Here is a 72,089-nt window from a genome sequence, read left to right on the forward strand (position 1 = left end):
TCTGAACAAAATGACAAGACGGAAAAAATCACAACAAAAAGAATAAGAAGTAGTAACGACTGCCAGGGACGTACTCAATATGGACATTAGTATAATGTCAGAACTAGAGTTCAGAAACATGATTTTAAAGATACTAGCTGGGCTTGAAAAAAGCATGAAAGTTATTAGAGAAACCCTTTCTGGAGAAATTAAAGAATTGAAATCTAACCAAGTCAAAATCAAAAAGGCTATTAATGAGGTGCAATAAAAAAATGAGGGCACTAACTGCTAGGACAAATGAGGCAGAACAGAGAATTAGCAATATAGAAGACCAAATGATGGAAAATAAAGAAGCTGAGAAAAAGAGATAAACAACTAATGGATCACGAGGGCAAATTCTAGAGATAAGCAACACCATAAGACAAAACAACATTAGAATAATTGGGATCCCGCAAAAAGAAAGAGAGAGGGGGGCAGAAGGTATATTGGAGCAAATCATAGCAGAGAACTTCCCTAATTTGGGGAAGGAAACAGGCATCAAAATCCAAGAGGCTCAGAAAAACCCTCTCAAAATCAATAAAAATAGGTCAACACCCCAACATCTAAGAGTAAAACTTACGAGTCTCAGAGACAAAGAGAAAATCCTGAAAGCAGCTCGGGAGAAGAGATCTGTTACCTACAATGGTAGAAACATTAGACTGGCAACAGACCTATCCACAGAGACCTGGCAGACCAGAAAGGACTGGCATGATATATTCAGAGCATTAAAAGAGAAAAATATGCAGCCAAGAATACTATATCCAGCTAGGCTGTCATTGAAAATAGAAGGAGAGATAAAAAGCTTCCAGGACAAACAAAAAGTAAAGGAATATGCAAACATGAAACCAGCCCTACAAGAAATATTGAAAAGGGTCCTCTAAGCAAAGAGAGAGCCTAAAAGCAACATAGACCAGAAAGGAACACAGACAATATACAGTAATAGTCGCCTTACAGGCAATACAATGGCACTAAATTCATATCTTTCAATAGTTACCCTGAATATAAATGGGCTAAATGACCCAATCAAAAGACACAGGCTATCAGATTGGATAAAAAACAAGACCCATCGATATGCTGTCTACAAGAGACTCATTTTAGACCCAAAGACACCCCCAGATTGAAGGTGAGGGGGTGGAAAACCATTTACCATGCTAATGGACATCAAAAGAAAGCTGGGGCGGCAATCCTTATATCAGACAAACTAGATTTTAAACCAGACTGTAATAAGAGATGAGGAAGGACACTACTATATCTTACTTAAAGGGTCTATCCAACAAGAAGATAAAACAATTGTAAATATCATTGCCCCTAACATGGTAGAAGCCAATTATATAAGGCAATTAATAACAAAAGCAAGGAAACACATTGACAACAATACAATAATATTGGAGGACTTTAACACACCCCTCACTGAAATGGACAGATCATCTAAGCAAAAGATCAACAAGGAAATAAAGACTTTAAATGACACATTGGACCAAATGGACTTCACAGACATATTCAGAACATTCCACCCCAAAGCAACGGAATACACATTCTTCTCTACTGCCCATGGAACATACTCCAGAATAGATCACATCCTAGGTCACAAATTAGGTCTCAACTGCTACCAAAAGACTGAGATCATTCCCTGCATATTTTCAGACCACAATGTTTTGAAACTAGAACTCAATCACAAGAGGAAAGTCGGAAAGAACTCAAATACATGGAAGCTAAAGAGGATCCTACTAAAGAATGAATGGGTCAACCAGGAAATTAAAGAAGAATTAAAAAAATTCATGGAAACCAATGAAAATGAAAACATAACTGTTCAAAATCTTTGGGATGCAACAAAGGCAGTCCTAAGAGGAAAGAATATAGCAATACAAGCCTTTCTCAAGAAACAAGAAAGGTCACAAATACACAACCTAACCCTACACCTAAAGGAGCTGGAGAAAGAACAGCAAATAAAGCCTAAATCCAGCAGGAGAAGAGAAATAATAAGGATCAGAGCAGAAATCAATGAAATAGAAACCAAAAGAACAGTACCACAGAACAACGAAACTAGGAGCTCGTTCTTTGAAAGAATTAACAAGATTGATAAAGCCCTGGCCAGACTGATCAAAAAGAAAAGAGAAAGGACCCAAATCAACAAAATCATGAATGAAAGAACAGAGATCACAACCAACCAAAGAAATAGAAACAATTATAAGAACATATTATGAGCAACTATATGCCAGCAAATTAGACAATCTGGAAGAAATGGTTGCATTCCTAGAGATGTATCAACTACCAAAACTGAACCCAGAAGAAATAGAAAACCTGAACAGACCTATAACCACTAAGGAAATAGAAGAAGTCATCAAAAATCTCCCAACAAACAAAAGCCTGGGGCCAGATGGCTTCCCAGGGGAATTCTACCAAACATTTAAAGAAGAATTAATATCTATTCTTCTGAAACTGTTCCAAAAAAATAGAAATGGAAGGAAAACTTCCAAACTTGTTTTATGAGGCCACCATTACCTAGATCCCAAAACCAGACAAAGACCCCATCAAAAAGGAGAATTACAGACCAATATCCTTGATGAACATGGATGCAAAAATTCTCACCAAAATACTAGCCAATAGGATCCAACAGTACATTAAAAGGATTATTCACCACGACCAAGTGGGATTTACCTCTGGGCTGCAAGTTTGGCTCAACATCTGCAAATCAATCAACGTGGTACAATACATTAACAAAAGAAAGAACAAGAATCATATGATCCTCTAAATAGATGCAGAAAAAGCAATTCACAAAGTACAGCATCCCTTCTTGATCAAAACTCTTCAGATTATAGTGATAGAGGGTACATACCTCAATATCATAAAAGCCATCTATGAAAAACCTACAGCGAATATCATTCTCAATGGGGAAAAACTGAGAGCTTTCCCCCTATGGTCAGGAACATGGCAGGGATGTCCACTATCACCACTGCTATACAACATAGTATTAGAAGTCCCAGCCACAGCAATCGGACAACAAAAAGAAATCAAAGTCATCCAAATCGGCAAAGAAGAAGTCAAACTCTCTCTGTTTGCAGATGATATACTTTATGTGGAAAACCCAAAAGACTCCACCCAAAAACTGCTAGAACTCATACAGGAATTCAGTAATGTGGCAGGATATAAAGTCAATGCACAGAAATCAGTGGCATTCCTATACACCAACAACAAAACAGAAGAAAGAGAAATTAAGGAATTGATCCCATTTACAATTGCGCCCAAAACTATAAGATACCTAGGAATACATCTAACCAAAGAGGCAAAGAATCTGTACTCAGAAAACTATAAAATACTCATGAAAGAAATTGAAGAAGACACAAAGAAATGGAAAAACGTTCCATGCTCATGGATTGGAAGAACAAATATTGTGAAGATGCCAATGCTACCTAGAGCAATCTACATATTTAATGCAATCCCCATCAAAATACCATCCACTACTTTCAAAGAAATGGAACAAATAATCCTAAAATTTGTATGGAACCAGAAAAGACCCCGAATAGCCAGAGGAATGTTGAAAAAGAAAAGCAAAGCTGGCAGCATCACAATTCTGGACTTCCAGCTCTATTACAAAACTGTCATCATCAAGACAGTATGGTACTGGCACAAAAACAGACACATCGATCAATGGAACTGAATAGAGAGCCCAGAAATGGACCCTCAAGTCTATGGTCAACTCATCTTTGACAAAGGAGGAAAGAATGTCCAATGGAAAAAAGACAGTCTCTTCAACAAATGGTGTTGGGAAAATTGGACAGTCACATGCAGAAGAATGAAACTGGACCATTTCCTTGCACCACACACAAAAATAGACTCAAAATGGTTGAAAGACCTAAACGTGAGACAGGAGTCCATCAAAATCCTAAAGGAGAACACAGGCAGCAACCTCTTCGACCTCAGCCACAGCAACTTCTTCCTAGAAACATCGCCAAAGGCAAGGGAAGCAAGGGCAAAAATGAACTATTGGGACTTCATCAAGATAAAAAGCTTTTGCACAGCAGAAGAAACAGTCCACAAAACCAAAAGACAACCGACAGAATGGAAGAAGATATTTGCAAATGACATATCAGATAAAGGGCTAGTATCCAAAATCTATAAAGAAGTTACCAAACTCAACACCCAAAGAACAAATAATCCAATCAAGAAATGGGCAGAAGACATGAACAGACATTTCTGCAAAGAAGACCTCCAAATGGACAATGGACACATGAAAAAGTGCTCAACATCGCTCAGCATCAGGGAAATCCAAATCAAAATCTCAATGAGATACCACCTCACACCAGTCAGAATGGCTAAAATTAACAAGTCAGGAAACGACAGATGTTGGCAGGGATGTGGAGAAGGGGGAACCCTCCTACACTGTTGGTGGGAATGCAAGCTGGTGCAGCCACTCTGGAAAATAGTATGAAGGTTCCTCAAAAAGTTGAAAATTAAGCTACCATATGATCCAACAATTGCACTACTGGGTATTTACTCCAAAGATACAAATGTAGAGATCCGAAGGGGTACATGCATCCTGATGTTTACAACAGCAATGTCCACAATAGCCAAACTGTGGAAAGAGCCAAGATGTCCTTCCACAGATGAATGGATAAAGAAGAAGTGGTATATATACACAATGGAATATTATGCAGCCATCAAAAGGAATGAGATCTTGCCATTTGCAATGATGTGGATGGAACTGGAGGGTGTTATGCTGAGTGAAATAAGTCAATCAGAGAAAGACATGTATCATATGACCTTACTGATATGAGGAATTCTTTATCTCAGGAAACTGAGTGTTGCTGTAGAGTGGGTGTGGTGGGAGGGATGGGGTGGCTGGGTGATAGACATTGGGGAGGGTATGTGCTATGGTGAGCACTGTGAATTGTGCAAGACTGTTGAATCACACAGATCTGTACCTCTGAAACAAATAATGCAATATATGCTAAGAAAAAAAAAGAAAAAGGAAGAAGATAGCATGAGGGGAAGAATGAAGAGGGGGAAATTGGAGGGGGAGATGAACCATGAGAGACCATGGACTCTGAAAAACAATCTGAGGGTTCTAGAAAGGAGGGGGGTGGGAGGATGGGTTAGCCTGGTGATGGGTATTAAAGAGGGCACATTCTGCATGGAGCACTGGGTGTTATGCACAAACAATGAATCATGGAACACTACATCAAAAACTAATGATGTAATGTGTGGTGATTAACATAACAATAAAAAATTAAACAAAATGAAAACACTAAGCTATCACCCTAGTCATATAAGTTCAGCAGACATTTGGATATTGCTAACATAAAGTGTCAATCAAGATATGAAGAAGATGGGAATTTTCCTACCCAGGAGGACAATAATGATCAGTGAAATTAAGTATAAGTATGTCCTGTCCCCAGACCACTCCGTTCCTAATGTATATCCAAGGAAAGTTCTCATGTCTATCTACAGGGCACATTAGAAGGTACTCATCACAGTGGTGTTTGTAGTAACCAGGAATTAGAGGCAACTCAATTGTCCTTCACAAGTGGGACTGACAAGCTAAATGGTCTTAGGTTGGTTTCCTCTAAAACCAGATCCTGAAATAAGGATTTGCATTCAAGTAGCTTATTTGGGAGATGATTTAAGGAAGCACCAGTGTGGGAGGGGGAAAGTGAGGCAGAGGCAGTGTAAGAATAAATAAAGGGTACATTATGGCAGGTTACTTCTGTGGACAAAGAGAGCTTAATCCCACTGGAAAACCCTGGAAGGCAGTGTTATCTATGCCCCTGAGTAATCTTACCCAAGTGGGTAGAACACAGGGGTATTTATCCTCCAGTTCCCATCAGGCTGGCTGAGTGGTGGTGCCAGGTACATTAAATTACACCCATCTCTGTCCATCTAGCCTGCACAGCACAGGCTAAGAGAAAACGTCCAGGTAGAGTCCCAAGTTCGTGCAGCAGGACACCAGAGGCATGAATTAGTACCAAAGGGAGAGCACAAGGCAACAATTGTGTCATGCAGACAGATTTTAAGAGATAGGGTAGAGGGAAATGCATAAGAAACAGAATTATAGACCAATATCATTAATGTAAATTTAAAACACAAGCAGAAACAAAGCCACATTACATACATCACATTCATACCACATATGTGGACACATTTCAGAAACACTACACAGTGCCTTGAGGTGCAGTGATGAATGGGACTGAAAGATGGGGGATGAAAAAAAGAAATATAGAAACTGAGGGGCCTCACAGAACTTGATGAAGAAAGGGTGTCATAAACTGAGGAGAGTGATTTTAAACATCTATTTTCTGCCTCCTCTAGGTTAATAGATCTGCTTTTTCTGGACCCCATCAAAACTCTCACCTCCCACATTACACATAGGACATCTGGCTTTGGGCTCCATAAAGAGCAGGAACTGTGTCAAACACATCGTACCCCTCACAGCCTGTGACCAGGGCTCATCAGATAATACAGCTCTCTGCTCTTTTTCAATAAATAGACTTGAAGAAGAGGCATACAAGCACAATGTAAGAACCCAAAACTACATTTCCCAGAGATCTCTGGGTGATTTTAACTCAACTCTAGGGGGTGGAGCAGTTTGGAAAGACAGGAAGGGCACTTCTTGTACTGGTGCTGGAAGTGGGAGGACGGCTATCAGCTTGGTTCCTGGTTGTGAGGCCTAGTGGACCTCGGTAAGTGACTTGTTTATGCTTTGAAATTGGGGCTTAATCCTATCTTAAATGTGTATCCAGAGGATTAGATACTGAGCTCTCTTGAATTTCAGGTCCTATGGTGGTTCAGAAAGTTTGATTAACACATACTTTGAATCCTGATGCTGTAACTACTATACAGATATAAGAAACGGGCCCTTGATTCAAACTGCCTGGGTTATAGGGGTTATAGTCACAGCCACATCGAATCCTAGCTGTGAGGACTTGGGCAGGTCACTCTGCATCTCTAAAAGTCAGTTTGTCCATCAGTAAAATGGATGTAATAAGAGAGTTTACTTAAAAGGGTTGTTGTGTGGATTAAAGAAGTGTATAAAAGCTAATGTGTATAATGAATGTTTCAGGGATTTCCCTTTTGGATAATTGAAACAGTGATGTCCACCTCCTCTGTCCCCAACATGCTGTGTCCCAAAGGGCTCAGTTAGCCCTATAGGCAGCAAGTTCATATTTCCTGCTCCTCCAGCATTAACTGGTCAGAAATTCTCTAATAATCCCAAACGTCCAGGGAAGCTAAGTTGCACTGTCTGCAGTGTTTAAGGGAATTCCTGAAGGAAGTTCCATCGTGTTGGAAAGAGGCTTAGTGGGGAGGGTCCCAGGAGCGATAATGACAAGAGTCAACTCCTTCACTGTTGGCACCGAGCAGCGAGGTACAAAATTCCACAGGAGAGAGGAAGCTGCTGAAGCAGACAGCCCCAGGAGCAAGGGGCCTGATGGGCTCTCCACTCTGGACATTGCCTCCAGGCTTTGGCATGATTCCCACAACATGCCTGGTGGCTCTTTTTAAATAAACTGCTCTGTCCCTTCCCCAGGGCCCTCATTTTAGTTTCTCAATCACAAAACAGCTGACCCCACCTCTCTCTCACTCCAAAGGAAATTAAACTGTCGACTATTTAGCTGCATCCTGTCCAGAGACTTATTTTGTTTGCCCTTTATGGGTTTAAAAAGTTCAGATCCAACTTTAAAAATAGGCAGATTTTACCTTCAAGTCTGAATTTCTCCTGAGAAGGGCAAAAGCAAAACAAAACAAAACTCTCAGAACTTCCTGCTTCCTGGGGCTCATTCCAACTGTCTTTAACTGTACCAACTGTTTTTCCTGGATGGGGCTTTTCAGTGACAGTTCAAGGATGGTATGTGGGCATGGCTTGCCTGGCAACTTCTCCTTTTCCATCTGGAACATTACTGTGCTGACCACATGCCCCTGAGAGTGGGCTGGGCTGTAGTGTCCTTGTGGTGGGCCTCAGAGCCAAAGCTGAATGGATAGGATGGGAAAGGAAAGGAAGGGAGAGGAAAAGAAAGAAAAGCACATAGGAAGAAAAGTCATTCAAGAGCACTCCTTAAAATTCTTCTATTCAACTCAGCAATTCTATTCCTAGGTACATATCCCCCAAAATTGAAAGCAGATACTGAAAAATGTACTTGAACACAAGTACATAGCTGCACTATTCACAATAGCTAAAGGTGGAAACAACACAAATGCTCATCAAGGAATGAAGAGACAAACAAAAACAGTATATTCATGCTATGGAATATTACTAATTCATAAAAAGGAATGAAGTGTTTTGTTTAAGCAACAAACTTATTTCTTACAGTTCTGGAGTCTGGGATGTCCACTTCCAAGGTGTACAGTTTACGTGTCTGTTGATGTCCCAGTTCCTTTTGTGCAGAGGGCTGATTTCTTCTTCTGTCTTCCAAGGTAGAGATGAGGGAGAAAGAAAAGTCTCTTGTGTCTCTTATTCTATTTTTTGTGTGTGTGTGTCTCTTCTTCTAAAGGCACTAATCCCATTCATGAGGCTTTCAGTTTCCAAATCTAATTATCTTCCATGACCCCCCTACTTCCTAAGGCCATCATATTGGAGGTAAGGATATCAATACATGAATTTTGGAGGGGTACAAACATTCAGCCCACAACAAAACTATTATAGTTCTTTTCTGTATATTAAACTATTTTTAGTCCTGCCTACAACTCAGTAAAGTAATATTAAACTATCATCCTCATCATTCTAATTTACAGGGGAATAATCTGAGGCACAGAGTGGCCAGAGTTTTTGTCTGAGATTATGTAACTAATAGGGGAAAGAGTGAGAATTCTGTCTCTGGACAGTAATTTTCAACTTTGATTGTACTTTGAATTTACCTGGAGACTTTTTATTTAATTTTTATTATTTTCTTTTTTACTAAAGTAAAATGACATACAATTTTATATTAGTTTCAGGTGTACAACATAGTGATTCAGTATTTATATATACATTGTGAAATGATCACCAAGATAAATCTAGCTGCCATATGTCACCATACAAAATTGTTACATATTATTAACTATATTGCCTGTACTGTACATTGTATTCCCATGTCCTATTTATTTTGAAACTGAAAGTTGGTACCTTTTAATCCCCTTCTATTTAGCCCATTGCCCCATGCCCCTCCTCTCTGACAATCATCAGATTATCTTTGTATCTATGAGTCTATTTCTGTTTTGTTTGTTTTGTTTTTTATATACACATTTAAGTGAAATTATACAGAATTTTCTTTCCTTGTCTGGCTTATTTCACTTAGGGTAATACTCTCTAGGTCCATCCATGTTGTCACAAATGGCAAGATTTTATTTTTTTTCTTTTGGCTTAGTGCTATTCCATTGTAAATATTTACATTTACTTGATCCTTTCTTCTATTAATGGACAGTTAGATTGCTTCTATATCTTGCAGAATAAATAATTCTGCAATTAACTTCAATAATTTTTGAATTAGTGTTTTCATTTTCTTCATATAAATACCCAGAAATGGAATTGCTGAATTGCATGGCAGTTTTATTATTAATTTTTTGAGTAACTACCATACTACCTTCCATAATGGATGTGCCAATTACATTCCCACCAACAGTGATCAAGGGTCTCTATGCTCCACATCCTAACCTATAGTTGCTTTCTTTTTTTTTAAGTAAGCTCTATGCCCAATGGGGCTTGAATTCATGACCCCAAGATCAAGAGTCACATGTTCTACTGACTGAGCTAGCCATGTGCCCCAGCACTTACTATTTCTTGTCTTTTTTGATACTAGGCATTCTGACAGGTGTGAGGTGATATTTCGTTGTGGTTTTGATTTGTATTTCCTTGATGATTAGTGATGTTAAGCATCTTTTCATGTGTCTGTTGGCTATCTTTATGTCTTCTTTGGAAACATGTCTATTCCAGTCCTCTGCCTATTTTTTAACGGGATTGATTTTTCATTTGTTTTTGATGATGAGTTTGTGAGTTCTTTGTATATTTTGTATACTAACCCCTATCAGTAACTGATGTCCAAGAGCTGACTGAATTGCCATAGATTTATGTATATTAATTTTGTATCCTACAACCTTACTGAATTCATTTATTAGTTCTGATAGGGTTTTTTTGGTAGAGTTGGTACAGTTTTCTTTTTTTTTTTATTATGTTAGTCACCATACAGTACATCATTAGTTTTTGATGTAGTGTTCTATGATTCATTGTTTGCATATAACACCCATTGCTCCATGCAGTAAGTGCCCTCCTTAATACCCATCACCGGGCTAACTCATCCCCCTCCCCGCCTCCCCTCTAAAACCCTCAGTTTGTTTCCTGGAGTCCGTAGTCTCTCATGGTTCATCTTCCCCTCTGATTCCCCACCCCCTTCATTTTTCCCTTCCTTCTCCTACTGTCCTCCATGCTATTCCTTATGTTCCACAAATAAGTGAAACCTTATGGTAATTGACTTTCTCTGCTTGACTTATTTCACTTAGCATAATCTCCCCCAGTTCCATCCATGTTGCTGCAAAAGTTGGGTATTCATCCTTTCTGATGGTTGAGTAATATTCCATTGTATATATGGACCACATCTTCTTTATCCATTTGTCTGTTGAAGGGCATCTCAGCTCCTTCCACAGTTTGGCTATTGCGGACATTGCTGCTATGAACATTGGGGTGCATATGGCCCTTCTTTTCACTACATCTGTATCTTTGGGGTAAATACCCAGTAGTGCAATTGCTGGGTCATAGGGTAGCTCTATTTTTAACTTTTTAGAAACCTCCATACTTTTTTCCAAAGTGGCTGTACCAGCTTGCATTCCCACCAACAGTGTAAGAGGGTTCCCCTTTCTCCACAACCTCTCCAACATTTGTTGTTTCTTGCTTTGTCAATCTTTGCCATTCTAACTGGTGTAAGGTGGTATCTCAATGTGGTTTTGATTTGAATTTCCCTGATGGCTAATGAAGAACATTTTTTCATGTGTCTGTTAGCTATATAAATATGTTTTCTGCAAATAGTGACAGTTTTACTTGTTATTTCCACTTAGATTTTTTAAAATTTATTTTTCTTCCCTGGTGCTATGGCTACAACTTCCAATACTATGTTGAATAAAAGTGGCAATAGTGGGCATCCTTGTCTTGTTCCTGATCTTAGAGGAAAAGCTTTCATCTTTTCCCTGTTTAGTCTGATGTTAACTGTTGCTTTGTCATATATGTCTTTTAATATGTTGAGCTACGTTCCTTCTATACCCACATTGTTGAGAGTTTTTATCATAAATAATAGATGAATTTTATCAAATGCTTTTTTCTGCATCTATTCAGATGAAAATATGGTTTTTATCCTTTTTGGTTAGTATGGTGTATTACTGTGATTCATTTGTGAATGCTGAGCAATCCTTGCATCTCTGGAATAAATCCCACTTGATCATGGTGATGATCCTTTTAATGTATCATTGAATTTCATTTGCTAATAGTTTTTGAGGATTTTTGCGTTTGTGTTCATCAGGAATACTGGCCTATAATTTTCCTTTTTTGTGGCGTCTTCCCCTGGTTTTGGGATCAGGGTAATATTGATCTCCTTTAATGGTTTTGGAAGCATTCCTCTTCATTTTTTTGGAATATTTTCACCAGGATAGGTATTAACTCTTTATTGTTTGTTATTTTTTTGTAAGCATTGTCTATAACTGTGGGGAACAGAATCAATAAACAAAGATATTATTAATTTCTCTTGACTAAAATAAAACAGACAAAAAACATTAATCATAATTTAAAAGATCTCATTGTATTTCATAAAAAGAAAGAAAATTAGTAAAAATAAGCTTTCCTAGATAAAACCAACTAAAGATTAATAAAATTATCTTCAAGAGAAATAGTTTTGTGTACATGTTTACTCACAGGAAATTTAGAGTCTCACCTCCAGTCCTACATCAAAACGAATTTCTTTTTTTTTAGCATTAATTTTTTTGTTAAGTTCAATTAGCCAACATACAGTTCATCATAATTTTTTGATGTAATGTTCAGTGCTTCATTAGTTGCACATAACACTCAGTGCTCATCATATCATGTGCCCTCTTTAATAGCCATCACCTGGTTACCCCATCCACCCACCACCCTCCCTTCTGCAACCCTCTTCTTTAAATATTTGGTAGAATTTATCTTTGAAGCCATCTGGTCCTGGGCTTTTGTCTGTTTGGAGGTTGTTTTTTTTTATTGATTCAATTTCATCGATAGTAATCTGTCTATTCAGGTTGCCCATTTAATCCTGACTCAGTCCTGGAAGAGAGTATATTTCTAGGAATTTATCCATTTCTTCTAGCTTGTCCCATTGGTTGGCAAGAAATTGTTCAAAATAGTCTTTTATTATCTTTTGTATTTCTGTATGATCAGTTGTAACTTCTCTCCCATTTCTGATTTTACTTATTTGGGCACTCTTTTTTTTCTTGATAAGTCTGGCAAAAGGTTTGTCAATTTTGTTTATCTTTTCAACAAACCAACTCTTAGTTTCACTGATTTTTTTTATTGGTTTTTTAGTCTCTATTTTATTTATTTTCACTCTAATCTTTATTTCCTTCTTTCTATTAACTTTGAGCTTTGTTTGTTCTTTTTCTTGTTCCTTCAGATATAAGATTGAATGTTTATTTGAGATTTTTTTTTCAATCTTGAGATAGGCCTGTATTGCTGTAAACTTACCTATTAGAACTGTTTTTGCTGCATCTCAGAGGTTTTGAAACATTTTGTTTCCATTTTCATTTGTCTTGAGTTTTAATATGATTTCCTCTGATTTTTTTTTGTTGACCCACATTGTTTAGCCTCACATGTTTGTGCTTTTTCCAGTTTTCTTCTTGTAATTGATTTCAGGTTTCAAACTGTTGTGTTCAGAAAAGATGGTTGATATGATTTCAGTCTTCTTAAATTTACTGAGTTATTTGCAGCCTAAAATGTGATCTATCTTTGTGAATGTTCCATGTACATTTGAAAAATACATATTCTGCTGTTTTTGGTGGAATATTCTATCTATATAAGTCCTCTGGCTAATATGTAATTTAAGGCCAACATTTCCTTATTGATTTTCTCTCTGGATGATTGATTCATTGATGTAAGTGGAGTGTTAAAAATCTCCTATTATTATTGTATTACTGTCAGTTCCTCACTTTACATGTGTCAGTATTGCTTTATGTATTTAAGTGCTCCTATGTCCAGTGCATAGATATTCGTGTTATATCCTCTCATTGTATTGATCTCTTTATCATTATGTAATGCCCTTTTTTGGTCTCAATACAATCTTTGTTTTAAGATCTGTTTTGTCTGATATAAGTATTGCTAGCCCATTTTTTTGTTTCCATTTACATGTAATATCTTTTCATGTCTCATTATTATAGACTTTGTGTTTTTTAAAAGATTTATTTATTCACTTTAGAGAGAGAGAGGAGAGCAGGGGGGAGGGACAAAGGGAGAGGGAGGAAAAGTCTTAAGCAGATTCCATGCTGAGCGAGGAGCCAGATGTGGGGCTCAATCTCACCGCCCAGAGATCATGACATAAACTGAAACCAAGTCAGATGCTTAACCAACTGTGCCACCAAGGTGCCCCACAGTCTGTGTGTGTGTGTGTGTGTTTTCTTTCTAAGAATTTATTCCTTTTTTTATTATATTCAGTTAGCCAACATGTAGTACATCATTAGTTTTTGATGTAGTGTTCAATGATTTATTAGTTGTATATAACACCCAGTGTTCATCACAACATGTACCCTCCTTAATACCCATCACCTGGCTACCCCATCCCCCACCCTCCTCCCCTCTGAAACCCTCAATTGGTTTCCTGGAGTCCATAGTCTCTCATGGTTTGCCTCCCTCTCTGATTTCTTCCCATTCAGTTTTCCCTCCCTTCCCCTATGGTCCTCTGCCTTATTCCTTGTATTCCACATATGAGTGAAACCATATAATTATCTTTCTCTGATTGACTTATTTCACTTAGCATAATCCCCTCCAGTTCCATCCATGTTGATGCAAATGGTGGGTATTCATCCTTTTTGATGGCTGAGTAATATTCCATTGTATATATGTACCAACTCTTCTTTAAGCATTCATCTGTTGAAGGGCATTTCAGTTCCTTCCAATTTGGCTATGGTGGACATTGCTGCTATGAACATTGGGGCGCATGTGCCCCTTCTTTTTACTACATCTGTATCTTTGGGGTAAATACCTAGTAGTGCAATTGCTGGGTCGTAGGGTAGCTCTATTTTTAACCTCTTGAGGAAACTCCATACTGTTTTCCAGAGTGGTTCTCCAGCTTGCATTCCCACCAACAGTGTAAGAGGGTGCCCCTTTCTCCACATCCTCACCAACATTTGTTGTTTCCTGCCTTGTTAGTTTTTTGCCATTCTAACTGGTGTAAGGTAGTATCTCAATGTGGTTTTGATTTGAATTTCCCTGATGGCTAGTGATGTTGACCATTTTTTCATGTGTGTGTTAGCCATTTGTATGTCTTCTTTGGAGAAATGTCTGTTCATGTCTTCTGCCTATTTCTTGATTGGATTATTTGTTTTTGGGGTGTTGCATTTGAGAAGTTCTTTATAGATCTTGGATACCAGCCCTTTATCTGTTATGTCATTTGCATATCTTCTCCTATTCCATAGGTTACCTTTTAGTTTTGTTGATTGTTTCTTTTGCTGTGCAGAAGCTTTTTATCTAGATGAAATCCCAATAGTTCATGTTTCCTTTTGTTTCCCTTGCCTTTGGAGACCTGTCTAGCAAGAAGTTGCTGTGGCAAAGGTCAAAGAGGTTGCTCCCTGTGTTCTCCTCTAAGTTTTGATGGTTTTCTGTCTCACATTTAGGTCTTTTATCCATTTTGAGTTTATTTTTGTACATGGTATAAGAAAGTGGTCCAGTTTTATTTTGTGCATGTGGCGTTCCAATTTTCCCAACACCATTTGTTGAAGAGACTGCGTTTTTTTCCATTGGATATTTTTTCTTACTTTGTCGAAGATTAGATGCCCATAGAGTTGAAGGTCCATTTCTGGGTTCTCTGTTCTGTCCCATTGATCTATGTGTCTGCTTTTGTGCCAGTACCATACTGTCTTGATGATTACAGCTTTGTAATATAGCTTGAAGTCCAGCATTGTGATTTCAGCAGCTTTGGTTTTCTTTTTCAACATTCCTTTGGCTATTTAGGGTCTTTGCTGCTTCCATAAATATTTTAGGATTGTTTGTCCCACCTCTATGAAAAATGTTGTTAGTATTTTGATAGGGATGACATTGAATGTGTAGATTGCTTTGGGTAGCATAGATATTTTAACTATATTTGTTCCTCTAATCCATGAGCATGGAATATTTTTCCATTTCTTTCTGTCTTCCTTAATTTCCTTCGTAAGTGTCACATAGTTTTTAGAATACAGATATTTTTACCTCTTTGGCTAGGTATATTCTCAGATATCTTACGGTTTTTGGAGCAATTGTAAATAGGTTCAATTCCTTGAATTCTCTTTCTTCTACCTCATTTGTAGTGAACAGAAATACTACTGACTTGTGTGCATTGATTTTATATCCTCTAACTTTGCTGAATTCCTTTATCAGTTCTAGCAATTTTTTGGTGCTTTTTTAGGGGGGCGGTTTCTACATATGTACAAATGTAACAAGAGTAAAAGTTTGACTTCTTCTTTGCCAATTTGGATTCCTTTTATTTCTTTTTGTTTGATTGCTGAGGCTAGGACTTCTAGTACTATCTTGAACAATGGTGGTGACCTGGACATGTTCCTGACGTTAGGGGAAACCTGTCAGTTTTTTTCTGATGAGGATAATATTCACTGTGGGTTTTTGTATATGGCTTTTATGTTATTGAGGTCTGTTCCTGCTATCCCTACATGGTGGAGAGTTTTTTTGTTGTTCTTTTTTTTTAATTTTTTTATTGTTATGTTAATCACCATACATTACATCATTAGTTTTTGATGTAGTGTTCCATGATTCATTGTTTGTGCATAACACCCAGTGTTCCACGCAGAATGTGCCCTCTTTAATACCCATCACCAGGTTAACCCATCCCCCACCCCCTCCCCTCTAGAATACCTCAGTTTGTTATTCAGAGTCCATCATCGCTCATGGTTCATCTCCCCCTCCGATTTCCCCCCCTTCATTCTTCCCCTCCTGCTATCTTCTTCTTCTTTTTCTTTTCTCTTAACATATGTTGCATGATTTGTTTCAGAAGTACAGATCTGTGATTCAACAGTCTTTCACAATTCACAGCGCTCATGGTGGAGAGTTTTAATCAAAATTACTTCTGTCAGGTACTTTTTCTGCATCTATTGAGAGGACCGTATAGTTCTTGTCCTTTCTTTTACTAATGTGGTGTATCACACTGATTGATTTGCAGATGTTGAACCACCCTTGCCCCATGACCAAGTGGGATTTATTTTTGGTTGTGGTGAATAATCATTTTAATGTACTGTTGGATCCTATTAGCTAGTATCCAGGTGAGAATTTTTGCATTTGTATTCGTCCGGGATATTGGTCAATAATTTTCCTTTTTAGTGGGGTCTTTGTCTGGTATTGAGATCAAGGTAGTGCTGGCCATATTGAGTTTGGAAGTGTTCCTTCCTTACTGCTTTTTGAAACAGTTTCAGAAGAGTAAGTATTAATTCTTCTTTAAATGTTTGGGAGAATTCCCCTGGGAAGCCATCTGGTGCTGGACTCTTGTTTGTTGGGAGATTTTTGATTACTGCTTCAATTTCTTCGCAGGTTATGGGTCTTTCAGCATTTCTATTTCCTCTGGTTTCAGTTTTGGTAGTTTATGGATTTCTAGGAAGGCATCCAGTTCTTTCAATTGTCTTAATTTGCTGGCATATATTTGCTCATAATATACTTATAATGGTTTGTATTTCTGTGGTGTTGGTTCTGATAGCTTCTCTTTCATTCATGATTTTATTTATTTGGGTCCTTTCTCTTTTCTTTTGATAAGTCTGTGTAGGGGTTTATTGATTTTATTAACTGTTTCAAAGAATCAGCTTCTACTTTTGTTGATCTAGGTTACTGTTTTTTTTATTTCTATATCATTAATTTCTGCTCTAATCTTTATTATTTCTCTTCTCCTGCTGGGTTTAGGCTTTATTTGCTGTTCTTTTTACAGATCCTTTAAGGAGCCTATGGTTAGGCTGTATATTTGAGAATTTTCTTATTTCTTGAGAAAGGCTTGTATTGCTATATACTTCCCTCTTAGGGTCGCCTTTGTTGAAACCCAAAGGTTCTGAGCTGTTGTGTTTTCATTTTCATTTGCTTCCATGAATTTTTAAAATTCTTCTTTAATTTCCTGGTTAACCCATTCATTCTTTAGTAGGATGCTCTTTAACCTCCATGTATTTGTGGCCCTTCCAATTTTTTTCTTGTGGTTGACCTTAAGTTTCATAGAGTTGTGGTCTAAAAATATGCATGGTGTGATCTCCATCTTTTTGTATTTGTTGAGGTCTGATTTGTGACCCAGTATGTGATCTATTCTGGAGAATGTTCCATGTGCACTTCAAAAGAATGTATATTCAGCTTCTTGAGGATCAAATGTTCTGAATATATCAGTTAAGTCCATCTGGTCCAGTGTGTCATTCAAAACTTTTGTTTCCTTGTTGATTTTCTGCTTAGATGATCTGTCCATTGCTGTGAGTGTGGTGTTAAAGCCCCCTACTATTAATGCATTATTATCAATGTGTTTCTTTAATTTTGTTATTAATTGATTTATATGTTTGGGTGCTCCCATGTTAGGGGAATAAATATTTACAATTTTATCTTCTTGTTGGATTGGCCCTTTTATTATGATGTCCTTCTTCATCTCTTATTACAGTCTTTGGTTTAAAATCTAGTTTGTCTGATATAAGGATTGCTACTCTCCCTTTCTTTTATGTCCATTACCATGATAGATGGCTCTCCAACCCCTCAATTTCAATCTGGAGGTGTGTTTGGGTCTAAAATGAGTGTCTTATAGACAACATATCAATGGGTCTTGTTTTTTATTCAATCTGATACCCTCTGTCTTTTGATTGGAGCATTTAGTCCATTTACATTCAGAGTAGTTATTGAAAAATGTGAATTGAGTGCCATTGTATTACCTGTAAAGTTGCTGTTCCTGTAGATTGCATTTGTTCCTTTCTGGTTTTGTAACTTTTGGGCTCTCTCTTCACTCGAAGGATCCCCTCTAATATTTCCTGCAGGGCTGTTTTAATGTTCACAAATTCCTCTATTTTTTGTTTGTCCTGGAAACTATCCCCTCTTCTCTTCTGAATGACAGCCTTGCTGGGTAAAGTGTTCCTGGCTCCATATTTTTCCCATTTAGCACATTGAATATATCATGCCAGTCCTTTCTGGCCTGCCAGTTCTCTGTGGACAGATGTGCTGCCAGCCTTATGTTTAATAATGCCCTTGTAGTTTAAGGACCTCTTGTCCCAAACTGCTTTCAGGAGTTTTTCTTTATCTTTGTAATTTGCACCCTTCATTCACTATTATATTTCGAGGTTTGAGATATTTTTGTTGATTTTGTAGAGAGTTCTCTGTGCCTCCTGGATTTTTTTTTAATTTAAATTAAATTAGCCAATGTATCATTAGTTTTTGATATAATGTTCAATGATTCATTACTTCCATATAATACCCATTGCTAGTCACATCACTTGGTAATGGGCAATAAGGGAGGGCTCACGATGACTCCTGGATTTATATGCCTGTTTCCTTCCCCAGTTTATGGAAGTTCTCAGCTATAATTTGTTCAAATAAACCTTCTATTCCTCTCTTCCTCTCATCATCTTCTGAGACCCTTATTACTTGAACATTATTTTGCTTTATGGAATCACTGAGTTCTATAAGTTTCCCTTAGTTATTCAGTATTTGTCTTTCTCACTTATCAGCTTCCTTATCTTCCATTATTTATCTTCTGACTGACTGACTCTTCTGTCTTGTTTATCCTTGTTTTAGAGCCTCCATTTGGAACCTCATTGTGGTAATAGCATTTTTAAATTTTGCCTAAATAGATTTTAGTTCTTTTGTTTTTACAATAAGGGATGCTCTAGTGTCTTCTATGCTTTTTTCAAACCCAACTATTATCTTTATAAACATTGTTTTAATTTCTAGTACAGACATCTTACTTATATCTGTATTGATTAAATCCCTGTCAGTGAGTACTACCACTTGGTCTTTCTTTGGAATGAATTTCTCCATCTCTTCATTTTGTCCAGAAAATAGTAGAGGAGAAAAAGAAAAAACAAGAATAACCACAATAATAACAAAAATAAAAACAAACCAGAAAAGAAATGAAAAAACAAACAAGAAAATAACAAAAAAGAAACAAAACAAAACAGAAAACTAGAATCTGTGTCTTTTCGTCTGCTTGTTTAAAGAAATTGAATCCCAAAATAAGAAAGGAAAACTTAAATATATATAACAATTAAAAAAATAAAATGAGGGAGGGGTGGAGCAAGATGGCGGAGGAGTAGGAGACCTGGATTTTGTCTGGTCTCAGGAATTCAGCTGGATAGGGATCAAACCATTCTGAACACCTACAAATTCAACAGGAGATCAAAGAGAAGAATAGCAACAACTCTCTGAACAGAAAAGTGACCACTTACTGGAAGGTAGGACGTGCGGAGAAATGAATCCGAGGCGATATTTGGGAGGATAGATGGCAGGGGAGGGGGCCTCCGTGGGCTGCTTCTGGCAAGTGATAGAGCCATGGAGCACAAAACCAGAACTTTTAGAAGTCGGCTTCACTGAGGGACGTCGCACCAGTGGCTAAGCTTGGGGTGGAACCCTTGCGGGACAGTGTGGTCTCAGGACCCTCGGGGTCACAGGAAGACCGGGGGTGCCTGAGTGCAGCAGAGCACCCAGGTATCGGAGTGGGGAAGCCTGCTGCAGAGAAGGAGCCAAGGTGCGGGCTCTCAGCTTGGGGTGGCCATAAACTGTGATCCGCGGACCAGTCAGGCCACTGCTCCTCCAGCAGGGACCCAACAAGCAGCAGAGCTGGGGAGACTCCCCTTCCTCCCCTGAGAGGAGTGGCGCGGGAGCGCACCGCAGGGATCTGCTGGGTTTGGAGACTCCACACAGGGTCGGGTGCCAGAGATAGAAACACTCGGTCACAGGCTGGATGAACACTGAGTGTGGCCGGAGACCGGGGAGACGGGAGTGACTGCTTTTCTCTGGGGGCGCACTGAGGAGCGGGGCCTCGAGTTCTCAGCTCCTCCAGGTGGGGAATGGGAGGCCACCATTTTCACTCTGGTCCTCCAAAGCTGTACCGAGAGCTTGCAGGGAACAAAAGCTCCTGAGAGCAAACCTGAGCAGATTGCTTAGCCCCGGCGGACAAGGGCGAGGCAATTCCGCCCCCGGCAAAGACATGTAGGAACCATGGCAACAGGCCCCTCCCCCAGAAAATCAGCATGAACAGCCAGCAAGCCAAGACCAAGTTTACCAATCAAGGAGAACGGGAGAACTCCAGCGGTAGGGGAATACTGCACATAGAATTCATGGCTTTTTTACCATGATTCATTAGTTTTTCAAAGTTAATCTTTTTTAACTGTTTTTTTTTGAATTTTTCTTTTTCCTTTTTTCAACCAACACCTTATCCCTTTGTTAAAAACTTTTTTTTATTTTTCATTTTTAGAGTCATATTTTATCCCTTCATAGTAGTTACCCTTATTTCTGGCATATACATATATATGTTGTTCTCTCTTTAAAATTCTGAGATACAGTTTCTTCTAACAGATCAAAATATACCCTAAATCACTAGTGTATGGCTTTGTTCTAGTCTCTTACCTGATCACATTCTCTCCCTTTTTTTTTAATCTTCTTCTTTCTTTTTTCAAACAACCTCTTATCTTATCAATTCCTTTTATAAAATCTTTTATAATTTTCATCTTTATAGTCATCTTCCATCCCTTCATTGTATCAACCCTTATTTTATACATATATAAGTCTTTTTTACTTTAAAATTTTAGGAGGCACTTTCTTCTAACAGACCAAAATACGCCCAAAACGTAGTGTGTGGTGCTGATCTATGCACTAGCCTGATCATATTTGATCATATTCTGTTTTTTTGTTTTGTTTCGTTTTGTTCTGTTTTTATCTTTACCTTTTTCCTTTGTTCTCTTTCTTTCCCTTCCTTTTCCCCTGGATTCAGGTCTTTTCTGATTTGTATAGAGTATATTTGCTGGGGATGTTGTTAACCTGTTAGCATTTTGTTCTCTCATTCATCTGTTCTCCTCTGGACAAAATGACGAGACGAAAAAAAATCACCTCAGCAAAAAGAACAAGAGGTAGTACCATCTGCCAGGGACCTATTCAATACGGACATTAGTACAATGTCAGACCTAGAGTTCAGAATCATGACTTTAAAGATACTAGCTTGGCTTGAAAAAAGCGTGGAAGTTATTAGAGAAACCCTTTCTGGAGAAATAAAAGAACTATAATCTAACCAGGTCGAAATCAAAGGGGCTCTTAATGAGGTGCAATAAAAAATGGGGGCACTAACTGCTAGGATAAATGAGGCAGAAGAGAGAATCAGCGATATAGAAGACCAAATGATGGAAAATAAAGAGGCTGAGAAAAAGAGAGATAAACTACTACAGGATCCTGAGGGCAGAATTCGAGAGATAAGTGATACGATAAGATGAAACAACATTAGAATAATTGGGATCCCAAAAGAAGAAGAAAGAGAGAGAGGGGCAGAAGGTATATTGGAGCAAATAATAGCAGAGGACTTCCCTAATGTGAGGAAGGAAACAGACATCCAAATCCAGGAGGCACAGAGAACCCCTCTCAAAATCAATAAAAATAGGTCAACACCCCGACATCTAATAGTAAAACTTATGAGTCTCAGAGACAAAGAGAAAATCCTGAAAGCAGCTCGGGAGAAGAGATATGTAACCTATAACGGTAGAAACATTAGATTGGCAAAAGACCTATCCACAGAGACCTGGAAGGCCAGAAAGGACTGGCATGATATCTTCAGAGCACTAAATGAGAAAAATATGCAGCCAAGAATACTATATCCAGCTAGGCTGTCGCTGAAAATAGAAGGAGAGATAAAAAGCTTCCAGGACAAACAAAAACTAAAGGAATTTGTAAACACGAAACCAGCCCTACAAGAAATATTAAAAGGGGTCCTCTAAGCAAAGAGAGAGCCTAAAAGCAGCATAGATCAGAAAGGAACACAGACAATATACAATAACAGTCACCTTACAGGCAATACAGTGGCACTAAATTCATATCTTACAATAGTTACCCTGAATGTAAATGGGCTAAATCCCCCAATCAAAAGACACAGGCTATCAGATTGGGTTAAAAAACAAGACCGATCAATATGCTCTCTGCACAAAACTCATTTTAGACCCAAAGACACCCCCACATTGAAAGTGAGAGGGTGGAAAACCATTTACCACGCTAATGGACACCAAAAGAAAGCTGGGGTGGCAATCCTTATATCAGACAAATTAGATTTTAAAACAAAGACTGTAATACGAGATGAAGAAGGACACTATATCCTACTTAAAGGGTCTATCCAACAAGAAGATCTAACAATTGTAAATATCTTTGCCCCTAATATGGGAGCAACTAATTATATAAGGCAATTAATAACAAAAGCAAAGAAACACATCGACAACAATACAATAATAGTGGGGGACTTTAACACCCCCCTGACTAAAATGGATAGATCATCTAAGCAAAAGATCAACAAGGAAATAAAGAGTTTAAATGAAACACTGGACCAAATGGACTTCACAGACATATTCAGAACATTCCATCCCAAAGCAACAGAATACACATTCTTCTCTAGTGCCCATGGAACATTCTCCAGAATTGATCACATCCTAGGTCACAAATCAGGTCTCAACCGGTACCAAAAGATTGGGATTATTCCCTGCACATTTTCAGACCACAATGCTTTGAAACTAGAACTCAATCACCAGAGGAAAGTCAGAAAGAACTCAAATACATGGAGGCTAAAGAGCATCCTACTAAAGAATGAATGGATCGACCAGGAAATTAAAGAAGAATTAAAAAAATTCATGGAAACCAATGAAAATGAAAACATAGCTGTTCAAAATCTTTGGGATACAGCAAAGGCAGTCCTGAGAGGAAAGTATATAGCAATACAAGCCTTTCTCAAGAAACAAGAAGGGTCTCAAATACACAACCTAACCCTACACCTAAAGGAGCTGGAGAAAAAACAGCAAATAAAGCCTAAACCCGGCAGGAGAAGAGAAATAATAAAGATCAGAGCAGAAATCAATGAACTAGAAACCAAAAGAACAGTAGAACAGATCAACGAAACTAGGCGCTGGTTCTTTGAAAGAATTAACAAGATTGATAAACCCCTGGCCAGACTGATCAAAAAGAAAAGAGACATGACCCAAATCAACAGAATCATGAATGAAAGAGGAGAGATCACAACCAACACCAAAGAAATACAAAAAATTACAAGAACATATTATGAGCAACTCTATGCCAGCAAATTAGATAACCTGGAAGAAATGGGTGCATTCCTAGAGATGTATCAACTACCAAAACTGAACCAGGAAGAAATAGAAAGCCTGAAGAGACCTATAACCACTAAGGAAATTGAAGTAGTCATCAAAAATCTCCCAATAAACAAAAGCTCAGGGCCAGATGGCTTCCCAGGGGATTTGTACCAAACATTTAAAGAAGAATTAATACCTATTCTCCTGAAACTGTTCCAAAAAATAGAAATGGAAGGAAAACTTCCAAACTCATTTTATGAGGCCACCATTACCTAGATACCAAACCAGACAAAGACTCCATCAAAAAGGAGAATTACAGACCAATATCCTTGATGAACATGGATACAAAAAATTCTTTCTTGATCAAAACTCTTCAGAGTATAGGGATAGAGGGTACATACCTCAATATCATAAAAGCCATCTATGAAAAACCTACAGCGAATATCATTCTCAATGGGGAAAAGCTCGGCTTTTCCCCTACGGTCAGGAATGCGGCAGGGATGTCCACTCTCACCACTGCTATTCAACATAGTATTAGAAGTCCCAGCCACAGCAATCAGACAACAAAAAGAAATCAAAGGCATCCAAATCGGCAAAGAGGAAGTCAAACTCTCACTCTTTGCAAATGATATGATACTGTATGTGGAAAACCCAAAAGACTCCACCCCAAAACTGCTAGAACTCATACAGGAATTCAGTAAAGTAGCAGGATATAAAATCAATGCACAGAAATCAGTGGCATTCCTATACACCAACAACAAGACAGAAGAGAGACAAATCAAGGAGTCGATCCCATTTACAATTGCACCCAAAACCATAAGATACCTAGGAATACATTTAACCAAAGAGGCAAAGGATCTGTACTCAGAAAACTATAAAATACTCATGAAAGAAATTGAAGAAGACACAGAAAATGGAAAAACATTCCATGCTCATGGATTGGAAGAACAAATATTGTGAAGATGCCAATGCTACCTAGAGCAATCTACATATTCAATGCAATCCCCATCAAAATACCATCCACTTTTTTCAAAGAAATGAAACAAGTAATCCTAAAATTTGTATGGAACCAGAAAAGACCCCGAATAGCCAGAGGAATTTTGAAAAAGAAAAGCAAAGCTGGCAGCATCACAATTCTGGACTTCCAGCTCTATTACAAAACTGTCATCATCAAGACAGTATGGTACTGGCACAAAAACAGACACATCGATCAATGGAACTGAATAGAGAGCCCAGAAATGGACCCTCAAGTCTATGGTCAACTCATCTTTGACAAAGCAGGAAAGAATGTCCAATGGCAAAAAGACAGTCTCTTCAACAAATGGTGTTGGGAAAATTGGACAGTCACATGCAGAAGAATGAAACTGGACCATTTCCTTGCACCACACACAAAAATAGACTCAAAATGGTTGAAAGACCTCAATGTGAGACAGGAGTCCATCAAAATCCTAAAGGAGAACACAGGCAGCAACCTCTTCGACCTCAGCCACAGCAACTTCTTCCTAGAAACATTGCCAAAGGCAAGGGAAGCAAGGGCAAAAATGAACTATTGGGATTTCACCAAGATAAAAAGCTTTTGCACAGCAAAAGAAACAGTCCACAAAACCAAAAGACAACTAACATTACCAGTGGGACAAAGTATTTGCAAATGACATATCAGATAAAGGGCTAGTATCCAAAATCTGTAAAGAACTTATCAAACTCAACACCCAAAGAACAAATAATCCAATCAGGAAATGGGCAGAAGACATGAACAGACATTTTTCCAAAGAAGACATCCAAATGTCCAACGGACACATGAAAAAGTGCTCAACATCGCTCGGCATCAGGGAAATCCAAATCAAAACCTCAATGAGATACCACCTCACACCAGTCAGAATGGCTAAAACTAACAAGTCAGGAAACGATAGATGTTGGCGGGGATGTGGAGAAAGGGGAACACTCCCACCCTGTTGGTGGGAATGCAAGCTGGTGCAACCACTCTGGAAAACAGTATGGAGGTTCCTCAAACAGTTGAAAATAGAGCTACCATATGATCCAGCAATCGCACTACTGAGTATTTACCCCAAAGATACAAATGTAGAGATCCGAAGGGGTACGTGTATCCCAATGTTTATAGCAGCAATGTCCACAATAGCCAAACTGGAAAGAGCCAAGATGTCCATCAACAGATGAATAGATAAAGAAGATTTGGTATATATACACAATAGAATATTATGCAGCCATCAAAAGGAATGAGATCTTGCCGTTTGCAATGACGTGGATGGAACTGGAGGGTGTTATGCTGAGTGAAATAAGTCAATGAGATAAAGACATGTATCATATGACCTCACTGATATGAGGAATTCTTAATCTCAGGAAACAAACTGAGGGTTGCTGGAGTGGCGGTGGGGTGGGAGGGATGTGGTGGCTGGGTGATAGACTTTGGGGAGGGTATGTGCTATGGTGAGCACTGTGAATTGTGTAAGACTGTTGAATCACAGATCTGTACCTCTGAAACAAATAATGCAATATATGCTAAGAAAAAAAAAAGAAGGAGAAGATAGCAGGAGGGGAAGAATGAAGGGGAGTAAATCGGAGGGGGAGACGAACCATGAGAGACGATGAACTCTGAAAAACAAACTGAGGGTTCTAGTGGAGAGGGGGGTGGGGGGATGGGTTAGCCTGGTGATGGGTATTAAAGAGGGCACATTCTGCGTGGAGCACTGGGTGTTATGCACAAACATGAATCATGGAACACGACATCAAAAACTAATGATGTAATGTACGGTGATTAACATAACAATAAAAAAATTTTTTAAAAACTACATTGGACGATACTGAGGGATAAGCTTAGCAAACTTTAAAAAACTATAATCAAATATTACCAAAATTGAATAGGCTATTTATAAGTGTATTTCTTATTTAAGAAAAATATAAAGAATATTTTACTTTTGCAAAGAAATACATTCTAGATCTGACTCTGTGGTTAATATTCAGTGAGACATTATGAAAGCCCTTTATTCCTGTTTTCAATATCATTAAAATATGGATAACATAAAAAAATGAAATACAATGAAAGGAAACAAAAAAATAAAAAATGTATATAATGTATATATAAAATTTTTAAAAAGAATTGAAAAATAAGAAAATAACTGAAAAAATAATACTAAAAGGATTAAGAATATTAAAAAAAAAAAAAAACTTCAGATGCTATATACTGTTTTCCCTAAGAGCTGAAGCTTTTAGCTCTCTATGAGCAGTAAATTTGGTGTGAGCCAGATGTTCTTGCTGGTCTTCTGGGGGAGAGGCCTGTTGCAGTGATTGTCAGGTGCCCTTGCCCTTATGGAAATGCACCTCCCTTACCAGGGAGCTGGGATCAATGTAAGCAGCTCTGGTTCCACTACGTAGTGCTGTTTGGCTCCCTGAAAGCTTTCAGCACCAATTGGCAGGATTAAAATGGCGGCGCCCCAATCTCTAGCCCTGGAGCTGAAAGTTCATGCCCCCTACTTTTCAGTGAGCTGTCATAGAAAAGCAGTCAGTCTTATCTCTCTGGTTTCTTTCTGTTCACCCGGCCTATGACCAAGCATTTTTATCTTGGACATGCAATTGAGTTTTAAAACTCCAAATTTTAGACTCCTGTGGTGTAGACCCATGCTGTTCCTACTTGGGGGGGGGCGGTGGTGCCGTAGGTCTTGTGAGGCTTCTACCTTTTCCTGGATCCCTGTCAGGAAAGTGGTTGTATGACCATGCAGTGGTTTGCAATTGATGGCAACACAGAGCAGAATCTGGTGCCTATACTGCCTGTTCTCAGCTGGCTTCCTTGCTTCTATACCTGGGATCTCTGCCACACTTTAGGCACTCCATTCTTCCTGTGACCCCAGAGATCCTGAGACAATACCGTGCCACCTGGGATTCTGCCCTACTTTGCCACCTGAGCACCCTTAGGCCAGGCACATCCTCCACTGTTGGAGACTTCTAAAAGTTCTAATCTTGTACTCCGCTGCTTATAATACTTTGTGGTAGCCTCTGTAAGCAGGCTCCCTCCCTTCCCCAGCATCCTCTGATATATCACCCCATTTTCAAGTCTCTGCACCTCCTACCTTCCAAAAAGTGGTCACTTTTCTATTTGTAGAATTGTAGCATTTCTTTTCTCAGACCTTTGATTGATTTCACACATGTTCAGAAAGATTTGATAACTATCTAGCTTTATTTGGACCAGAGAAACTTAGGGCCCCATCTTAACTCTGCCATCTTAACTGATTTGGATATGAGATTTTATTTCACGACAATAAGATATTTTGGAACTAGATTGAGGTGGTAGTTTCATAAAATTGTGAATGTACTAAATGACACTGTATTGTTCACTTTAAAATAGTTAATTTTGTTATGTGAATTTTATATCACTTTTTAAAAAATCTATTTAGTAATGCCAGAAATCCTGGCAGTAGAAGTTGGAGATTCCACCTGAGCCCAAAAGTATACTCGTGCTGCCTGTAGCCTTGAATGTGATGGCAGCATATGTCCTTCCCCAGGGCCAGCCCTCATTTTAGCTCATTTTAGCCACTCTTTCCCTCAAAAGAAAATTTTAACTGTCAATTTCCTAGCTACATCTGCCCTGGAGACTTATATTGTTTGGCCTTTGCCATCTTTAGCTGAGCAGATGTTTCATTTTAGATTGGCTTTCTGGTCCTGCTCTATGGATGCCATGATACCTGCCTGATCTCTATAGGTATTAACTTAGAGCTTAGGCTGAGATGTAGGCTTTCAGTACACTAAGGCTTATTGACCAATGGCTTGTGAGATAGCTAGCCTAGCAACATATTTTTTCATCCAGAAAGTCAAGTAGCTGTAATTTGCCTTTGGGAGGGAGGGCTGGATTGTAGTGTCAATCCAGTGGGATGCCATAGCCTTCACTAGGACAGAGGGGGAAAAAAGAGAATGAAGGGGATTGGGGGGGGTGCAGCATACACAGAAAGAAAAATCATCCACTACCACTCTTTTAAATTCAGTTCAATAGTGCCAGAAATCTAGGCATTAGGTATAGAAGATTCTATCTCAGTCAAATAATTTATTTATGCTGCTTATAGTCTTGAAGTGGGAGGGCAGAACCCCATGTGGTCTATCTCCAGATCAATCTATTCAAAAATTTTTAAGGCTCTTGCTTATAACTTCATTTGGGGAGAGAATAAGGGTTTCTGTAGCCAAAAAAAAAGAAAGAAAGAAAGAAAGAAAATGAAAATCATTGATGCGTATGAAAGATACAAGATTCTAGAGATTGGAAACTAAACAATAAGTTCTGTATACCAACTTATTCTCCAGGGGTATGTTCAAAAAGGTAATTTTTTTTAAATTTAATTTAATTTGTTAGTCACCATACAATACATTATTAGTTTTTAATGTGGTGATCCACGATTCATTGGTTTTGTATAACACCAAAGTGCTCCGTGCAGTACATGCCCTCCTTAATACCCATCACTGGGCTAACCCATCCCCCCACCCCCTCCCCTCTAAAACCCTGTTTGTTTCCCAGAGTCCATAGTCTCTCATGGTTCATCTCTCCCTCTGATTTCCCCCCTTTCATTCTTCCCTTCCTTCTCCTAATGTCCTCCATGCTATTCCTTATGTTCCACAAATAAGTGAAACCATATGATAATTGATTTTCTCTGCTTCAGGTATTTCACTTAGTATTATCTCCTCCAGTCCCATCCATGTGGATGTAAAAGTTGGGTATTCATCCTTTCTGATGGCTGAGTAATATTCCATTGTATATATGGATCACATCTTCTTTATCCATTCATCTGGTGAAGGGCATCTTGGCTCTTTCCACAGTTTGACTCTTGCAGACATTGGTGCTATGAACATTGGGGTGCATATGGCCCTTCTTTTCACTACATCTGTGTCTTTGGGGTAAATACCCAATAGTGCAATTGCTGGGTCACAGGGTAGCTCTATTTTTAATTTTTTGAGGCACCTCCACACTGTTTTCCAAAGTGGCTGTACCAGCTTGCATTCCCACCAACAGTGTAAGAGGGTTCCCCTTTCTCCACAACCTCTCCAACATTTGTTGTTTCTTGCCTTGTCAAATTTGCCATTCTAACTGGTATAAGGTGGTTATTTCAATGTGGTTTTGATTTGAATTTTCCTGATGGCTAATGATGATGAACGTTTTTTCATGTGTCTGTCTTCTTTGGAGAAGTGTCTGTTCATGTCTTCTGCCCATTTTTTGACTTGATTATTTGTTTTTTTGGTGTTGAGTTGGTTAAGTTCTTTATAGATCTTGGATACCAGCCCTTTATCTGTAGTGTCATTTGCAAAATCTTCTCCCATTCTGTGGGTTGCCTCTTTGTTTTGTTGACTCTTTCCTTTGCTGTGCAGAAGCTTTTTATCTTGATGAAGTCCCAAAAGTTCATTTTTGCTTTTGTTTCACTAGCCTTTGGAGATGTATTCTGAAAGAAGTTCCTGTGGCCAATGTCAAAGAGGTTACTGCCTATGTTCTCCTCTAGGATTTTGATAGATTCCTGTCTCACACTGAGGCCTTTCATCCATTTTGAGTTTATCTTTGTGTATGGTGTTAGAGAATGGTCGAGTTTCATTCTTCTGTGTATAGCTGTCCAATTTTCCCAGCACCATTTACTGAAGAGACTGTCTTTTCCATTGCATATTTTTTCCTGCTTTGTCGAAGATTATTTGACCACAGAGTTGAAGGTCCGTATATGGGCTCTCTATTCTGTTCCATTGGTCTGTATGTCTGTTTTTGTGCCAGGACCATGCTTTCTTGATGATCACTGCTTTGCAATATAGCTTGAAATTGGGCAACGTGATGCCCTCAGCTTTGTTTTTCTTTTTCAACATTTCCTTGACGATTTGGGGTCTTTTCTGATTACACACAAATTTTAGGACTGTTTGTTCCAGCACTTTGCAAAATGTCATTGGAATTTTGATCAGGATGGCAGTGAAGTTTTAGATTGCTCTGGGTAGCATAGATATTTTAACAGAGTTTATTCTTCCTATCCATGAGCATGGAATGTTTTTCCATCTTTTTGTGTCTTCTTCAATTTCTTGCATGAGTGTTCTGTAGTTTCTAGAGTATAGATCCTTTACCTCTTTGGTTAGGTTTATTCTGAGGTATCTTATTGTTTTGGTGCTATTATAAATGGAATCTTTTCTCTAATTTCTTTTTCTACAGTTGCACTGTTAGTGTATAAGAAAGCAGCTGATTCTGTGCACTGATTTTGTATCCTGCCACATTATGAATTGCTGTATGAGTTCTAGTAATTTGGGGGTGGAGTCTTTTGGGTTTTCCACATAAAGTATCATGTCATCTGTGAAAAGAGAGAGTTTGACTTCTTCTTTGCCAATTTGAATACCTTTTATTTCTTGTTGTTGTCTGATTGCTGTTGCTACGACTTCTAGCACTATGTTGAACAATAGTGGTGAGAATGGGCATCCAGGACATGTTCCTGATCTCAAGGGAAAGGCTCTCAGCTTTCCCTTAGGAAAGGGATGATATTGAGGATGACATTCACTGTGGGTTTTTCATAGATGGATTTTATGAACTTGAGGAACGTTCCCTCTATCCCTATACTCTGAAGAGTTTTAATCAGGAAAGGATGCTGTATTTTGTCAAATGCTTTTTCTGCGTCAATTGGGAGGACCATATGGTTCTTCTCTCTCCTGTTATTAATGTGTTCTGTCACGTTGATTGATTTGTGAATGTTGAACCACTCTTGCATCCCAGGGATAAATCCTACTTGGTTGTGATGAATGATCCTTTTAATGTATTGTTGGATCCTAATAGCTAGGATTTTGTTGAGCATTTTGGAATCCATATTCATCAGGCATATTGGTCTGAAATTCTGCTTTTTGATGTAGTCTTTGCCTGGTTTGGGGATTAAGGTAATGCTAGCCTCATAGAATGAGTCTGGAAGCTTTCCTTCTGTTTCTATTTTTTGAAACAACTTCAGGAGAATAGGTATTATTTTTTCTTTGAATGTTTGGTAGAATTCCCCAGGGAATCCATCAGGCCCTGGACTCTTGTTTTTGGGGAGATACTTGATCACTGCTTCAATCTCGTTACTGGTTATTGGCCTATTCAGGTTGTCAATTTCTTCCTGTTTAAGCTTGGAAGTTTATAGGTTTCCAGGAAGGCATCCATCTCATCCAGGTTGCTAAGTTTATTCGCATAGAGTTGTTGATAATAATTTCTAATAATTGTTCCTATTTCCTTGGTGTTAGTCGTGATCTCTCCCCTTTCATTCATAATTTTATTAATTTGGGTCCTTTTTCTTTTCTTTTGGATAAGTCTAGCCAGTGGTTTATCGATCTTAATTCTTTCAAAGGACCAGCTTCTAGTTTCATTGATCTGATCTACTGTGTTTCTGGTTTCTAATTTATTGATCTCTGCTCTAATCTTAATTATTTCTCTTCTAATGCATGGTTTAGGCATCGTTTGTTGCTTTTTCTCTAGTTCTTTAAGGTGTAGAGTTAGCTGGAGAATTTGGGATTTTTCTGTCTTTTTGAGTGAGGCTTGAATGGCTGTGTATTTCCCCCTTAGGACTACCTTTGCAGTATCCCATAGGTTTTGGACTGATGTTTTCGTTCTCATTGGTTTCCAGGAATTTTTTGAGTTCTTCTTTGATTTCCTTGTTGACCCAAACATTCTTGAACAGAGTGGTCTTTAGCCTTCAAGTGTTTGAATTTCTGCCAAATTTTTTCTTGTGATTGAGTTCCAGTTTTAAAGCATTGTGGTCTGAGAATATGCAGGGAATATCTCAAACTTTTAGTGTCAGTTGAGACCTGATTTTTGACCCAGTATGTGGTCTATTCTGGAGAACGTTCCATGTGTGCTCGAGAAGAATGAGTATTCTGTTGTTTCAGGGTGGAATGTTCTGTATGTATCTATGAGGCCCATCTGGTCTAGTGTGTCATTCAAAGCTCTTGTTTCTTTGTTGATTTTCTGCTTCAGTGATCTGTCTATTGCTGAGAGTGGAGTATTGAGGTCTCCTACAATTAATGTATTGTTATCAATATGACTATTTTGGTAAACAGTTGGCTTATGTAGATGGCTGCTCCCATGTTGGGGGTGTAGATATTTACAATTGCTGGGTCTTCTTGTTGGATAGAGCCTTTAAGAATGATACAGTGTCCTTCTGTGTCTCTAACTATAGTCTTTAGCTTAAAATCTAATTTGTCTGATATAAGAATTGCTACCCCAGCTTTCTTTTGAGGTCCGTTGGCATGGAAGATGGATCTCCATCTCTTCACTTTCAGTCTGGATGTATCTTTAGGTTCAAAATGAGTCTCTTTTAGACAGCATATAGATGGGTCCTGTCTTTTTATGCAATCTGCAACCCTGTGCCATTTTATGGGAGCATTTAGGCCATTCACTTTGTGAGTGATTATTGAAAGATATGAATTTATTGTCATCATATTGCCTGTGAAGAACTCGTTTTTATAGATCGTTTCTGTAAATTTCTGTTCTATATCACTTTTGGGGTCTTTCTCCTTTTACAGAACCCCCCTTAATATATCCTGCAGGTCGGCTTAGTGGTCACATATTCTTTCAGTTTCTGCTGGTCTTGGAAGCTCTGCATCTCTCCATCCATTCTAAATGACAGCCTTGCCGGATAAAGTATTCTTGGCTGCATGTTCTTCTCGTTTAGTACCCTGAATATGTCTTGCCAGCCTTTTCTGGCTTTCCAGGTCTCTGTGAATAGGTCTGACATTATTCTGATGTTCCTCCCTCTGTATGTAAGGAATCTCTTCCTCCTAACTGCCGTTAAGCTGGTTTCCTTGGTTCTAAGATTTGTGAGTTTTACTATTACATGCCAGGCATTGGCCTGTTTTTCTTGATCTTGGGAGGGGTCCTCTCTGCCTCTAGGATACGACTGTTTGTTTCATTCCCCAGATTAGGGAAGTTCTCAGCTACGATTTGCTCAAATATATCTTCTAGTCCTCTCTCTCTCCACTCCCTCAGGGATTCCAATAATTCTGACATTGGAACATTTCATGGTGTCACTTATTTCTGATTCTATTTTCATGGATTCTGAGTTGTTTTTCCCTGGCCTCCTCTTTTCCCTTCTTGTCTATTAATTGGTCTTCTAGATCACTAATTAGTTCTTCTTCTTCACTTACCCTAGGTGTTAGATGATCTAAATTAGATTGGATCTCCTTGATAGCATTTTTAAGTTCTGCCAATTCAGCTTTCATTTCTGCCCTTAGAGACTCTATGTTGCCATTAATTGATTTCTCCATTCTAGCTATTGTCTTCACAATTGCTACCCTGAATTGCATCTCCGACATCTTGGTTATATCTGCATCCATTTATAAATCTGTGGCATAAATCATAGTCTCTGAGTCTTTCTTATTTTGGGGGTTCCTCCTCCTAGTCATTCTGTTGATGGGTGGTTGAGGGAATGTATAGAGTCCAAATTATTGACCACAATCCAAGCAAGGTGCACATGTTTTCTAGGGACCTTAGGGTTGCTGGCCTCTTGTTCTCCCAGCCTGTCTTCTGTGGGGAAGGACCTGCTTCACTGTTACTCAGGCAACCCTGTTTGGACAGAGTTGCCCTGCCCCCTGTGGCGGGGGACGGGCTTAGTGAAAACCATTTTTGGGGGGCTTCTGTTCTCTGGCGGCTTTCCCTGGTCGCTTTCCACATCTCTTCTGAGAGTCAGAGCAGAAGAGATCGTCTCCAACCCTCTCCCTCAGGGCATAGAAATCACAGTCTGTTCTTCAGTGAGCTCTCCAGGCCACACTGTCCATTTCTGTCTGTGCTGCTATAAACTCAGCATCCTGGGTTGTGCACCCCCTCAGCAGTGCTCCCAGTCCTCGCCCCCAGGTCAGGGCACATCTCTGCCCTTTGTGCTTCTAAAACCGCCAGCCTCCCCCAGTTCACACGCGTGGCTCCACCGCTTTGGGTTTCCATCTGGGGGGCTGCCCTAAAGTCCTTTCCCCATCGCTACCGGTCTGCGAGTCTGTGCTCCCTCCCCAGCACGGGAGTCTATCACTCACCGGCAGTGTAGGATCCAATGGCTCGGCTCCCTCCCCCTTCCATTTATCCTCCGATATCTGCCCGCAGACTCACGGCTCCCCACTTCATACCTCAAAACTAACTGCCTGCGATATTCTGTTTGTAGAGATCCATATCTATCTTCTTACATCTCAGGCTGATTTCTTGGGTGTTCAGAGTGGTCTGGTAGATACCCAGCTCAATTTTGGGGATGGTTGGAATAGGGACCCCTACTCCTCCACCATCTTTTCCCCTCCTCAAAAAGGTAATTTGTAATTGAAGTAACGTGTCACTTAAGGATAAGTCACTTAAGGATAAATTGAAGTAATATGTCACTTAAGGATAAATTGAAGTAACACGTCACTTAAGGATAAGTCCATTCAACTATTGAGTATCAACCATTCAAGAAAACAAACATCCGTTTGATCTACAGAAAAAAAACAAGTCTCTTATTTGATATTCAAGGCCCTCTGGAATTTGCCTCATCCCATGTATCTTACCTTTCCTTCACACAGCTTGCCGAAACAACCATCAGTGTGACCTAAATCAGGTTCCCAGAATGAGAGAGAGAAAAAGATACATGTGCAAGTGACATTAAGTAAGTATTCCTGGGAGAATACAAATTTCAGCCTGGATGCAAACTGTAAATTTGTCCAGACACAATGCAAAGTGCTGGGCTTTCAAAACATCCCACCAGTAAGTCATTGACCCAGAGCAGCCCTGGCCAGATGTGAATTCCCTGGCACTTGCAGCTTTCTGGATAGGAAGGCAAAGCAGCCCCTTGGGGCAAAGAAGCCCTCAAGGAGTTCTCCAAAGAGAGTCTAGGGTGCAGGTCCTTAAGTGCAAGAACATAAAAGCTAGACCAGGGCACAGCAAAATGGTGAAAGAGATCTGAAGTGGTATGAGTGGCTTACAGACCGATTTCCCCCACACTGGCCTTAGTTCTGAATCCTCATCAATCCCGTGTGCCCTGTCTAGGTACACTAAACATGCTTGCTCTCTTCTTTACCCCCGCTTTACCTGTGCTGGAGTAATAGGTTTCATTTGAGTCACATTTTTTTAGATGTTTTTAAATACTTCGGCTATAATTCTCATAATTTTTCTACTCTTTGTTCTATAATAAAAGGAGTCAATTCTGCCCAGCACTCCTTTATTGTGGTTTCTCTTATTTTTTTTTTTTTCATTTTGATTTACATCTTCACTAACCAAAGGAAAGGTAACATTTTGTCAGGGTAGCTCATCATTGTTGCATTTGTCAAGTTTTTTCATGCTTCAGATTGTCTTTATATTCATTTTGCCTTCAATGAAACACTAACAGAATCATATTTGAGGGTCACACTTTCATTCAAAACTTTGTAAGCATAATTCCATTATTGAAGTAAGGTGAACCTTTGGATATTTTTGTGCAGTATTCTGATGCCAGTGTAATGTTTTCTGCCTTATAAATTGTTTGTTTTCTCTGTCTGATGCTTGACTAGTTAAATTTTTAATATTCAATAATTTAATCAGAATATATTCCAGTGTTAGTATGTAAAATCAGACTTCCCCAAAATCTTGTTTCTCTTGTGTTGTAAATTCAAACTTTTTGCTTTATTTCAGGAAAATGTTCTCTCTCTATATTTTTTCCATTATGCTTTTTGAATTTTCTTCAGAATCACCAATTTTCTTCATATTGAATTGTCCTTGACTGCTTTCTCTATTAGCTTTTCTCTGTTTAATGGCTTTGTCTTTTTATTAACTGTTATTGTGAGTATAAAATTGTTCCTCTACATAAGTAATTTGTATCATGCTGTATCTATGTTGTCTTTTTCTGTTTATAATTATTTATTAGCTTTGGTTTTGTTCTTAGTTAGTTTCCTAGGGCCTGAAATCTTCCGTTCCATAATGCTGCATTATTTTAGCAGCTCATTTTTTGGCTTTTTGTCATGTATTTTAAATGTCCTGTCATTCCAAGTACGTGTGAAAAATTTCTTTCCATTGTTAGTTTATATTTTTCTTGAGTTGGCTGCCTTTTTTGGGCTTATTTTACATATTATGTCCTTTTCTTTTAAGCCCAACCTCATACTAAATTTGCATTCTGTTTTTTCATTATATTCATGCATGTGTAGCTCTGTGTCCCCCTTGTTTCTTAAATCTAATGTGACTAGTTGGGGTGGGGTTTGACTCCTCAATCTTTTCAGTGGAAATGAAGGGCAATGAATAGGACAGAAGATAGTTTGATGGCCAGTCTTCCTTTCTGGTGGCACCATACATAAACAACATTATCTTATTTTTGTGTGCCAATATTCCCAATTCTATTTTACACCAAAAGGAAGACCAGATATTACCATTACATACTGGTATTTGCTGTGTTTGGTAAATCTTGTAGCAATGAGGGGCATAAAACATGGTTCAACCCTCCTTGCTGATCTCATAGCAACAATCATCTGGTTGGTTGTTTCTGAGCCTCCTTCTCTGGCTTCCACAATTTCCATGCCTAGAGCTCCATCCATGCTGCTCATCTCATGTGGTTAAACTTTCTGCAGTTTCTCCTATATATTTCAGATGTTCACTTTACTCTTCAGTCCTTTCTCTTCTGTTTTGTGATTTTAGGGATTTTAAAAAGAATTCGTGGTCCACCAAACTACCTTTTTGTTTTCAAGGGAAATCACATTATACGTTTTACTATCTTTTCCATTATTTCTAGAGTTAGGGCCAGGAATAAGACATTTCTAAGTATTCTGAATTAAAATTAAAAATCAACCTCCTTCTTATTTACTTAGTAAGATATTAAGTACTTTTCTGAGAGTTCTCGGTAAGCACTCTAAGTATGTTCATTCTGTCTTCTTTGAATCTTTTGTATTTATCTTTGAACTGGAGGGGTATATCACTTTACAGAGATGCTACAAATCAATATACAAAGCTATTAGTGTTTTCAATGAACTATTTCCCTTCCAACTACTTTCTAAATGCTTTCAGCATTTCACCTTGAATCACAACTTTAGTAATACACAATTTCTTATGTTTAGACACACAATACTCAAGTATTTTTTGGTTACAATATGCTGCTTACATCAAAACTCCTAACAGAAACTGTTTTTTTTTTTTCATGGACATGCAGTTACTAAATTCTAATTTAAAATTATATCTTTAAAAAAGGGAAGAATAGAGAGAAAAGGGAAAAGGAAAACACTTGAAAACAAATTATGACAATTCGTAATAAATATAAAATAATATTCGAGTAGGAGGAATAATAGTTTAACCAAGAATCAAATGGTCCAGCTATAAACCACTTGATTCCTTTTCAATTAACCTTCATCTTTTTTCTTTACATACACATTTATAGATTCTGGGTTAGTGCCAGAGAGGATATGGGGGGATCTGGCTAAATACCAGTTGTTCTTTCTGTGACTAAATAGTAGAGTATTATAGCTTCTCTAAATATTGGGAAAGCTGTTGGTGAGATGAGAGGAAGTGTAATGAATCTAATAAATTGAAAGGAAACAATAGTTCAGATACTGTGAACAGAGAAAGTTGGAAGCAATGGCAGTATGAGAGTGATAGCTGGATCAAAAAAGAGAAATAAAATTATATAAGGAGAAAGAAATTATGTAAGGAGAAAGAAGAGAAATACTTATGACTATTAAACTTAGAGCCAGGGCCTTTTATACCATGCCATCTCAGGCTGTGCCACATTGTGGAAGGGTTAGCCTTGATGTGTAAATTGGTTCCAATTTGAGTCTCAGTAGATTAAGATTATTGACTAAAGGGGAGGAGTTAATATGGCAGAGGAGTAGGGGGACCCCAAGTTTGTCTTGTCCATCAAATACAACTAGATAGTTATCAAATCATTCTGAGCATCCAAGAAATAAATCAGAGATCTGAGAAAACAAATGCTGCAAGTCTACAAGTAGAAAAGTGACCACCGTTTGGAAGGTAGGAGATAAGGGGACTTGAATCCAGTGTGATATAGCAGAGGATATGGCAGAGGGGAAGGAGCTGTTTAAGGAGGCTGCCACAAAGCATTATAAGGAGTGGAACGCAAAATCGGAACTTTTAGAAGTCTGCTACAGTGGGGGATATGCCTGGCTTAAAGGTGCTCAGGTGGTGAAATGGGACTGAATCCCAGGTGTGACAGCATGGTCTGAGAGTCTGCAGGGTTGCAAGAAGAACAGGTGGTCCCTCAGTGTGGCAGAGTTCCCAGGCATTGGAGTGGGGAAGCTGGCTGAGTACAAGGAGTCTAGATGATGGCTTTTTCTGCTGTGTTGCCATAAACTGTGAACCACTGCACAGTCATGCAATTGCTTTCCAGGGACAGGTCCTGCAAAAAGCAGCTTGGCAGGACCCCACCTACAATGGGCGGGACTCCCCTTCCCCAGGAGAAGCAGTGTGGGTCTGTGCCATGAGAGTCCCTGAAATTTGGAGTTTTGAAACTCACCGTCTTGTTTCATTTCTCCCTCTCTTTCCCTATGATCCTCTGTCCTGTTTCTCAAATTCCTCATATCAGTGAGATCATATGCTTGTCTTTCTCTGGTTGACTTATTTCACTTAGCATAATACCCTCTGGTTCCATCCACGTTCTGGCAAATGACAAGATCTCGTTTTTTGATGGCTGCATAATGTTCCGTGTGTATATAGATACCACATCTTCTTTATCCATTCATTTGTTGATGGACATCTGGACTCTTTTCATAGTTTGGCTATTGTGTACATTGCCGCTATAAACATTGGGGTGCAGGTGCCCCTTCGGATCACTACATTTAGATCTCTGGGGTAAATACCCACTAGTGCAATTGGTGGGTCGTAGGGTAGCTCTATTTTCAACTTTTTGAGGAACCTCCATACCATTTTCCGGAGTGGCTACACCAGCTTGCATTCCCACCAACAGTGTAAGACGGTTCCCCTTTCTCCACATCCCCGCCAACATCTGTCATTTCCTGACTTGTTAATTTTAGCCATTCTGACTGGTGTGAGGTGGTATCTCTTTGAGGTTTTGATTTGGACTTCCCTGATGCCAAGTGATGTTGCGCACTTTTCATGTGTCTATTGGCCATTTCGATGTCTTCTTTGCAGAAATGTCTGTTCATGTCTTCTGCCCATTTCTTGATTGGATTATTTGTTCTTTGGGTGTTGAGTTTGATAAGTTCTTTATGGATTTTGGATACTAGCCCTTTATCTGATAGGTCATTTGCAAATATCTTCTCCCATTCTGTCGGTTGTCTTTTGGTTTTGTTGACTGTTTCCTTTGCTGTGTAAAACCTTTTTATCTTGACGAAGTCCCAATAGTTCACTTTTGCCCTTGCTTCCTTTGCCTTTGGCGACGTTTCTAGGAAGAAGTTGCTGTGGCTGAGGTTGAAGAGGTTGCTGCCTGTGTTCTGCTTTAGGATTTTGATGGATTCCGGTCTCACATTTAGGTCTTTCGTCCATTTTGAGTCTATTTTTGTGTGTGGTGTAAGGAAATGGTCCAGTTTCATTCTTCTGCATGTGACTGTCCAATTTTCCCAATACCATTTCTTGAAGGGACTTTTTCTATTGGATATTCTTTCCCGCTTTGTCAACGATTAGTTGACCTTAGAGTTGAGGGTCCATTTCTGGGCTCTCTATTCTGTTCCTTTGATTTATGTGTCTGTTTTTGTGCCAGTACCATACTGTCTTCATTACAGTTTTGTAATAGAGCTTGAAGTCCGGAATTGTGATGCCACCAGCTTTGCTTTTCTTTTTCAACATTCCTCTGGCTATTCGGGGTCTTTTCTGCTTCCATACAAATTTGAGGATTAATTGTTCCATTTCTTTGAAAAAAGTGGATGGTATTTTGATAGGGATTGTATTAAATGTGTAGATTGCTCTAGGTAGCATTGACATCTTCACAATATTGGTTTTCCAATCCATGAGCATGGAACGTTTTTCCACTTCTTTGTATCTTCCTCAATTTCTTTCATGAGTATTTTATAGTTTTCTGAGTACAGATTCTTTGCCTCTTTGGTTAGATGTATTCCTAGGTATCTTATGGTTTTGGGTACAATTGTAAATGGGATCAACTCCTTAATTTCTCTTTCGTCTGTCTTGTTGTTGGTGTATAGAAATGCAACTGATTTCTGTGCATTGATTTTATATCCTGCCACTTTACTGAATTCCTGTATGAGTTCTAGCAGTTTTGGGGTGGAGTCTTTTGGGTTTTCCACATAAAGTATCATGTCATCTGCAAAGAGTGAGAGTTTGAGTCCTTCTTTGCCAATTTGGATGCCTTTTTGTTGTCTTATTGCTGTGACTAGGACTTCTAATACTATGTTGAATAGCAGTGGTGATAGTGGACATCCTTGCCATGTTCCTGACCTTAGGGGAAAAGCTCTCAGTTTTTCCCCGTTGAGAATTATATTTGCTGTGGCTTTTTCATAGATGGCTTTTATGATATTGAGGTATGTACCCTCTAACCCTACACTGTGAAGAGTTTTAATCAAGAAAGGATGCTGTACTTTGTCAAATGCTTTTTCTGCATCTATTGAGAGTATCATACGATTCTTGTTTTTTATTAATGTATTGTATCACATTGATTGATTTGCAAATGTTGAACCGACCTTGCATCCCAGGACTACATCCCACTTGGTTGTGGTGATTAATTCTTTTAAGGTACTGTTGGATCCTATTGGCTAGTATTTTGGTGAGAATTTTTGCATCCATGTTCATCAGGGATATTGGTCTGTAATTCCCCTTTTTGATGGGGTCTTTGGTTTTGGGATCAAGGTAATGGTGGCCTCATAAAATGAGTTTGGAAGTTTTCCTTCCATTTCTATTTTTTGGAACAATTTCAGAAGAATATGTATTAGTTCTTCTTTAAATGTTTGGTAGAATTCCCCTGGGAAGCCATCTGGCCCTGGGCTCTTGTTTGTTGGGAGATTTTTGATTACTGCTTCAATTTCCTTACTGATTATGTGTCTGTTCAGGTTTTCTATTTCTTCCTGGTTCAGTTTTGGTAGTTTATCCGTCTCTAGGAATGCATCCATTTCTGGGAGAAATGTAAATGGACTAAATGCTCCAAAAAATAAAAATAGAAAAAATAAAAAAGATATAGGGTATCAGATGGATTTTTTAAAAAAGGAACCATTGATATGTTACTTACAAAAGATTCATTTTAGACCCAAATACACCTCCAGATTGAAAGTGAAGGAGTGGAGAACCATATATCCTGCTAATTTACATCAAAAGAAAGCTGGAGTAGCCATCCTTATATCAGACGAACTAGATTTTAAACCAAAGACTGTAGTAATAGATGAACAGGACACTACATCATAATAGAGGGGTATATCCAACAAGAAGATCTAACAACTGTTAGTGTTTATTCCCCTTATGGGAACAGCCAAATATATAAATAAAGGCAATCTACTCATTTAAAACAATCCTTATCAAAATACCACCAGCATTTTCAGAGCTGGAACAAACAACGCTAAAATTTGTATGGAACCAGGAAAGACCCTGAATAGCTAAAGGAATGTTGAAAAAGAAAACCAGGGGTGCCTGGGTGGCTTAGTTCATTAAGCATCTGCCTTTGGCTCAGGTTATGTTCCCAGGGCCTTGGGATCAAGCCCACATCATGCTCCCTGTTCAACGGGGAGCCTGCTTCTCCCCCTCCCTCTGCTGCTCCCCCTGCTCATACTCTCTTTCTGTCAAATAAATAAGCAAAATCTTGAAAGAAAGAGAGAGAGAGAGAGAGAGAAAGAAAAAGGAAGGAAGGAAGAAAGAAAATGAAAACCAAAGCTGGTGGCATCACAATTCTGGACTTCAAGCTGAATTACAAAGCTGTAACCATCAAGACAGTATGCCATAAAAACAGTCACATAGATCAATGGGACAGAATAGAGAATCCAGAAATGGACCCTCAACTCTGGGCAACTAATCTTCAACAAAGCAGGAAAGAATAGCTAGTGGGGGGAAAAAAACAGTCTCTTCAACAAATGCTGTTGGGAAAACTGGACAGCCACATGTAGAAGAATGAAACTGAGCCATTTTCTTACACCATACACAAAAATATATTCAAAATGGATGAAATACCTAAATGTGAGACAGTAAACCATCAAAATCCTAGTGGAGAACACAAGCATCAACCTCTTCGACCTCATTGCCAGTAAATTCTTGCTAGATACGTCTTCAAAGGCAAGGGAAACAAAAGCAAAAATGAACTATCGGGACTTCATCAGAATACAAAGCTTTTGCACAGCAAAGGAAACAGTCAACAAAACTAAAAGGCAACCCGCAGAATGGGAGAAGATATTTGTTAATGACATATCAGATAAAGGGCTAGTATCCAAAATCTATAAAGAATTTATAGCTTGCTCAACACCGAAAAAAACAAATAATCTAGTCAAGAAATGGACAGAAGACATGAACAGACATTTCCCCACAGAAGACATGCAAAGGGCCAACAGACACATGAAAAAATGCTCAATGTCACTCAGTATCAAGGAAATACAAATCAAAACAATGAGATACCACCTCACATGAGTCAGAATAGCTAAAATTAACAAGTCAGGAAACAACAGATGTCGACAAAGATGCGGAGGAAGGGGAACCCTCCTACACTGTTGTTTGGAATGCAAACTGGTGTAGCCACTCTGGAAAACAATATGGAGGTTCTTCGAAAAGTTAGAAATAAACCTACCCTATGACCCAGGAATTGCACCACTAGGTATTTAACCAAAGGATACAAACGTAGTGATTCTGAGAGACACGTGCATTTCAATGTTTATAGCAGCAATGTCCATAATAGCCAAATATGGAAAGAACCCAGATGTCTATGGATGATGAATTGATAAAGATGTGATTATATATATATATAATGGAATGTTACTCAGCCATCAAAAAGAAGGAAATCTTGCCACTTACAATGACGTGGTTGTAACCAGATATTATGCTAAGCAAAATAAGTCAGTCAGAAAAGACAAATACCATATGATTTTACTCATAGGAATTTAAGAAACAAAACAGATGAACATAGGGGAAGGGAAGGAAAAACAAAGTAAGATAAAAACAGAGAGGGAGGCAAACCATAAAAGTCTTAGCTATAGGAAAGAAACCGAGGGTTGCTGGAAGGGAGGTGGCGGGGTGGGATATTTGGGTAATGGGCATTAAGGTGGACAGTTAATGTCATGAGCACTGGGTGTTATATGTAAGTAATGAATCACTAAATTCTACCCCTGAAACTAATAATACACTATATGTTAACTTAATTGAAAAGGGAAAAGACTGTTGACTAAATTTTTTTTTAAAGGTCAAGCATGTCTAAGCCATATTTCTTTTGTTCCATATCACCAGTCCTCCTTACTTATTCAACAGTGCTTCTGGATATAGAATAAGAGAGGGTTTTGGATGGCCTGGCTCAATTACAATTGTTTCTCCGTGTCTGAGTGGTAGTTTTAGAGTTGTGTACATGTTGGTAAAGGATATCAATGCAAATAAGACGAGAAGAGATGAAATAAACTTAATAGATTTAGAGAAAATAATGTTGCAGAAGTTAAAAATAGAGAAAGTTAAAACCCTAGCAAAATGAGAAGAGCTGATCAAGAAAGAAAAATAGAATACAAAAGAAATGAGAATAAGGACAATAGAAACACATAGCTTATCACCACTGGCCTAGGGGACAGGGCCTTTTGTATCATGTCACCTCAGGCCATGTCATATTAACAAAGGTAATGCACTACTGTTACAATTAGCATCTACATGGGATTAGGACTTTTCACCAGCAAGGGACAGAAACCTTTTCTACATGGGATTTAGCAAAATAAGGATTTTTTTTTTTTGCTACCTCACTTTAACAGAAGGTCAAGAGATAATTTAAGATTTGATTCAGGTCTTTTCTCATCTTCTTTTCTCCTGCTTTTCACTCCTCAACCCCATAAATTTTTGTTGATATTATTTTTCAGCAAGTTCTCCCAGTAGCTTTGAGAAAATACCCTACCAATTCTTAGCCCTGCAGCAGAACATATCTGCTTAGGTTTCTGAAATATTCCTTCAATAGAGTCTCATTGACTTGACTTGGATAACATACCATTCATGAGCAAAGTACTGGTCCTAGAACCTACATATTTTTAATGGGTCCACATGGGTCACATGTCTATTTATTTAGCTGAATACATACAGCTTATTCTTCATATAATAGCCAGAAATATCAAATTGATTATGGTACACTTTGCCTAAACTGCAACGTTCCCCCACTGATTTTTAAGCCTATGTTAATTGTTTGATCTCATCTCAGTTCACATTCCCTTCCACTCACTCTGCTTCAATCGCCCTGGCCTCCTACATGTTCTTTGAGAATTCTAAGCAGGTTCTACTTTGAGACTTTTTTTGCTTTGTTTCTTCTGCCTGAATGGTATTCCCCATGCATGTGGACATGGCTCATTCTTTCACATCTTTAAGGTCACAATGGTGATTTCTTTGATCACTTTATTCAAAATTAGTTTTCTCAGTGCATAACGTGTTCTTTCTTTGCTTTAGTTTTCCACAGGGCACTTATCAGAATCTAAGAAATTGAATGTTTTATTGGTTTATCCAATTTATTATCTATGTCATCCAACTCCCACTAAAATGTAAGATTTCTGAGGGCAAGCAAGCAGCAGATCAGGAGCAAATACATAGTAGGTATTCAGAAAATATATTGAATATATTGAATGAATTAATAAATCAATACAAAAATGAATATAATCTTTGAGTGGGAAACTTTGACCAAATAATTTTATCTAAAGGGGAAACTGAGTGGATCAGGTACCATGAAATCTATAGACTCTTTATAGACTTTATATAGACTCTTTCTCCTGTTTGTATTAGGAACTATTTTTAAACCCTATTTTGATACCAATTTGAACCTTGTTTTGTTCGTCATGAGGAAAACCACATGTAAACTGTTTTTATAATTTCACTCCTCACTTTTGATGGATTTCCAATTTCTCATGGTTAAAACATGAAAGAAGGGATAATAGTTTTCCTACGGGGTTACTAAGTCTACTAAGTGAGTTTATATGTACAGAAGTAATTTATACAATAAAAGCACTAAAAAAAAGACTTATGATTATGGATATTTATAACCACTGATTGCATTTACATTTTTAAAATACGTTAGTTATAATTAAGCTAATCAAAGAAATCCAGTGCAAAAGTAATGTATTTATTTCTGTTTTGTTGTACTTCCCTTAGGGGATCATGGACATCGAAGCATATTTTGAAAGAATCGGTTATAAGAACTCTAGGAAGAAATTGGACTTGGAAACATTAACTGATATTCTTCAGCACCAAATCCGAACCATTCCCTTTGAGAACCTTGACATCCATTGTGGGGAAGCCATGGAATTGGGCTTGGAGCCCATTTTTGATCAAGTTGTAAGGAAGAACCGTGGTGGGTGGTGTCTCCAGGTCAATCATCTTCTGTACTGGGCTCTGACCACAATCGGTTTTGAGACCACAATGTTAGGAGGGTATGTTTACAGTACTCCAGCCAGCAAATATAGCAAGGCTATGATTCACCTTCTGCTGAAAGTGACTACTGATGGCAGGAATTACATAGTAGATGCTGGGTTTGGACGCTCTTACCAGATGTGGCAGCCTCTGGAGTTAATTTCTGGGAAGGATCAGCCTCAGGTGCCTTGCATCTTCCACTTGACAGAAGACAAAGGAATCTGGTACTTGGACCAAATCAGAAGAGACCAGTACATTCCAAACCAAGAGTTTCTTAATTCTGATCTCCTAGAAAAGAATAAATACCGAAAAATATACTCCTTTACTCTTGAACCTCGAACAATTGAAGATTTTGAGTCTGTGAATACATACCTTCAGATGTCTCCAACATCTGTGTTTACAAACAAGTCATTCTGTTCCTTGCAGACCTCTGAAGGGGTTCACTGTTTAGTGGGCTGCACCCTTACCTATAGGAAATTCAATTTTAAGGACAATATGGATTTGATAGAGTTTAAAATACTGAATGAGGAAGAAGTAGAAAAAGAGCTGAAAAATATATTTAATATTTCCTTGGAGAGAAAGCTTGTGCCCAAACATGGTGATCAATTTTTTACCATTTAGTATAAGGAGCAAAAATGGTCCTCAGTATTACTTCATGTACTGAAACTTTTTATTATAAAAAATTTTAATCATAGAGATAATAAAATAGTAAATGTCTGTATCACCCAATTTATCAATTATCAGCTACCATATTTCCCCAATACTCACACATTATACTGAGGAAAATTTTACCCTTAAAAATGTCAGCATTTAACATTACAAAGCTGTAGTCATCAAGACAGTATGGTACTGGCAAAAAAAAAAACCAGACACATAGATCAATGGAACAGAATAGAGAACCCAGAAATGGATCCACGACTATATAGTCAACTAATCTTCAAGAGAGCAGGAAAGAACATCCAATGGAAAAAAAGACAGTCCCCTCAACAAATGGTGTTGGGAAAACTGGACAGCCACATGCACAAAATGAAACTGGACCACTTTCGTAGACCATACACAAAAAATAAATTCAAAAGACCTAAATGTGAGACAGGAAACCATCCAAATCCTAGAGGAAAACACAGACAGAAACCTCTTTGACCTCAGCTGCAGCAAGTTCTTACTAGACACGTTACCAGAGGCAAGGGAAACAAAAGCAAAAATAAACAATTGGGACTTCATCAAAATAAAAAGCTTCTGCACAGTGAAGGAGACAATAAAACTAAAAGGCAGCCCATGGAATGGGAGAAGATATTTGCAAACGACATATCAGATAAGGGTTAATACCAAAGTCTATAAAGAATTTATCAAACTTAACACCCCCCAAAACAAATAATCTGGTTAAGAAATATGTGGAAGACATGAATAGACACTTCTCCAAAGAAGACATACAAATGGCTAACAGACACATGAAAAAATGCTCAACATCACTCATCATCAGGGAAATAAAAATCAAAACTACAGTGTGTTATCACCTCACTTATCAGAATGGCTAAAATTAACAACAAAGAAAAAACGGGTGTTGGTGAGGCTATGGAGAAAGGGGAACCCTCTTGCACTGTTGGTGGGAATGAAAACTGGTGTAGCCACGCTGGGGAACAGTTTGGAGGTTCCTCAAAAAGTTAAAAATAGAACTCCCTACAATTCAGCAATCGCACTCTTAGGTATTTACCAAAAAGATACAAAAATACAGATTCTAAGGTGGTACATGCACCCCAATGTTTATAGCAACATTATCAACAATAGCCAAACTATGGAGAGAGCCCACATGTCCAACAACTGATGAATGGATATAGAAGAGGTGATATATATATATATATATATATATATATATATATATATGGACTACTAGCCATCAGAAAGAATGAACTCTTGCCATTTGCAGTGATGTAGATGGACTAGAGTGTATTATGCCACATGAAATAAGTCAGAGAAAGAAAAATACCATATGGTCTCACTCATATGTGGAATTTAAGAAAGAAAACAGATGAACATATGGGATATGGGAAAAGAATACAAGGGGAGAGGGAAACAAGCTATAAGTGACTCTTAACAATAGAGAACAAACTGAGGGTTGATGGAGGGAGGTGGGTGGTGGATGGGCCAGATGGATGATGGGTAATAAAGAAGGCACTTGTTGAGGGCAGCTCAGTCAGTTAAGTGTCTGCCTTCAACTCAGGTCATGAATCCATGGTCCTGGGATCAAACCCCACAATGAGCTCCCTGCTCAGTGGGGAGTCTCCTTCTCTCCCTCTGCCCCTGCACCTGCTCTACCTCACACTCTATCTTTAAAAAGAAAAACATTTTTAAAAAATCTTTAAAAATCTTTTAAAAATCTGTAAAAAGAAAACACTTGTGATGAGCACTGGGGATTGTATGTAAGTGATGAATTACTGAATTCTATTCCAGAAATCAATAATGCACTATATGTTAACTAACTAAATTAAAAAAGAAACAGAATAAAATCAGAATGTAGAAAAAATAATCATGGAAGAGACGCAATTTGGTGGAAGAGTAGGGGACCTATTTCATCTGGTCCTCTGAATTTAGCTAGATAACTATGAAATCACTCTGAACACCTATGAATTCAACCTGAGATACAACAAAAGAATTGCTGGAATTCTATAAATAGAAAAGTGACCACCTTTTGCAGGGTAGGAGTGTGGAGAAGTGAAATGAAGGGGACATATCGGAGGATATGGGGAGGGGAGGGAGCCTCTGTAAGCCGGCTACCAGAAAGTGATATAGCCCCAGAGCACAAAATCTGAACCTTTAAAAATCCGCTCCAGTGAGAGACATCCCTGCCAGAAAGATGCTCTTTGGTGAAGTAGGACAGAATCCTAGGTGGAACAGTGTAGTCTCAAGATCCCTGGGGTCACAGAGAGCATGCGGGGTCCCTGAGCCAGCAGAGTTCCCCAGCATTGGAGCGGGGAACCTGGTTACTGTCTGTGAGCCCAGGAAGAAGCTCTCAGCTTGGTTTACCATAAACCGTGAACCCTGCAGGCTCTGGTGACACCTCTCAGTGGAGTGGGGAGGAGCCTTGCAAAGGTCAGTTAAAGCCATGGCCCTCTGCCTTCCCCCGGGACGGGCAATGGGGGCACTGGCACTACTAGGTGAATGCTGTCCTTGCAGGGTCCCTGCAAAGACAGAGGCTCATGACCCCCTACCTTTCTCCAGTAGGGGTGGTACAGGTACACGCATGACCAGGTGACCCTTCTACTGGGGGGAGGGTGTTCTGGAAATGACAGAAATGCATGAACCTCCACCTTCCCCCAGGAGTCTGCAGTGTGGCACACACAGTGAAAACTGCTTATCCCTGAGGGTTTACTGAAGAAAGGGGACCAGTCTTTCAGCTTGGGGGCTGGAGATTGGGGCACAGCCATTTTTACTCTCATCTTCTAAAGAGGCCTAGAAAGCCTTCAGGGAACAAAAGAGACATAGAAAAACCTTATATTGAGCCCGCCCCCTGGCAAGGGTTGGTGCAACTCAGCCAAGACAAAGACACCTGAGACTCAGTGCAGCAGGCCCCTGCTCCAGGACTAGCTGAAAGAACAAGGAACACCAAGCTTAGAGAACACACAGCACTGCAAACGTGCAGCTCTAAGGGAAAATAGTACATAGAATTCGAGGTTGTTTCTCATGATTCTTTTATATTTCAGTTTAAAATTTTCCCTTTTCAACGAGTTTTTTATTTTATCAACTCTTTATTTTTAAGTCTTTTTTTAACTTTCGTTTTTTACATTTACATTTCCTAGACATATTCTTCATTTTTGGTTTCCTCTCACTGTATTCAATTTTATTTTTGTATATGTATAGTTTTGCCTTCTTTACAATTTTGGGATTTAGTGTCTTCTAACACAGACCAAAATACACCTGGGACCAAGTGGATCACCTTGTTTTGTCCACCTGGGAGATTTTATTCTCTCTTCCCCCCAACCCCTGCTTTTTTTTTTTTTTTTTGGTTTCTGATACTTCAGAATTAGCTAGTGTGTATTTCCCTTGAGTTGGGGTTGATATTTGTATTTTTTTTTCATCTGTTCATCCATATGTCTTTAGGCAAAATGACTAGAAGAAAGAATTCAAAACAAAAGAAAGATCCAGAGATAATACTCTCTACCACAGATCTAATTGATGTGGATATAAGTAAAATGTCAGAGATGGAATTCAGGACAACAATTATAAAGTTAATAGCTGGGCTTGAAAAAAGCATAAAAGATATTAGAGAATCTCTTATTGCAGAAATGAGATCTAATCAGGCCTAAATTAAAAATGCTCTGAGATGAAGTCTAAATTGGATGCTTTAACAACTAAGGTAACTGAGGCAGAAGAGACGGTAAGTGACATAGAAGGCAAGTTGGAAAGGAAGGAAGCTGAGGAAAAGAGAGAAAAACAACTAATAGACTAATAGACCAGGAAGGAAGGCTTTGAGAAATCAGTAATGCCATAAAATGAAACATCAGAATTATTAGAGTGCCTTAGGGAGAGGAAAGAGAGAAAGGGTCAGAAGGTATATTTGAGTAAATTATAGCTGAGAACTTCCTTAATCTGGGGAAGGAAACAGCCATTCATATCCAAGACAGAGAGGACCCTTCCCAAAATCAATAAAAATAAATCAACACTCTGACATATACTAAGGAAGCTTGACAATTTCAGAGAAAGGAAAAAATCTTGAAAGCAGCTGGAGACAAGAGGTTCTTAACCTATAGGGGTAGGAACATTAGACTGACATCAGACTTAATCCACAGAGACCTGACAGGCCAGAAAGATCTGGCATGATATACTCAGAGTATAAATGAGAAGAACATGGAGCCAAGAATACTTTATCCAGCAAGGCTGTCATTAAGAATGGAAAGAGCGATAAAGAACTTCCAGGACAGACAGAAATTGAAAGAATATGTGACCACCAAGACAGCACCACAGGAAACATTAATGTAATGTAAGCAATTAATTGAATTGAATTGCTATATATATATATTTAATTGCTATATATTAATGTAATGTAAGTTTAATTAAATATTAAGGTAATGTAAGCAAAGAGAGACCAAAAGTAACATAAGAGTAACATAAACCAGAAGAAAACAAAATCTACAGAAACAGGAACTTATAGGTGTTACAATGGCAATAAATTCATATCTTTCAATAGTTACTCTGAATGTAAATGGGCTAAATGTTCCAATCAAAAGACACAGGGTATCAGATTGGATAAAAAGGCAAGAACCATTCATATGCTGTCTACAAGAGCCTCACTTTAGACCCAAAGACACGTCCAGATTGAAAGTGAGGGGATGAAGAACCATTTATCATGCTAATGGACATAAAAGAAAGCTGGGTAGCAATCCTTATATCAGACAAATTACATTTTAAACCAAAGACTAGTAAGAGATGAAGAGGGACACTATATCATACTTAAAGGGTCTATCCAAAAAGAAAATCTAACAATGGCAAAGATTTATGCCCCTAACTTGGGAGCAACCAATTATATCAACCAAGTAATAACACAGTTAAAGAAACACATTGATAATAATACAATAATAGTAGGGGACATCAACACCCCACTCACAGCAATGGCTAGATCATCTAAGCAGAAGATCAACAAGGAAACAAGGGCTTTGAATGACACACTGACCCAGATGGATGTAACAGATATACACAGAGCATTCCATCCTAAAGCAACAGAATACACATTCTTCCCCTAGTGTATATGGAACTATCTCCAGAATAAATCACACACAGGGTCACAAATCAAGTCTCCACCAGTACCAAAAGATTGAGACCATTCCCTGCATATTTTCAGACCACAAGGTTTTGAAACTTGAACTCAATCACAAGAGGAAATTTGGAAGGAACTCAAACACTTGGAGGTTAAAGAGCATCCTGCTGAAGAATGAATGGATCAACCAGGAAAATAAAGATTTTAAAAATTCATGGAAAGAAATGAAAATGAAAACACAGCTGTACAAAACCTTTGGGATACAGCAAAGGTGGTCCTAAGAGGGAAGTACTTTGCAATATAAAACTCTCTCTAAAAACTAGAAAAATCTCGAATACACAAGCTAACCTTACATCTAAAGGAACTGGAGAAAGTATAGCAAATAAAGCCTAAACCAAGCAGGAGAAGAGAAATAACAAAGATTAGAGCAGAAATCAATGAAATAGAAACCAGAAGAACAGTAGAGCAGATCAATGAAACTAGAAGCTAGTTCTTAGAAAGAATAAGATAAATCTTTGGAAGAATTATCAAAAAGAAAAAAGACCCAAAATTAATAAAATCATGAATGAAAAGGGAGAGATCATGACCAACACCAAGAAAATACAAATAATTATTAGACATTTTTTGAGCAACTATATGCCAACAAATTAGGCAATCTGGAAGAAATGGATGCATTCCTGGAAACTTATAAACTACCAAGACTGAAACAGGAAGAAGTAGAAAATCTGAACAGACCAATAACCAGTAAGGAAATTGAAGCAGTAATCAAAAACCTCCCAAAAAACAAGAGTCCAGGGCTGTATGGCTACCCAGAGGAATTCTACCCAACATTTAAAGAAGAAATAAGACCTATTCTACTGAAGCTGTTTCAAAAAATAAAAATGGAAGGAAAACTTCCAAACTCGTTCCATGAGGCCAGCATTACCTTGATCTCAAAACCAGACAAGTCCCCATCAAAAAGGAGAATTACAGACCAATATCCCTGATGAACATGGATGCCAAAATACTCACCAAGATCCCAGGAAATAGGATCCAACAGTACATTAAAAGGATTATTCATCATGACCAGGTGGGATTTATTCCTGGGATGCAAGGGTTGTTCAACATTCGGGAATCAATCAATGTGATAGAACACATTAACAAAAGAAAAGACAAGAATCACATGATGCTCTTCATTGATGCAGAAAAAGAATTTGACAAAATACAGAATACTTTCTTTACAAAAACTCTCCTGAGTGTAGGGATAGAAGGAACATACCTTAAGACCTTAAAAACCATCTATGAAAAGCCCATAGTGAATATCATTCTCAATGGGGAAAAACAGAGCTTTTCCCTTAAGGTCAAGAAAACTACAGGGAGGCCCACTCTCACCATTTTTGTTCACCATAGTACTAGAAGCCCTAGCCTCAGTAATCAGACAACAAAAACAAGTAGAAGACATTCAAATTAGCAAAGAAGAAGTCAAACTCTCTCTCTTCGCAGATGACATGATACTTTATGTGGAAAACCCAAAAGACTCCACACCCAAGTTACTAGAACTCACAGCAGTTCAGCAACTGAATACAAAATCAATGCACAGAAATCAGTTGCATTTTGCAGGTAATTTTGTAGGTTTGGTGGCTGGAATTTGAGCCCACCCAATCTTCTGAATGTGTCTCCTCTCCTGACAGTCATTTCCTCATGATCTAACCTTTGCAACCTATGTTCTGTTACATAAACAGCATGATACCTCTATAACTGGACTCTTGGCTTTTTTCTTCTTCCAAACCACTCCTTTCCATGTTGTGAAAGGAATCTTTTTAAAATGTCAAGCTGATCATGTTATGCAATGAGTTGTAATTGTTTACCTGCCTGGCTTTTTTCTAGATGAGGAGACTATGAAAAGAAGTATTGTGTTGTTAATTACTCTGTTCTCTTTTTTATGTAATGAATGTTCAAAAAATTTTAGTTGGATGAATAAATGGCTTGTGACTTTATCTTTAAAAAAAAATCAGTTGCATTTTTATACATGAACAATGTGACTGAAGAAAGAGAATTTAAGGAACCGATCCCATTTACAATTGCACCAAAAACCATAAGATCCCTAGGAATAAACCTAACCCAAGAGGTAAAGGATCTATATACTAGAAACTACAGAACACTTATGAAAGATATTGAAGAAGACCGAAAGAGATGGAAAAATATTTGATGCGCATGGATTGGAAGAAAAAATATTGTGAAAATGTGCTTCCCAAAGCAATCACATAGTCAATGCACTCATTATCAAAATACCATTGACATTTTTCACTGGGATAGAACAAATAATCCTAAAATGTGTGTGGAGCAAAAAAGAGAGGCGCCTTGGGCCCATGCTTTGTTCTCCCTTGGAGTTCGGCTGGGACCCATTTCTCAGGTTGGCACACAAGCACAGATGGAAATGTTTCCAAGCTGGGCTTCTTTAAAAGCTTGTTTCTTCCAAGTCCGTGTTAGCACTGAGCGTTCCAAACACCCAGGGAGCAGTAGCGGTAGCTTCGGGTCGCAAGAGCGGAGTCCTCGTAGGTGCCTTCTGCGTGGGCCTGCTCTCCTTCGCCTCTATGCAGAGAACCGGTTCCCCAAGCTCTCCCCCCACGGGACACGGTAGCTGCTTCTTCCCTCAGAAAGGTCGACGGTAGATGAAGCACGGTTTCGCTACACTGCCGTGGCTCCGACTTAGTACGCTAGCAACGAACTCACACGGAAAGGGGGGCCGTAGTGGGAGCTTCGTGAACCAAGTGGGGAGTCGTGTTCTGCCATCTGCCACGGCCGGAGTCTCACTCAGAATACGCCTTTGCACTCACTGGCAGAGACGTGTTTCCCGCTCGGAGTTGCCTTGAGGTCCCATGTCTCATGCTCTCACCAAAACCCACACCAGGTGAAGTTCACGCTGTGGCAGGGCAACGCTTGCTGAGTCACGGGTTCTCCACAGTGTTGTGCCTTTACGTAGGTGGGTGGCTCTAGGTCTACTCGCGCACACGGGGCAAAACACCTAGCTTCCTGAAAGCAGAGTTGAGTCGAGAGGTGCCTTCTGCCCACGCCTCTTTCCTCCCTTGGCATTCTGCTCGGACCCACCCGCCAGGGCGCACCCAAGCGCGCTTGAACATGCGGCCACGTTCTGAAGTGGCGCTGTGAGTTGGAGCCGGGATTCCTTCCAGGCTTCTTCCTTCCCAGCCGGTGTCGAGCCCTGAGCGTTCCAGGCACACACGGAGCGGCGGTGTTAGCTTCGGGTGGCAAGAGCTGAGGCGAGAGAGGCCTCTGGCACCGGCCTCTTTCTCCTCCCTTTGCCTTTACGGGTGGAACCCGTTCCCCAGGCTCTCAGCCACGGTACGCCGTCAACTGCTTCCTCCCTCAGAGAGGTCGAGGGTAGCTAAAGCATGGTTTCCCTACACGGTTGCTGCCTTGAGTTAGTATGTGTGCTAGCCGATTAGACTTCCATGCCAACGTGGCGCCGCAGAGCTGGCCTCATGGAAGAAGTGGGGAATCGTGTGCTGCCTTCTGCCCCGGCCCGAGTCTCACTCGGCTTTAGGGTTGCGATGCCCTTGCAAGTGCTCTCACGCACGCCCACAACAAAATGCTTCCAATCTCAGGAAAGGGGTTTGTCAGGTGAAGCATGGACTCTCTACAGCTTGTTCCGTCACCTTTAGGTGGCTGCTTGGAAGCCTGCATGCACACACGGGGCGACTGTAGTAGCCTCACGGAACAAGAGGTGAGTTGACAGCGGCCTCCTGCGCGACCCTGTTTCTCCCCCGGTTGCGCGTATTGGACCCTCTCCCCAGTCTCCCACAGGCGTACATTGAACCGTTCCTCCCGCTTCGGGAACCGCAGTGTTAGCCAAGGCCAGTAACTCTACAGCACCGCTCCTTTGTGTTAACGGCCTGGTACGGTACCGAGGCACCCAGGCCCACGGTTGTACAGCAGTGCTAACCTCCGAAGACAAGAGGTGAGCTGAGAGCAGCCCTCCTTACAGGCCTGTTTCCCAGTCAGCGTTGGGTTTCGGCCCCATTTCTCATGCTTTCGCAAAAGCACACAACGGATGACGTTCGCGCTCAGGATGGGCCCTCTTTGCCTAGGCACTGGATCTGTCCAATTTTGCTTGTTTCCCCTATGTGAATGTTTCATAGGACTACAGAAATCACGGCGTAGAGGACCTAGCTTCACAAAAGAACAGCTGACTGGAGATTGCCTTGGGCCCATGCTTATATCTCCACTGCAATTCTGTTTGGACCCATCTCCCAGACTGGCACAGAAGCATAGTTGAAAATTTTTCCATGTTGATTTGAGGCGAAGGTAGTTGAAGCTGGGATTCTTTACAGGCTTTTTCTTCCAAGTCAGTGTCGAGCACAAGCTTTGCAAGCACACATGGAGTAATAGCGTTAGCTTCAGGCAGCAAAAGCTGAGTCGTGTGGTTCCTTCTGCACCCCCCTTTTACTCCTTTACCTTTACATATGTAACCCGTTTCCCAGGGACTGTAGCTACAGCACTGTTTGTCTACACTGTTGTTGCTTCGAGTTAGTATGCTAGCAATGAAACTTGCATGTAAATGTGGGTCCGCAGTGCTACCTTCATGAAACAACTGGCGAGTCGTGTTATGCCTTCTGCTGTGGCCTGAGTCCCACTCAGAAAATGGTTTTGGCCTCACTCATGCACACAGCAAAGTGCTTCCACCGTTTTGACTGGCTCTTTTAGCTGAAGCACGGATTCTCTACAGTGTTGTTTTTTTGAGTTGGGCTGTTGGCTTTTGGCCTACACGCACATACGGGTCAATGGTACTAGCCTCATAAACAAGACCTGAGTCAAGAGGTTTCTTTGGCACCGGCTTTTTTCTCCCTCGAGTTTATGTAGGAAGCCGTTCCCCGGGCTCTCACCCACAGTACACAGTATGCTCCTTCCTCCCACTGAGAGCTTGGCGGTAGCTAAAGCATGGTTTCTCTACAGTGTTGTTCCTTTGAGGGAGGTGCCTGGAACTTAGGCCTCCACGCACACATGCAGGATGAGTGCTAGCCTCGTGAAACAAGAACTGTTTTGAGAGGTACCTCTGCACAAAGCCGTTTCTGTTGCCCAGTGAATTATGGGATCATTTCCCAGGCTCTCACGCACACACACTGAAAGTTTTTCTACCCTCCAGAACAGTGATGCTATCTAAAACATGGTCCCTCTAAGTGCTGTTTCCTAGAGTTAGTATGCTAGCAATTAGACTTCCATGCAAAGTGGGACCGCAGTGCTGGCTTCATGAAATAAGTGGGGAGAGTCGTTTTCTGCCCTCTGCCCCAGCCTGAGTCTCACTCGGACTATGGTTTTGGACTCACTTGCCGTGCTCTCACGCACGCTCACTGCAAAATGCTTCCACTCTCAGGAAAGGCTATTTAAGTTGAAGCACAGGTTCTCTACAGTGTAGTCTTTTTGAGTGAGGTGGCTAGTTTTATGCCTGCATGCACATACGGGGCCATGGTACTAGTTTCATGAAACAAGAGATGAGTGAGAGCTGCCTTTGGCACGATGCTGTTTCTCGGTTGATTTCACGTATGGGACCTGTTCCCTGGTCTCTCATACACAAACACTGTAAAATACCTCCAGCTTCAAGAATGGTAATGTTAGCTAACGTTCGGTAACTCTACAGTTTTCATTCTTTGACTTAGTAGCCTGCACCTAGGCATCCAGACACACAGGGTACAGCAGTGCTAATATCCTAAAACAGCAGGTTGTTCGAGAGCAGCCTCCTTAGAGATCTGTTTCTGGCTCAGAGTTACATGGAGGTCCCATTTCTCATGTTTTCACAAAACCCCACAACAGATGAAGTTCACGCTGAGGAAGGGCGATGTTTGCTGAGTCACGGGTTCTCTACAGTTTTGTTCCTTTGAGTTAGGTTGATGGCTCTTAGGTCTACTCGCACACACAGGGCAACAGACCTAGCTTCCCGAAAGAAGACTTGAGATGAGAGGTGCCTTCTGCCCATGCTTCTTTCTCCCTCAGAATTACACTCGGACCCATTCCCCAGGTTGGCACACAAACACACTTGAAAATGCTGCCACCATCTGAAGAGGTGAAGTGAGCTGAAGCTGGGACTTTTACAGATTTTTTCTTCCAAGTCAGTGTTGAGTTCTGAGCATTCCAAGCACACATGGAGCAGTAGTGTTAGCTTCAGGTAGCAAGAGCTGAGTCGACAGTTGCCTTCTTCACCAGCCTGTTTCTCCCTCGCCTTTATGTTTAGAACCCGTTCCCCGGGCTCTCACCCACGGTACCCCGTAAACTGCTTCCTCCCTCAGAGTGGTGGATGGCAGCTAAAGCACGGTTTCTCTAAACTGTTGTTTCTTCGAGTTAGTACACCAGCGATTAGACTTGCATGCAAAAGTGGGGCCGTAGTGTTAGCTTCATGAAACAAGTGGGGATTCGTGTTCTGCCTTCTGCCAAGGCCCGAGTCTCACTCAGAAAATGGTTTTGGCCTCACTTGCAGTGCTATCACGCATGCACACAGCAAAATGCTTTCACCCTCGGGAATGTCTATTTTAACTGAAGCTCAGATTCTCTACAGTGTGGTTCCTTCGAGTTAGGTGGTTGGCTATCGACCTGCACGTGCACACAGGGCAACAGTACTAGCCTCATAAACAAGAGCTGAGTCAAGAAGGGTCTTTGGCAGCATCCTTTTTCTCCCTCGGGTTTTTGTGGGGAAACATTTTATAGTGTACCGTGTGTGAGAGCCTGGGGAACAGGTTCCCTATGTGAAATTGAGGGAGAAACAAGATCTTGCAGAAGGCACCTCACCTTTTGTTTCATGAAGCTAGCACTGCTGCTCCATGTGTGCATTGAACCTTAAGTGCTCGAAACCTACCTGGAAGAAACACACTGTAAGGAACCCGCGCTTTAGCTAACATTGCCATTCTTGAAGGTGGAAACATTTTACAGTGTGCGTGCCTGAGAGGAAGAAACAGGATCGTGCAGAAGTCACCTCTTGACTCAACTCTTGTTTCATGAAGCTAGCCCTGCTGCTCCACGTGTGCCTGGAGGAATAAGTGGGAGCCACATAACTCAAATGAACACACTGTACACAACTGTGCTTCCACTAACATCGCCGGTCCTGAAGGTGGTAGTATTTTGCAGTGTGCGTGTGTAAGATCCCAGGGAATGGGTCCATTCATCACTCCTAGGGAGAAACGGGCTCGTACAAAAGGCACCTCTCTCCCTTCTCTTGTTTCATGATGCTAGCACTGCTGCTCAAAATGTGCATGGAGTCCTAAGTGCCAGGCAAGTAACTCAAAGAAACACTGTAGAGTAACAGTGCTTCAGCTAACATGGGTGTTCCTGAAGGTGGAGCCTTCTGAGGTATGCCTGTGTGAGGGTCCAGGAAAGGGATGCCATACATAAGTCTGAGGGGAAAACAGGCCCATAGAGAAGGCACCTCTCGACTCACCTCTTGTTTAATGTAGTTAACACTGCTGCTCCGTCTGTGCATGGAAACCTAAGTGCCAGCCTACTAACTTGAGGAATCAGCAGTGTAGAGGAACCGTGCTTCAGCTAACATCATTGTTCCTTAGGGTGCAAGACTTGTGCAGGGTGTGTGTTTGAGAACCTGGGGAATGGAACCCATACATAACTCTGAGGGAGAAATAGGCCCATTGAGAAGGCAGCTCTCTACTCACCTACTGTATCATGAAGCTAGCACTCCTGCTGCATGTGTGCATTCAGGCCTATGTACCCAGCCACTTAACTAAAAAGAGTAACACTGTTGAGAAACCATGCTTCAGCTAATATTGCCGTTCCTGAGGGTGGAAGCATATTCCAGTGTGCGTGTGTGAGAGATGGAGGAATGGATCCCATAAGTAACTCGACAACCTGGAAGAACAAGAGGACAACAACCCCAGGGTCCCCACTGTAAAATCCCAACAGGGGAAAATTAGTATATTAAGCTCCTGGTGTTGCCTCACGGTCTATGTATTTCTTAGATACAAGTTTCTCTCTCTCTTTTTTAATTCTCTCTCATGCTTTTTCTGTTTTTTTTAACCTACTAATCATTTCAACCAGATGTTTAATACAACATATTCCATAGTAACTTTTCAACTTGAACTTTTTCACACATACACTTTTTTCTTATATATATATATATATATATATATATATATATATATATATATATATATAGCTATAAGCTTCGATGTAGTCTTTCTTCCCTATTCAGTACTACCTTTATATATATATATATATATATATATATATACCAGTTTTAATTTCCCTGTATCTCTGGGAAATACTGTTCTCTAACAAAGAGAAAAAAATATACCTAGGATAAGCTGAAACACTACCTCACCCACATAGAGGGATTATAGCCACCTTCCTTGCACCCCCTTTTTTTGTTGATTTTGGGAGGGGTTGTGGGTTTTATTTGTTTGTTTTTGAACTTTCCCAGGGTGGACCTTACCTGGATTGTGGTTGATATTTTCAACTGTACATCCTCTCAACCACGACTCAACAGAATGACCAGGAGGAGGAGCTCCCAACAAAGAAAAGACCCAGAGACAATGGCCTCTCCTGCAGACCTAATGGATATCGATATAAGCAACACATCAGAAATAGACTTCAGGTTAACAGTTATGAAGACAATAGCTAGGGTGGAGAAAAACATTAATGGCAACATAGATTCTTTAAGGGCAGAAATGAGAGCTAATCAGGCCAAAATTAAAAATGCTATAAATGAGATGCAGTGTAAAATAGATTCTCTAACAGCTAGGGTAAACGAGGCAGAAGAACGAATTAGTGATCTAGAAGACAAACTGATAGAAAAGAAGGAAAAGGGGGAAGTCTGGAACAAACAGCTTAAAATCCATGAAAACAGAATTAGAGAAATAAGTGACGCCATGAAACATTCCAATGTCCGAATTATTGGATCCCTGAGAGGGTGGAGAGAGGACTAGAAGATATATTTGAGCAAATCATAGCTGGGAACTTCCCTAATCTGGGGAATGAAACAAAGATTCATGTCCTAGAGGCACAGAGGACCCCTCCCAAGATCAAGGAAAACAGGCCAATGCCCCGGCATGTAATAGTAAAACTCACGAATCTTAGAACCAAAGAAACCATCCTAAGGGCAGTTAGGGGGAAGAGATTCTTTACATACAGAGGGAGGAACATCAGAATAACATCAGACCTATTTTCAGAGACCTGACAAGCCAGAAAGGGCTGGCAAGACATATTCAGGGTACTAAACGAGAAAAACATGAAGCCAAGAATACTTTATCCAGCAAGGCTGTCGTTTAGAATGGATGGAGAGATGCAGAGCTTCCAGGACCGGCAGAAACTAAAAGAATATGTGGCCACCAAGCCGGCCCTGCCAGAAATATTAAGGGTGTTCTATAAAGGGAGACAGACCCCAAGAGTGATATAGAACAGAAACTTACAGAGACAATCTATAGAAACAAGGACATCACAGGAAACATGATGACAATAAAAATCATGTCTTTCAATAATCACTCTCAACATCAATGGCCTAAGTGCTCCCATAAAATGACACAGGGTTGCAGATTGGATAAAAAGACAGGACCCATCCATATGCTGTCTACAAGAAATTCATTTTGAACCTAAAGATACATCCAGACTGAAAGTGAAGGGATGGAGATCCATCTTCCATGCCAATGGACCTCAAAAGAAAGCTGGGGTAGCAATTCTTTTATCAAACAAATTAGATTTTAAACTAAAGACTGTAGTTAGAGACACAGAAGGACACTATATCATTCTTAAAGGGTCTATCCAACAAGAAGATCTAACAATTGTAAATATCTATGGCCACAACATAAGCAATCTGTTAACCAATATAAAGAGTCATATTGATAACAAGACGTTAATTGTAGGAGACCTCAATACTCCACTCTCAGCAATAGACTGATCATCTAAGCAGAAAATCAACAAAGAAACAAGAGCTTTGAATGACACACTGGACCAGATGGACTTCATAGATATAGACAGAACATTCCACCTTAAAACAACAGAATACTCATTCTTCTCGAGCGCACTTGGAACTTTCTCCAGAATAAACCACATACTGAGTCACAAATCAGGTCTCAACTGATACCGAAAGATTGAGATAATTCCCTTCATATTCTCAGACCATAATGCTTTAAAACTGGAACTCAATCACAAGAAAAAATTTGGAAGAAATTCAAACACTTGGAAGCTAAAGACCACTCTGCTTAAGAATGTTTGGGTCAACCAGGAAATCAAGGAAGAACTTAAACAATTCATGGAAACCAATGAGAACGAAAATACATCAGTCCAAAACCTATGGGATACTGCAAAAGTGGTCCTAAGGGGGAAATACATAGCCATCCAAGCCTCACTCAAAAAAATAGAAAAATCCCGAATTCACCAACTAACTCTAAACCTTAAAGAACTGGAGAAAAAACTAAAAAGGATAGCTAGGCTATGCATTAGAAGAGAAATAATTAAGATTAGAGCAGAGATCAAGGAACTAGAAACCAAAAACACTAGATCAGATCAACAAAACTAGAAGCTGGTTCTTTGAAAGAATTCATAAGATCGAGAAACCACTGGCCAGACTTATCCAAAAGAAAAGAGAAATGACCCAAATTAATAAAATTATGAATGAAAAGGAGAGATCACGACTAACACCAAGGAAATAGCAACAATTATTAGAAATTATTATCAACAACTATATGCCAATAAACTGAGCAATCTGGATGAAATGGATGCCTTCCTGGAAACCTATAAACTGCCAAGACTGAAACAGGAGGAAATTGACAACCTGAATAGGTCAATAACCAGTAATGATATTGAAGCAGTGATCCCAAAAACCTCCCAAAAAACAAGAGTCTAAGGCCTGCTGGATTCCCTGGGGGTAATTCTGCCAAACGTTCAAAGAAGAAATAATACCTATTCTCCTGAAGCTGTTTCAGAAAATAGAAACAGAAGGAAACCTTCCAGACTCATTCTATGAGGCCAGCATTACCTTAATCCCCAAACCAGGCAAAGACCGCATCAAAAAGAATTTCAGACTGATATTCCTGATGAATATGGATTCCAAAATTCTCAAAAAATCCTACCTAATAGGATCTAAAAGTACACTAAACGGATCATCCACCATGACCAAGTGGGATTTATCCCTGGAATGCAAGGGTGATTCAACATTAGCAAATCAATCAATGTGATAGAATACATTAATAAGAGGAGAGGGAAGAACAATATGGTCCTCTCAATTGATGCAGAAACAGCATTTGTTAAAATACAGCATCCTTTCGTGATTGCAACTCTTCAGAGTATAGGGATAGAGGGAACATTCCTCAATTTCATAAAAGCCATCTATGAAAAACCTACAGTGAATATCACTCTCAAATGGTAAAAGCGACAGCCTTTCCCTTAAGATCAGGAACCTGACAAGGATGCCTACTCTAGCCACTATTGTTCATCATTGTACTAGAAGTCCTAGCAAAAGCAATCAGACCACAAAAATAAATAAAAGGTGTTCAAATTGGCAAAGAAGAATTCAAACTCTCTCTCTTCACAAATGACATGATACTTTATGTGGAAAACCCAAAAGACTCAACCCCCAAATTACTAGAAGTCATACAGCAATTCAGTAATGACAGGATAAAAAATCAATGCAGAGAAATCAGTTGCTTTCTTATACACTAACAATGTTACTGCAGAAAGAGAAATTACAGAATCAATTCCATTTACAAGAGCATCAAAAACCATAAGGTACCTTGGAATAAACCTAACTGCAGAGGTAAAGGATCTATAGTCTAGGAACTACGGAACACTTATGAAGAAATAGAAGACACAAAAAGATGGAAAAATATTCCATGCTCATGGATCGGAAAAATAAACATTGTTAAAATGTCTATGCTGCCCAGAGCAATCTATACCTTCAAGGCCATCCTGATCAAAATACCAATGGCATTTTTCAAAGTTCTGGAACAAACAATCCTAAAATTTATATGGAATCAGAAAAGACCCTGAATCATCAAGGCAATGTTGGGAAAAAAATGCTGGGGGCATCAGGTTGCCTGATTTCAAGCTATATGAGAAAGCAGTGATCACCAAGACAGCATGATACTGGCACAAAAACAGACACATAGACCAATGGAACAGAATAGAGAGCCCAGATATGGACCCTCAACTCTATGGTCAAATAATCTTCGTCAAAGCAGGAAAAAATATGCAATGGATAAAAGACAGTCTCTTCAATAAATGGTGCTGGGAAAATTGGACAGCCACAAGCAAAAGAATGATACTCGAGGATTCTCTTACACCATATGCCAAGTTAAACTCAAACGGATGAAAGACTTCAATGTGAGACAAGAATCCATCAAAATCCTAGAGGAGAACATAGGCAGTAACCTCTTCAACATCAGCCACAGCAACTTCTATCAAGACACATCTCGAAAGGCAAGGGAAACAAAAGCAAAAATGAACTTTTGGGATTTAATCAAGGTAAAAAGCTTCTGCACAGCAAAGGAAACAGCCAACAAAAAAAGAGCCAACCCAAGGAAAAGGAGAAGATTTTTGGAAATGACACTACAGTCAAAGGGCAGATATCCAAGATCTATAAAGAACTTCTCAAACTCAACACCCAAAAAACAAATAATCAAGTCAAAAAATGGGCAGAAGACACGAACAGACGCTTCCCCAAAGAAGACATACAAATGGCTAACAGACATATGAAAAAATGTTCATCATCATTAGCCATCAGGGAAATTCAAATCAAAACCACATTGAGATACCACCTTACACCAGTTAGAATGGCAAAAATTGACAGAGCAAGAAACAATAAATTTTGGAGAGGTTGTGGAGAAAGGGGCACCCTCTTACACTGTTGGTGGGAATGCAAGTTGGTACAGTGAATTTGGAAAACAATGTCCACAATAGCCAAACTGGAAAGAGCCAAGATGCCCTTCAACAGACAAATGGATAAAGAAGACGTGGTTCATATATACAATGGAATATTACTCAGCCATCAGAGAGGATGAATCCCTACCATTTACATTGACTTGGTTGGAACTGGAGGGGATTATGCTAAGTGAAATATGTCAAACAGAGAAAGACAATTATATGTTTCATTCATATGTGGAACATAAGGAATAAATGCAGACGACAAAAGGGGAAAGGAGGGAAAACTGAATGGGAAGAAATCAGAGAGGGAGACAAACTATGAAAGACTCTTGACTCCGAGAAACAAACAGATGGTTGCAGATAGAGAGATGGATGGCAGATGGAGTAACTTGGTACTGGGCATTAAAGAGGGCATGCGGAGGGGGCTGAACAAGATGGCGGAGGAGTAGGAGACCTGGATTTCATCTGGTCTCAGGAATTCAGCTGGATAGGGATCAAACCATTCTGAACACCTACAAACTCAACAGGAGATCGAAGAAAAGAATAGCAACAACTCTCTGAACAGAAAAGCGACCACTTTCTGGAAGGTAGGACATGCGGAGAAATGAATCCAAGGCGATATTCAGGAGGTTAGACAGCGGGGGGGGCGGGCTCCGTCAGCCACTTCTGGCAAGTGATAAAGCACCGGAGCACAAAATCGGAAATTTTAGAAGTCTACTCCGCTGAGGGGTTGCTCCAGTGGCTAAGCGGGGGGTGGAATCCTCACAGGACAGTGTGGTCTCAGGACCCTCGGGGTCACAGAAAGACTGGGGTTGCCTGAGTGCAGCACAGCTCCCAGGTATCAGAGCAGGGAAGCCGGCTGCAGAGACAGAGCCGAGGAGTGGGCTCTCAGCTCGGGGTCGCCATAAACCGTGATCCGTGGCACAGTCGGGACACTGATCCTCCAGCAGGGACCCAACAAGCAGCAGATCCGGGGAGACTCACCTATCTCCCCCGGGAGGAGTGGCACAGGAGTGCACCACAGGGATCTGCTGGGTTTGGAGACTCCACACGCAGTTGGGTGCCAGAGGTAGAAACGCTTGGTCACAGGCCAGGTGAGCACAGAGTGTGGCCAGAGACCGGGGAGACGGGAGTGATTGACTGCTTTTCTCTGGGGGCCCGCTGAGGAGTGGGGCCCCAAGATCTTGGCTCCTCTGGGATGGAGATTGGGAGGCCGCCATTTTCACTCTCATCCTCCAAAGCTGTACCGAAAGCTTGCAGGGAACAAAAGCACCCAAGAGCAAACCCGAGCAGATTACTTAGCCCGGACAAGGCAAGGGCGTGGCAATTCTGCTTCCAACGAAGACATTTGGGAACCACGGCAACAGGCCCCTCCCCCAGAAGGTCAGCACGAACAGCCAGCAAGCCAAGACCAAGTTTACCGATCAATGAGAACAGCAGAACTCCAGAGATAGGGGAATACTGCACAAAGAATCCATGGCTTTTTTACCATGATTCTTTAGTCTTTCAAAGTTAATTTTTTTAACTGTCTTTTTTTTTTTTGAATTTCTCTTTTTCCCTTTTTCAACCATATCCTATCTATGCCTTCTTTAAGAAACATTTTTATTTTTCATTTTTAAAGTCGTATTCTATCACTTCATAGTAGTTACCCTTATTTTTGGCATATATATATATATAAGTTGTTCTCTCTTTAAAATTTTGATTTACAATTTCTTCTAACAGATCAAAATATACCCTAAATCTCTAGTGTATGGCTTTGTTCTAGTCTCCTGCCTGATCACATTCTCTGCCCTTTTTTTTCTTTCTTTTTTTTATCCTCTTCTTTCTTTTTTCAACAAATTTCTTATCTTATCAATTCCTTTTATGCAATTTTTTATAATTTTCATCTTTACAGTCATATTCCATCCCTTCATTGTATCAACCCTTATTTTTGTTCGTATATGTTTTTCTTTATTTAAAATTTCGGGAGGCACTTTCTTCTTTTTTTTTTTCCACGCAGAAAGTGCCCTCTTTAATACCCATCACCAGGCTAACCCATCCCCCCACCCCCTCCCCTCTAGAACCCTCAGTTTGTTTTTCAGAGTCCATCGTCTGTCATGGTTTCTCCCCCCTCCGACTTACTCCCCTTCATTCTTCCCCTCCTACTATCTTCTTTTTTTTTTCTTAACATATATTGCATTATTTGTTTCAGAAGTACAGATCTGTGATTCAACAGTCTTGCACAATTCACAGCACTCACCATAGCACATACCCTCCCCAATGTCTATCACCCAGCCACCCCATCCCTCCCACCCCCACCACTCCAGCAACCCTCAGTTTGTTTCCTGAGATTAAGAATTCCTCATATCAGTGAGGTCATATGATACATGTCTTTCTCTGATTGACTTATTTCATTCAGCAAAACACCCTCCAGTTCCATCCACGTCATTGCAAATGGCAAGATCTCATTCCTTTTGATGGCTCCATAATATTCAAATCTTCTTTATCCATTTATCTGTCGATGGACCTCTTGGCTCTTTCCAAAGTTTGGCTATTGTGGACATTGCTGCCATAAACATTGGGGTGCACGTACCCTTTCGGATCCCTACATTTGTATCTTTGTGGTAAATACCCAGTGGTGCAATTGCTGGATCGTAGGGTAGCTCTATTTTCAACTGTTTGAGGAACATCCATACTGTTTTCCAGAGTGGCTGCACCAGCTTGCATTCCCACCAACAGTGTAGGAGGGTTCCCCTTTCTCCGCATCCCTGCCAACATCTGTCATTTCCTGACATTTTAATTTTAGCCATTCTGACTGGTGTGAGGTGGTATCTCATTGAGGTTTTGATTTGGATTTCCCTGATGCCGAGCGATGTTGAGCACTTTTTCATGTGTCTGTGGGACATTTGGATGTCTTCTTTGGAAAAATGTCTGTTCATGTCTCGTGCCCATTTCTTGATTGGATTATTTGTTCTTTGGGTGTTGAGTTTGATAAGTTCTTTATAGATTTTGGATACTAGCCCTTTATCTGATATGTCATTTGCAAATATTTTCTCCCATTCTGTCGGTTGTCTTTTGGCTTTTTGGACTGTTTCTTTTGCTGTGCAAAAGCTTTTTATCTTGATGAAATCCCAATAGTTCATTTTTGCCCTGGCTTCCCTTGCCTTTGGCGATGTTTCTAGGAAGAAGTTGCAGCGCCTGAGGTCGAAGAGGGTGCTACCTGTGTTCTCCTTTATGATTTTGAAGTACTCCTGTCTCACATCGAGGTCTTCCAACCATTTGGAGTCTATTTTTGTGTGTGGTGTGAGGAAATGGTCCAGTATCATTCTTCTGCATGTGGCTGTCCAATTTTCCCAACACCACTTGTTGAAGAGACAGTCTTTTTTCCATTGGACATTCTTTCCTGCTTTCTCAAAGATGAGTTGACCATAGAGTTGAGGGTCCATTTCTGGGCTCTCGATTCTGTTCCATTGATCTATGTGTCTGTTTTTGTGCCAGTACCATACTGTCTTGATGATGACAGCTTTGTAATAGAGCTGGAAGTCCAGAATTGTGATGCCGCCAGCTTTGTTTTTCTTTTTCAAGATTCCTCTGGCTATTCGGGGTCTCTTCTGGTTCCATACAAATTTTAGGATTATTTGTTCCATTTCTTTGAAAAAAGTGGATGGTATTTTGATGGGGATTGCATTGAATGTGTAGATTGCCCTAGGTAGCATTGACATCTTCACAATGTTTGTTCTTCCAACCCATGAGCATGGAACGTTTTTCCATTTCTTTGTGTCCTCTTCAATTTCCTTCATGAGGATTTTATAGTTTTCTGAGTGCAGATCCTTTGCCTCTTTGGTTAAATTTATTCCTAGGTATCTTATGGTTTTGGGTGCAATTGTAAATGGGATCGACTCCTTAATTTCTCTCTCTTCTGTCTTGTTGTTGGTGTATAGGAATGCCACTGATTTCTGTGCATTGATTTTATATCCTGCTACTTGACTGAATTCCTGTATGAGTTCTAGCAGTTTTGAGGTGGAGTCTTTTGGGTTTTCCACATACAGTATCATATAATCTGCAAAGAGTGAGAGTTTGACTTCCTCTTTGCCGATTTGGATGCCTTTGATTTCTTTTTGTTGTCTGATTGCTGTGGCTAGGACTTCTAATACTATGTTGAATAGCAGTGGTGAGAGTGGTCATCCCTGCCGCGTTCCTGACCTTAGGGGAAAAGCTCTCAGCCTTTCCCCATTGAGAATCATATTCGCTGTAGGTTTTTCATAGATGGCTTTTATGATATTGAGTTATGTACCCTCTATCCCTATACTCTGAAGAGTTTTGATCAAGAAAGGATGCTCTACTTTGTCAAATGCTTTTTCTGCATCTACTGAGAGGATCATATGATTCTTGTTCTTTCTTTTGTTAATATATTGTATCACGTTGATTGATTTGTGGATGTTGAACCAGCCTTGCAGCCCAGGGATAAATCCCACTTGGTCATGGTGTATAATCCTTTTAATGTACTGTTGGATCCTATTGGCTAGTATTTTGGTGAGAATTTTTGCATCCATGTTCATCAAGGATATTGGTCTGTAATTCCCCTTTTGCATGGGGTCTTTTTCTGGTTTTGGGAACAAGGTAATAGTGGCCTCATAAAACGAGTTTGGAAGTATTCCTTCCATTTCTATTTTTTGGAAGAGTTTCACGAGAATAGGTACTAATTCTTCTTTAAATGTTTGGTAGAATTCCCCTGGAAAGTCATCTGGCCCTGGGCTTTTGTTTTTTGGGAGATTTTTGATGACTGCTTCAATTTCCTTAGTGGTTGTACGTCTGTACAGGTTTTCTATTTCTTCCTGGTTCAATTTTGGTAGTTGATACATCTGGAGGAATGCATCCATTTCTTCCAGGTTATCTAATTGGCTGGCATAGAGTTGTTGATAATATGTTCTTATAATTGTTTGTATTTCTTTGGTGTTGGTTGTGATCTCTCCTCTTTCATTCATGATTTTGTTGATTCAGGTCGTTTCTCTTTTCTTTTGGATAAGTCTGGCCAGGGGTTTATCAATCTTCTTAATTCTTTCAAAGAACCAGCTCCTAGTTTCATTGATCTGTTCTACTATTCTTTTGGTTTCTATTTCATTGATTTTTGCTCTGATCTTTATTATTTCTCTTCTCCTGCTGGGTTTAGGCTTTATTTGCTGTTTTTTCTCTAGCTCCTTTAAGTGTAGGATTAGGTTGTGTATTTGAGACCTTTCTTGTTTCATGAAAAAGGCTTGTATTGCTATATACTTTCCTCTTAGAACTGCCTTTGCTGCATCCCAAAGATTTTGAACAGTTGTGTTTTCATTTTCATTGGTTTCTATGAATGTTTTTAATTCTTCTTTAATTTCCTGGTTGACCTATTCATTCTTTAGTAGGATGCTCTTTAGCTTCCATGTATTTGAGTTCTTTCTGACTTTCCTCTTGTGATTGAGTTCTAGTTTCAAAGCATTGTGGTCTGAAAATATGCAGGGAATAATCCTAATCTTTTGGTACCTGTTGAGACCTGCTTTGTGACCTAGGATGTGATCAATTCTGGAGAATGTTCCATGGGCATTAGAGAAGAATGTGTATTCCGTTGCTTTGGGATGGAATGATCTGAATATGTCTGTGAAGTCCATTTGGTCCAGTGTGTCATTTAAAGGCTTTATTTCCTTTGTGATCTTTTGCTTAGATGATCTGTCTATTTCTGTCAGGGGGGTGTTAAAGTCCCCCACTATTATTGTATTGTTGTCAATGTGTTTCTTCACTTTTGTTATTAATGGCCTTATATAACTGGCTGCTCCCATGTTAGGGGCATAGATATTTACAATTGTTGGATCTTCTTGTTGGATAGACCCTTTAAGTAGGATATAGTGTCCTTCTTCATCTCTTATTACAGTCTTTGTTTTAAAATCTAATTTGTCTGATATAAGGATTGCCACCCCAGCCTCCTTTTGGTGTCCATTAGCATGGTAAATTATTTTCCACCACCTCACTGTCAATCTGGGGGTATCTTTGGGTCTAAAATGAGTCTCTTGCAGACAGGATATTGATGGGTCTTGTTTTTTAATCCAATCTGATAGCCTGTGTCTTTTGATTGGGGCATTTAGCCCATTTACATTCAGGGTAACTATTGAAAGGTATGAATTTAGTGCCATTGTATTGCCTGTAAGGTGACTGTTACTGTATATTGTCTGTGTTCCTTTCTGATCTATGCTGCTTTTAGGCTCTCTCTTTGCTTAGAGGACCCCTTTCAATATTTCTTGTAGGGCTGGTTTCGTGATTGCAAATTCCTTTAGTTTTTGTTTGTCCTGGAAGCTTTTTATCTCTCCTTCTATTTTCAATGACAGCCTCGCTGGATATAATATTCTTGACTGCATATTTTTCTCGTTTCCTGCTCTGAAGATATCATGCCAGTCCTTTCTGGCCTGCCAGGTCTCTGTGGATAGGTCTGTTGCCAATCTAATGTTTCTGCCATTGTAGGTTACATATCTCTTCTCCCGAGCTGCTTTCAGGATTTTCTCTTTGTCTCTGAGACTCGTAAGTTTTACTATTAGATGTCGGGGTGTTGACCTGTTTTTATTGATTTTGAGAGGGGTTCTCTGTGCCACCTGGATTTTGATGCCTGTTTCCTTCCTCACATTAACGAAGTTCTCTGCTATAATTTGCTCCAGTATACCTTCTGTCCCCTCTCTCTTTCTTCTTCTTCTGGGATCCCCATTATTCTAATGTTGTTTCATCTTATCGTATCGCTTATCTCTCGAATTCTGCCCTTGTGATCCTGTAGTTGTTTATCTCTCTTTTTCTCAGCCTCTTTATTTGCCATCATTTGGTCTTCTATATCACTGATTCTCTCTTCTGCTTCATTTATCCTAGCAGTTGTTGCTCCCATTTTTCATTGCACCTCATTAATAGCCTTTTTGATTTCGACTTGGTTAGATTTTAGTTCTTTTATTTCTCCAGAAATGGTTTCTCTAATAACTTCCAAGCTTTTTTCAAGCCCAGCTAGTATCTTTAAAGTCATGATTCCGAACTCTAGGTCTGACATCTTACTAATGTCCGTATTGAGTAGGTCCCTGGCAGACGGTACTTCCTCTTGTTCTTTTTGCTGAGGTGATTTTTTTCGTCTTTTCATTTTGTCCAGAAGAGAATAGATGAATGAGGAACAAAATACTTACTGGTTAACCACGTCCCCAGCAAATATACTCTATACAAATCAGAAAAGACCTGAAGCCAGGGGAAAAGAAAGGGAAAGAAAGAAAAAAGAGAGAAAAAAAGAAACAGAAAAAGATAAAAACAAACCAAAACAGAACAAAACAAAACAAAAAAAACAGAATATGATCAAATATGATCAGACTAGTGCAAAGATCAGTGCCATACATAGATTTTGGACGTATTTTGGTCTGTTAGAAGAAAGTGCCTCCTAAAATTTTAAAGGAAGAAAGACTTATAAATGTACAAAATAAGGGTTGATAGAATGAAGGGATGGAAGATAACTGTAAAGATGAAAATTATAAAACGTTTTATAAAATAAATTGATAAGTAGTTTGAAAAAAGAAAGAAGAAGATTTAAAAAAAATAAAAAAAATAAAAGGGAGAGAGTGTGACCAGGCAGGAGACTAGAACAAAACCCAT

The 72,089-nt window shown here is 39.5% G+C and overlaps 1 protein-coding gene across 2 annotated transcripts; it reads left to right on the forward strand.

The window, feature by feature from the left end:
- The first annotated feature begins 6,644 nt into the window (after positions 1–6,644).
- Positions 6,645–47,376, forward strand: LOC148164822 (arylamine N-acetyltransferase 1). Of its 2 annotated transcripts, XM_028124082.2 has the most exons (3): positions 6,647–6,695; positions 34,969–35,051; positions 45,617–47,376. In XM_028124082.2, exon 3 carries the CDS (start codon positions 45,623–45,625, stop codon positions 46,493–46,495), a length of 873 nt encoding a protein of 290 aa, XP_027979883.2. In that variant the 5' UTR covers positions 6,647–6,695; positions 34,969–35,051; positions 45,617–45,622; the 3' UTR covers positions 46,496–47,376. The 2 variants fall into 2 exon arrangements, with proteins under 2 accessions (XP_087877538.1, XP_027979883.2); XM_088021412.1 differs by lacking the exon at positions 34,969–35,051 and having other exon boundaries at positions 6,645–6,695.
- Positions 47,377–72,089: the final 24,713 nt, after the last annotated feature.

Source organism: Eumetopias jubatus, unplaced genomic scaffold (assembly GCF_037043125.1).
Source record: "Eumetopias jubatus isolate StellerSeaLion01/CBP00866 unplaced genomic scaffold, mEumJub1_p1.0 scaffold_2, whole genome shotgun sequence".
NCBI classification, from domain to species: Eukaryota; Metazoa; Chordata; class Mammalia; order Carnivora; family Otariidae; genus Eumetopias; species Eumetopias jubatus.

Excerpts from the sequence above, each read along its gene's own strand:
- LOC148164822 (XM_088021412.1), top strand. The coding sequence starts at position 45,623 with ATGGACATCGAAGCATATTTTGAAAGAATCGGTTATAAGAACTCTAGG.